The sequence below is a fragment of the Malus domestica genome, chromosome 05 (genome assembly GCF_042453785.1).
Source record: "Malus domestica chromosome 05, GDT2T_hap1".
Lineage (NCBI taxonomy): Eukaryota > Viridiplantae > Streptophyta > Magnoliopsida > Rosales > Rosaceae > Malus > Malus domestica.
The window spans coordinates 1,581,728-1,653,816 of record NC_091665.1 but is presented as its reverse complement, the minus strand read 5'-3'; the positions used below and the strand labels follow the sequence as shown (position 1 = coordinate 1,653,816).

The window sequence follows — 72,089 nt, the reverse complement described above, 5'->3', positions numbered from 1 at the left end:
GAATAGCATTATTACTTGATGTTAGGGAGACTCCTATATATGTCGACCTTCATCCCCAACGGACAGGCAGACCTACAAAAATGCTCAACACTTCCTCTTATCTGAGAAGGCACTCCCAACGAAGCCTTTCGAAATATTCAGCTTTCTTTCCCCCCGATAATACCTCTGCAAACAAGCTATACTAGAGCAAGAATATCTCATATCATCAGGGTTAAAAGCAAGAGTATCCCATATCATGCTTTTTCCCTGTCTTTTCCTTTGGCCTTGTTCTTACCTGCAAGACAAGGAGAAAGAGAGCAATCAGTCAGCACTTAGAATCAAGCTTCCAGCTAGGAACTGACTGCCTGGAACCCCTTACCTGAGGAACATATAGTGAAGGAAAAATTTTGTCCTAGCTAAGAACAAGTACGAACATTTGAATACACATGCAAGCTATCAACACTTTAAAGTAGGCATGCATCCAAAAACAATTCATAAAACCCATGACTTTCAAAGCCTAGTATATGGTGAACCAAAATAAACTCTTTAACAAAATTAAAGAGAAGTAAAGATTTAGTGATTCTTTACCCTTGAAGCTCATCCTTGTTTACACAAGGGATTCACCCAAGTGGAGGGCCTTCAAGTCACCTCCAAGCTCCTTGAATCCTCCTTGTGTTTTCCTCCCTTTAGTGCTCCTTTGATGATTAGAGGAAAAAGGATTTGTTCTCCAAAAACATCAAAAGCTTGATGTCTCTAAGTCTCTTCACCAAGGTTGTATATTGTGAAGATGATATGGATGACTTAGAGAGATTTTAGATGCTAGTAAAAATCCTCTAAGTGGCCGGCCTCTATGTAGAAAAAGAGAGAAAATGTTTCACCCAATTTCTATTAGAAAACCCTAATGAGAAAATTGCTATAAAGTTCCTTTTATAACATTGTCTTTGGTGAGTGGCAAACTTGTAATTAAGCAAGCTTGCCCATTCACCCTAATGGCCGGCCTCTCCTTGTTATTGGGCTAATTTGCCCATTTTGTTTTAGTTGTCATACAACTTAAACATAATGGGCCTTGTGGACCAAAACACTTTTGGGCCCCGAAACCCAAAACCAACTTATAAGCCCAATACGAACTTTTCGTATAATTAATTAATCTTGACCATTCTTCAATTAAACCATTTAATTGCTTATCCATTTCATATAATTTCTTCACTAACATCCTTATGTGGTGTGCGATCCATTAGGTTCCAATTAGCGAGGCAGTGGGCGATGTTACTCTTAACGATCGATTGTGAATTGAAACCACATTTCAATTCTCCCTTAAGATTAGTGTTTGCTAATCTTCAGGGCTTCCACAAACCATGAGTGACACCTAGCAGCATATCATGGTTACCCAAGCTGAGTAGAATTGGTTGGAGAACCTATCCAGTTACAACTACAATGCAATACGGTCCTTCTCTAATACAATACTCTTAATCACATTGTTTAAGTGATAGTTTGTTTCATGTCTACTATCCAATGTGATACTTTCCTATATGACTCCTTTGAATATGATTTGGAACAAACTTCCTAAGTCATATTCATATGCTTTGGCCAAAGACTTTAGAATCATATCTTAGAGTATTCTCCTTCCACCATGGAAGGTTAGAGATCCCTTGTTGTGCATTCATATGCCTACATGACTAGATAGCTTGACCCCAACAATGCCGTGGACAATCCGAAGGAATGCCATTGACATGATCAAAGATCAAGGACCTAACCATTAGACATCTATGATGCCTCAGGTCAAAGGACTACTTTGCATATTGCAACTTTAGAGTTCATACATGACATGTATGTTCGAACTCTCTTTTGATCGACGTTCAGTGTACTCGATTACTCTTTCGAGCACCTATGTGTTTGTCTCAGTGTCCAACACCAAATGACTTGAGACTAGTTCATACTCACGTTTGAGTCAACATAACACATACTAACCTTAGCGGATTGTCAATGCCCAACTGGCAATCCTATGGCTATGAACGTTTTAGGAATGAACATAAGAGAGAGGTCTCGATAATCTAACTCATTAGATCACTTCTCTCTTAGAACAAATACATTCCTTGGATTCCCTTATTGCTTAAACACATGATACAATAAATAGTGATTAACAATAAGCTTTGCCCTTCATTAAACATATAAAAGTTTAATACAATAAGTATTCCAAAAAGCTATTACATCAAATGAGTGGCTTTGTGGGCATACTTCCAACAATCTCCCACTTGCACTCAAAGCCATCTTCCCATGTATCTAATACCCATCTTATCCATATGACGATCAAGCTGGATTTGAGACATTGGCTTTGTCAGTGGATCTGCTACGTTATCGGCTGAGGCAACTTTGAGGATGTTGACTTTCCCCTCGGCAGCATATCTTCTAATGATATTAAAGCGCCTATCAAAATGCTTGTTCTTTTGATGTGCCCTGGGTTCCTTGGCTTGAGCTATCGCCCCACTATTATCACAGTACAAAGTTACTGGTGATGTAATGGTTGGAACCACTCCAAGTTTAGTAATGAACTTCTTCATCCAGAACGCTTCTTTGCCGGCTTCAGCTGTAGCGACATATTCAGCCTCTGTCGTGGAATCAGCAATTACACTTTGCTTCTTGCTTTTCCAACTAACAGCCCCACCATTCAGAGTGAATACATATCCGGAGTTGGAACTTCTATCATCGACGTCAGATTGGAAATCTGCGTCTGTATAGCCTTCCACTCGCAACTCTGATGCTCCTCCATATACGAGGAACATGTCCTTAGTTCTTCTTAAGTACTTAAGGACCGTCTTGACAGTTGCCCAGTGTTCTAATCCTGGGTTAGATTGATATCGACTAGTAATGCTCACAGCATATGCGATATCAGGCCTTGTGCATATCATGGCATACATGAGACTTCCTATGGCTGAAGCATAAGGAATTCTACTCATATGCCTTATCTCTTCAGGAGTCTTAGGTTCCATGGACTTAGAAAGGTGAATTCCATGTCTTACAGGAAGAAAGCCTTTCTTACATTGTTCCATCTCGAACCTACTTAGCACCTTATCAATGTACATAGATTGGGATAATCCAATTAATTTTCTGGATCTATCACGATAGAGCTTTATCCCAAGTACATAAGATGCATCTCCTAAATCTTTCATGTGGAAGGTTTTGGACAACCACACTTTTACAGAAGAAAGTATTGCAGTGTCATTCCCGAATAGTAATATGTCATCTACATATAACACTAGGAATACAACTGCATCCCCAACGACTTTTTGATAAACACAATTGTCGTCTTCGTTTTGAGTAAAACCAAACGTTTTGATTTCAGTGTCGAAACGAATGTTCCAGCTCCTGGAGGCTTGCTTGAGTCCATAAATGGACATTTGAAGCTTGCATACCTTAGTCTTTTCAGACTTGGACACGAAACCTTCGGGTTGAGTCATATAGAGCTCTTCCTCTAGGTAGCCGTTCAGAAAGGCCGTCTTCACGTCCATTTGCCAGATCTCATAATCATGGTACGCAACTATAGCAAGCAAAATCCGAATGGACTTAATCATGGCTACATGAGAGAAAGTTTCTTCATAGTCAATCCCTTCTCTTTGCCTGTAACCCTTGGCTACCAATCTAGCCTTATAAGTCTCCACGTTCCCATCAACGCCTATCTTCCTCTTGAAGACCCATTTGTTTCCAACTGGTACAATACCTTCTGGAGGGTCTACAAGAGTCCAGACCTGATTTTGATACATGGAATCCATCTCGGATTTCATGGCCTCTTGCCATCTCTTTGAATCAATGTCCGACATTGCTTCAGTGTAGTCTCTAGGGTCCTCATTTGTTTCATTGTCACCTAGAAGGTACAATTCATCAAAGTCATTGTCTAAGCCATACCTCTTAGGTGGCTTACTAACCCGTTCAGATCTACGTGGAGCCAGGGGTTCAGGAACAGGGTTGTCAATATGTCTAGTGCTTGTTTGTGGTTCATTATTAATCTCATTAATTTCCATCTGTTTGCTTATAGTCCCTTTGAGAACGAATTCGTCCTCTAGAAACTTAGCAGTTCTGGCGACAAAGACTTTCTGGTCGTCAGGATGGTAGAACTCATATCCCATAGTTTCTTTAGGATATCCCACAAAATAGCATCTTACTGATCTCGCTTCAAGCTTAGTAGCTTCAAGCTTCTTGACATATGCTTCATAACCCCAAATCTTAATGTGTTTAAGACTTGGCTTTCTTCCATGCCATATCTCATAGGGCGTTTGTGGAACTGACTTGAAAGGTACTCTATTAAGCAAGTAAGCTGCTGTATATAGATCGTATCCCCAGAATGTTACTGGTAGATCAGCAGAACTCATCATAGAACGAACCATGTTCATCAAGGTTCGATTTCTCCTTTCAGAAACTCCATTGAGTTGTGGAGTTCCCGGTGGAGTCCACTGTGATATTATTCCACACTCTTTGAGGTAATCTAGGAACTCGTTACTCAGATATTCACCCCCTCGATCCGATCTTAGGATCTTTATCTGTTTCCCAGTTTGCTTCTCAACTTCATTCTTGAATTCTTTGAACCTTTCAAAGGATTCTGACTTGTACTTCATAAGATACACATAGCCAAACCGAGAGTGATCGTCGGTGAATGTGATATAGTAGGAGAAGCCTCCTCTCGACGTAGTAGACATAGGTCCACATACGTCAGTGTGGATTAACCCTAGAATTTCAGTGGCACACTCTCCTTTTCCAGTAAATGGAGATTTGGTCATTTTCCCTTTCAAGCAACATTCACAAGTACCCATCCGGTCATTACCTAATGGGTGGATGTATCCGTCTTTCGACATCTTGTGAATCTTTTCAAGGTTCACATGTCCAAGTTTAAGATGCCACATCTTTTCTCGGTTAACTTCTTCTCTAGCCCTTTTGGGTTTTGAGGTATTCCTGCTCGCAATACAGTGCATCCCACTATTCGTCTCTAGGTGAAAAAGTCCCTCTATCATATTACCATGAGAGATAATACGACCGTTCAAGTATAAAGTGCAACTCATTTTGTCAAACAATACTGAGTGCCCATCTCGTAAAAGCTTAGAGATGGAAATCAAATTCTTTATACATGAAGGAAAATATAAACAATTTTTAAGTTCCAGGACTTCCCCAGAGGGTAGGTTAAGCATGTAGGTGCCTATTGCTTTTGCAGAGATTTTAGTGCCGTTCCCAACTCGCACAACCATCTCATTATTGCGCAGTGATTTGCTCCCCACTAGTCCCTGCATCGTATTACAGATATGTTGACTAGCGCCTGAATCAAATATCCAGGAACTGGAGCTCACTGTAAAAGCACTCTCTATGACAGAAATAGTCTCTTCAAAAGTTCGTGTCATAAGGCTCGCAATGCGCACCCTGTAATTCTTCTTCCAACGTTCATCCTTTCCACAATGAAAGCATGTTCCTTTGGATTTCTTTGCCTTCTTCTTATGCAACCTTTTCCTTATGTTTGCATTCTCACTCCCACTGTCTATTTTGAAACCTTTTTCAAATTTACAGCACATGTCAATCATCTCTTTCAAAGAATGATCGAATCTATTCACTTTATAGTTTACAATAAACTTAGTGAAATCATCCGAGAGAGATGCAAGGAAAAAATCTTGGGCCATTTTCCCATCGATGGAAGTTCCTAAACTTTTAAGATCTTTAAATATCTTTTCCATCTTTTGTCCATGTTTATGGACCGATGTCCCCATTGCCATTTTGGCATTCATTAGACTACAAACATTTGAGAATCGTACATTACTAGTCTCAATGTCATGCATCTTATGCAAACTTTCAACCATGGCACAAGAAGTGTCCATGTGCTTATGTAGCTTCATAAGCTCCTTACTAAGTGAAGTGAGGATTAAGCATTTGGCTTGTAAGTCATCCTCATAGTGTCTAACATAGTTTTGACACTCCTCCTTTGAAGCTAATTTCGTAGGAGGTACATGAGGAGGGGATTGCTTAAGCACATACAATATGTCTTTCACCTTTGAGACATTCTCAATGTGGCGATACCAAGCAAGGAAACGTTGGCCCTTAAGGCCCCTTTTGTCAAGTATAATGGTGGGTATAATTTTAGGCATGTCGTTCACTACATAACATAACAGAAATCGTATTAGATTGTTTGTTTAAAACTATTTGATTGGGTCTTTGAATCAAATAGTACCACCCACTATTTTTGGCAAATTCCACATCCCTCAATAGAATTCGAGAGTTATATTGAACTCTTAGCGGGTTATGGGAGACTCACCATTACCAAGCCCACCTCACGATGATACGATGTTGGCTAGCAAAAATAATGATGAGAGAATAACGCATTATTCATTTACAACTTTTGTAATTACCCATCCGTTTGGCCTCTAGAGAATGTTGCCTCACGATGATACGATGTCGGCTTCATTGCACTTAGTTAAGTTATTCCCACCATGCTTAGTTTGTATAGGGGTTCAAGAATAGCCTCACGATGATACGATGTCGGCTATCCTCGTTGCCTACATTCACCTCATCATATGTATATGAATTCCTCCTGGATGTAAGCACATGCTTTGTACTTCCCCATGATAGGGTGAAGCCGGTGCATGAGTCACAAACGCTTGGAACCCACCACGGTGGAAGGCCTACGAAGAGATGTTCAAAACATCTCTCGCTTATCAACTTAATATTTGATTTGAGGGAGTAGTTTTGGGCTACATCAAAACATTTTAATCATATTAAAAGAACTTGGGCCTATCACAACTATTGGTCCAAGTCAATATGATTTAGTAGCATATAATACTCCCACTGTTTCGTTGAAACAAGCGAGACTATATGGAACTACTAACGAATGCATTGCATCCTCATATGGACTATATAGTCATATTAGGTTTTAGGATGATTATGAACCGTTTGATTTGATCCAACACGAGCCTTGTGTTGGACCTTGGGTTTAAGGTAGATAGTTGTTGATTTTAGTTACGCGTTTAATCCAATTAAACCGTTATTTCCTATTGGGCGTTGGACCCAACTATTCCATTTTGCATACATATAAACAAAAAGGAATACATGAAATAATAATAAGGGCTTATGCCCTTTTACAACACAAATCAAATGATGGACTTATGTCCATTTACAACAAATAGAATTAATCAAATTACATTCAAATCTATACTACTAAAACCCAAACATTCAAAATGTATATCGGCCAATCACATAGCTCAATTATCGTGGCCTTTGGTTCATAATCACCCTTTTCTTAATCAACCACATTAACTAAGAAAACAACTTTAAACAATTGGTTTTTGGATCCATAGAATTGATTTAAATGGAACTAAATAGAATGAAAATCCAATTCTCATTAAAGAGACAAAACAATTTTGTTCTCATTTTATTTGGGCCAAAAGGAAACTATGACCACAACAATTGGGCCATAATGCAAATACAAAAACTTTTGGGGTTACTTTGTATAAACACAATAGTCCACAACTTCATGTAAATACAACTAGATCCCAAAATTTTAATAATGTAAAAACATCATTAAAGGATCAAAACAATTTGTCCTTTAGAGTTTTAGGGCCTAAATGTAAAAACGTAAACTTTTGGGCCAAAATGAAAAAAACATAAAAGTATCAAAACTTTATGTTAATTGCACAAAAGGCCCCAAAAGGACCCCCACTAGGGGTGGCCGGCCATTTAATGAAAAATTGAAAAAATTTCTAAAAAGTTTTTGCAAGTTGATTTTATTAGGTGAGGTTAAAGGTGAAGGTGATGGTTTGTAAGAAAGACTTAAAGTTTATGACAAAACAATAAAACATTTCATCACATCTCACCAATAACATCACCCATCAAATAATAAATCAATAATATACCAAAACTTTATGAAAAACATAAAATTTTTGAATCAAAACTTCAAAACTTTATGTTCTTGGCAAGAACACCAAGAACAATGAAGAACACCATGAAAACTCATAATAGTTCCATGGATGTTTTCATTCACCAAAACTCAATTTTTCACCTCTCAAAAGAGGGCTAATATCCTAGGGTACTTAGGGGTTCCAAAAGTCACCTTAAAACCATTTTAACAAGACAAACATGAACCCAAAAAATCACCCTAAGGATTTGGCCGAATTTCCCAAAACTCATGGCACCAAATTTTAGTTCCAATATTCATGCTTAAATGAAATACATCTACAACATTTGAGATGCTAAATTTTCTAGCAAAATTTATATATTCAAAAGCAAGAACAAAGCTTGTAACATTTACAACAATTAAATCACAAAATATGAACATCACAAAACCCAAAAGGATTCACCATAAACTAGGCCTAGGCTCTGATACCACTTGTAGGAAAAATTTTGTCCTAGCTAAGAACAAGTACGAACATTTGAATACACATGCAAGCTATCAACACTTTAAAGTAGGCATGCATCCAAAAACAATTCATAAAACCCATGACTTTCAAAGCCTAGTATATGGTGAACCAAAATAAACTCTTTAACAAAATTAAGAGAGAAGTAAAGATTTAGTGATTCTTTACCCTTGAAGCTCATCCTTGTTTACACAAGGGATTCACCCAAGTGGAGGGCCTTCAAGTCACCTCCAAGCTCCTTGAATCCTCCTTGTGTTTTCCTCCCTTTAGTGCTCCTTTGATGATTAGAGGAAAAAGGATTTGTTCTCCAAAAACATCAAAAGCTTGATGTCTCTAAGTCTCTTCACCAAGGTTGTATATTGTGAAGATGATATGGATGACTTAGAGAGATTTTAGATGCTAGTAAAAATCCTCTAAGTGGCCGGCCTCTATGTAGAAAAAGAGAGAAAATGTTTCACCCAATTTCTATTAGAAAACCCTAATGAGAAAATTGCTATAAAGTTCCTTTTATAACATTGTCTTTGGTGAGTGGCAAACTTGTAATTAAGCAAGCTTGCCCATTCACCCTAATGGCCGGCCTCTCCTTGTTATTGGGCTAATTTGCCCATTTTGTTTTAGTTGTCATACAACTTAAACATAATGGGCCTTGTGGACCAAAACACTTTTGGGCCCCGAAACCCAAAACCAACTTATAAGCCCAATACGAACTTTTCGTATAATTAATTAATCTTGACCATTCTTCAATTAAACCATTTAATTGCTTATCCATTTCATATAATTTCTTCACTAACATCCTTATGTGGTGTGCGATCCATTAGGTTCCAATTAGCGAGGCAGTGGGCGATGTTACTCTTAACGATCGATTGTGAATTGAAACCACATTTCAATTCTCCCTTAAGATTAGTGTTTGCTAATCTTCAGGGCTTCCACAAACCATGAGTGACACCTAGCAGCATATCATGGTTACCCAAGCTGAGTAGAATTGGTTGGAGAACCTATCCAGTTACAACTACAATGCAATACGGTCCTTCTCTAATACAATACTCTTAATCACATTGTTTAAGTGATAGTTTGTTTCATGTCTACTATCCAATGTGATACTTTCCTATATGACTCCTTTGAATATGATTTGGAACAAACTTCCTAAGTCATATTCATATGCTTTGGCCAAAGACTTTAGAATCATATCTTAGAGTATTCTCCTTCCACCATGGAAGGTTAGAGATCCCTTGTTGTGCATTCATATGCCTACATGACTAGATAGCTTGACCCCAACAATGCCGTGGACAATCCGAAGGAATGCCATTGACATGATCAAAGATCAAGGACCTAACCATTAGACATCTATGATGCCTCAGGTCAAAGGACTACTTTGCATATTGCAACTTTAGAGTTCATACATGACATGTATGTTCGAACTCTCTTTTGATCGACGTTCAGTGTACTCGATTACTCTTTCGAGCACCTATGTGTTTGTCTCAGTGTCCAACACCAAATGACTTGAGACTAGTTCATACTCACGTTTGAGTCAACATAACACATACTAACCTTAGCGGATTGTCAATGCCCAACTGGCAATCCTATGGCTATGAACGTTTTAGGAATGAACATAAGAGAGAGGTCTCGATAATCTAACTCATTAGATCACTTCTCTCTTAGAACAAATACATTCCTTGGATTCCCTTATTGCTTAAACACATGATACAATAAATAGTGATTAACAATAAGCTTTGCCCTTCATTAAACATATAAAAGTTTAATACAATAAGTATTCCAAAAAGCTATTACATCAAATGAGTGGCTTTGTGGGCATACTTCCAACATATAGGGCAAGTGAGAAGGATACAAAGAAGCATGTGGAGACAAGCGTAACAGCACACGTGCCGATACATCCACTACTCTGTCAAAAGCAAAAGTATCCCATATCAGCAGGGTCGAACGTACTCTAGATTTGATGGACTTGTTTTGACCCTCAAATTCTTCAGTCGGCCTTATACTCTGGAGGAAACCAGAAAACCCTCCAGCCCAGTTCAAGAATAAGCTTGTGGAAAGTTACTTCTTCAAAAGCAAAAGTATCCCATATCATCTCTTCTCATTTTTCTTCTCTTTATCCTTCATGCTGCCTGCAAGATAGGGAGAATGTGAACAATCAGCCGGAGCTCTGATTGCTTACCTTGTCAGTCACCTCTTTCAGCATATCCCCTAGCTCGGCGACTTGGGGGACTCCTACTACATGGTTTGTATCGCGCTTGACCAAGCCTGAAACCACAAGTAAGCTTCAAGTGAAATTGATACATTACCTTGTGCATCTCCACCAGTTAAAGATACCACCCCTGGATGGAGGAAGAGTACTTCCAGAGAAGATGCCACATCTACCTATGAGACAGATAAGGCAAGTCAAGACGATACCACACTCCGGTACTTAGAAGTTTCGTGATTACGAGATCATTCTCCCACAATATTTCCTAATGTCATTTGTACTAAATCATTCACTTGTACTCACTAAAGGAGAGCTTGAACCTATGTACTTGTGTAAACCCTTCACAATTAATGAGAACTCCTCTATTCCGTGGACGTAGCCAATCTGGGTGAACCACATACATCTTGTGTTTGCTTTCCTATCTCTATCCATTTATATACTTATCCACACTAATGACCGGAGCAATCTAGCGAAGATCACAAAAAGCGACCGTTTTCGTTACCTAGGATCTATCTTGCAAGAGAACGGAGAATTAGATGGAGATCTCAACCATAGAATACAAGCTGGATGGATAAAGTGTAAGAGTGCATCCGGCGTGTTGTGTGACCGTCGTAGGCCACTGAAGCTCAAGGGAAAATTTTATAGGACGGCAATAAGGCTAGCGATGTTGTATGGCACAGAATGTTGGGCGGTGAAGCATCAACACGTACACAAAATGGGTGTAGCGGAGATGAGGATGCTTCGTGGGATGTGTGGGCACACGAGAAAGGATAAGATTGGGAATGAGGATATCCGAGGTAAAGTAGGAGTAGTCGAAATTGAAGGAAATATGAGAGAAAATCGGTTCCGGTGGTTTGGACATGTGCAAAGAAGGCCTACTGACGCTCCGGTTTGAAAATGTGACTACGGGACAGAGGTTCAGGGCCGAAGGGGTAGAGGAAGACCTAGGAAAATTTTGGAAGAGACCCTAAGAAAAGACTTGAGTACTTGGATCTAACGGAGGACATGACACAAAATCGAGCGCAATGGCGTTCTAGGATTCATATAGCCGACCCCACTTAGTGGGAAAAGGCTTTGTTGTTGTTGTTGTTGTTGTTTGTTTATATGACAAAATTATCCCTGCTATTTTGTTTGTATTATTTTCAGCTAGTTGTGGATTTTTGTTTGAGGGCTACTAAGCCCACCTGGGGTATCTTATTTCCCACCCCACTTTGAAATGATAGTTTGATTGACAGCTTTATCCTTGTAGAAAATGACCTTCAAAGACCTAAAGACCACCCAATCATGTCTTGCCACATAATTAGTTATATTTCCAAAAACCTAAAATACATAAATGAGAGAAAGAAAAAAGAGGAAAAAACCTAAAAACCGATCAAATTATGGGTCTGAAAATGGAGGAGTTTCTAGCTTTAGCAAAGAAGACTTAATGTTGTGAAGGGTAAATACCCTGCTTGCAAGTACCGAGGAGAAGCAGGTATCATTCCAAAGCTTTCACTACTGAGTTTGCTACAATATTAATATTCCTTTGCCACCAGCAAGAGCTTCCTCTAATGGGTCTTTCCATTCATCAACTACCCAAGCGTAACGGCGGTCGAGCAAAAGACGTTTAGAAGGGGGAATTTCACAACGTTGTAAGCTTGTAACGGAGAGTGAGGAAGCAGTTGAGGACTCCATTATCTACCTCTACCACCCTCCTGTTTAATAATTTTTTTTTTAATTATCATAATTCTTTTAAAGCAAAGGAAAAATTGGAGAATAAATATATAGGGTTATTTTGGAATAATGGTGGGTGGGAAAATAGTTATATGTTTTTTTCACTTTTTATGGTGAGTGTAAATATAAGATGGGTGAAAAAATAAGATACTGGGGTGGGTATATCACCTCTCTTAATGAAACCTTGAGACACTAAACTCTCATTCTAACTTTCTAATATTAAAGATTAAGCACTCTCTGTAGCTCTCTTCACCCGATTTCGAGGCTACCGGCCTCTTTTCCCTTCATAATCCCACTTTTAACTATTGACAATATATATATATATATATATATATATATATATATAAACTCTTCAAATGCGAGAAAAAGGGACTCAACCGTCCCTCAATCACACGCCATAGGTTTGTTGACAATTATAATTTGAAAACATAAACTAAAAATTCTATAAGTCGAGCAAACTGAGTGTGCGTAAGATAAATAGTATATTCTTTCTTTATAGAAAACGCAAGCTCATTTTGTAAATAAATCCATCAACATTGAATTCAATTTTTAAACATTGTCGGGAGGAGGCTCCGGTTTCAAATTGGGTTTAGAGAAGATGACCTTAAAATCGGTGGTATTCTATTTGAACAACGTGGAGAAATGTGAGTGAAGTTGGTTCGAACAACGTGGAGAAAAAGTACATCACATGTGAGTGAAGTTGGGATCAATATCTGGTTTATTTCGATAGCAACTTGTATAAATGAATGCACTGTTAAGGTCACATGAATGAAGCTGTTGGTTTAATATCCTCTTTTTTCCGACAATAATTTAAAAATACGAATATACTGTTAAGGTAGTGTTTTATAGTAAGAATGTAAAAACATGTGAAAAAGATCTAACTCATATATTATATAATTAACTCTAAATATCAATATTATAGTTGTGCCATACAAAATTCCCTAGCCGCTTCCCATTTTCTCTCTTGTACGAAACACAGCCACCGCCCCAAAAAATAAAAAAATAAAAATCCCCTGCTCTCACCGCCAACTCCTTCCTCTAGTTGGGGTCGACAGGCGACCCCCTTGTTGTTCCTCTTTTTCCTTCTCCTCTCTAGCCCGCTACCTCCCCACCCACCCACAACTTACTTCTCTACCCCGCTCCCTTCCCTCCCCTATTTCTAGTCCCCTCTTCTCAATTTTCCTGTTTCTTTTCTCTTCCTTGTTCCCACTAACCTTCTTGATTTCTAGTTTCTTTGAGCTTGTCTCAGATCTAGACTTTTATGCGCCTTTCTTCACCCATTGCTTTTCTCCGTCATCAATCCTCCACGCCAATCTTTGCTATTCGGCCCATTGCATGTCTCTTCTAGGTGGCACATTTTAGTGTTGGGTGGTTGTTAAAGTGCTTTTAGTATTGTTTGGCAGGATTGTGGGACCAGTTTTTGTGCAGGTGGCTCGTTCATCCCTATTTTCTATTCATCCAACTTGTTCATGGGTTCTTCCTCTTAGTGGTGATGGCGGATCGGTGATGGGGGCGTTTCTAAATCTAAGGATTTTGTTATTGTGGTCTTGCTTTTCTAGCATTTATATTTTATTTTCTTATGAGCTATTCTTGTATTTGTACTGCCTTTATGTTTTCTATTTCATGTAATAATTTTTTTCAATTAATAAAAAGTTTCAAAGTTTGAACCAAAAAAAAACCCTGATTCCCTACCCAAATCCCATCCAGTCACCACCTCAAACAAGTCGGCGTATGCATTTATTATTCTACTTCCTCACAAAAAATAAAGTAAGAGAGTCTATTTATTTAGGGATGTGATATCCACACACCTTATTTTACTTATCACACACTTTTTTAATTTTCGACCGTCAGATTAGATGAATTAAAAGAGATCAACAGACAGAAATGATCAAGGGGTGTGTGAGAAGTCCGCACACCCCCTTATTTATTATGTAATGCGACATTGCAAATGACTGACTAATACAGTCCTCAACCTTCCCTCAAAGGAGTAAGATTATCTCCCTTCTTTTTTTCCCTCTCATTTCCTTCTCTTATATTTGAATAGTCACGGTTAAATTATGTTAACATCTTATATTAATTTTTATAGCAAGAAAAAGATAAAATAAGAGAATGTGAAATAAGGGGATGAAAAGATGAGGAAAGAGAATCTTAATCCCCCTCATCCTACTTGGTTTGTCTCAGACAGTCCCCAACAGCCCCGTCATTTTGCCAAAACCCTGATTACCACATAATCTTCACAAAAAAGATCCTCACAAAGAAGATCCTGAGGTGATCCTCATTCAAAGTCCTCATCCTCCCTTCAAAACACGGTCTCATCTTACTTGGTCTGTCTCACAGTCCTCAACAGCCCCGTCATTTTGCCAAAACCCCACAACTCTATCTGCATTCACTCATTCATTTCTACCCTGCCCTCTGCCCTGCCCACCCCAACTCCACTTCCTCCGACCCCGGTCTGTCAGGAAAAGGACATGTCAAAATTATCCGTGTGCTGGTGTCGTGTATTCTCTCCTTAGGCGGCAGTGTTCCCACCACTCCCCATCCCACTCTACCCCATTACGTGGCACGATCCTATTATTCATTTCAAAGCTTCCAAATACTATTTGAAATTTACAAACTTGACCTCTTCCTTTAATCCTTTGTGTTATCCCCGTTCTTCAACACCACATGGCACAGGTGGCCCAGCTTCAACGAAGGGTACCGTCTGAGTCCTCATCACTCTGCTCAAAATATCCAAATACAGAGGAGTTGGGTTCGGGAATTAGGGATTTTGGGGGAATTGGGAGAGTAAAAAGGGTGCCTGTGTTTGTGTGTGGTTTACCAATAAAAACGGTCTTTGTCTGTCTTTGAATTTTGTTGCGAATCCAACACACAGGTGCGCGGTCCTACACGCCAAAAAGGAAAAGAAATCTCATTTTTCTTTGCTCACGGTTAGGGTTTGCTGCCCTACTCTAGGCTCTGTTCATTGCCTACTATTTCTATTGAGCTTTTATCATTTTCTCCGATTCCGAATACCCGCCAATCAATTCCCGCCATGGAAGGAGGAGGAGAAGTTGGTGAGTTGCAGGACTGGGAGGTGCTCCACAGCTTCGACCCTGCCCTGGTTAACTCGGTCGACTCGGTTCAAACCCCCAGGAGCTTCGAGGGAATCGATGTTCACTCCGAGGGTATGATCAGGCCTGATTACTTCTCTCTCGATAATCATGACAAATTTGGGTATGGTAAGGGGGTGGTTGATGTCGCCGAAGAGGGTTCTGTTGAGTCCGACAACCCCAGTTGGATTGACCCGGATTCGGTGACTCGCTATGGCGGAAAAGAATCGGGTGGGTTTTGGTCCGATTCGGCAAGTGACCGGTCCGATGACCGTAAAAGTAATGATTTTGAGGGCAAAAACGAATTGGGTTTTGTGGAAAATGAGAAAAGCCATGTGGGTTTTGAGGGGTTTGGAGAAATGGAAGCTGTGGACGAGAATTTTGGGAAATTTGGGTTGGATGCTCAGGGCCGAGTGAGCTTTGAAGAAATTGGGGAAAACGGAAGCCTTGGTAAGGATTTGGGTAAGTTCTGGTCTGATTCAGGCGGCGACAGTCTGGTTTCGGCGAAATTTGAGAAGGTTGCGAAGGAAAGCGAGATAGGTTTTAGTGGTTTGGAAAGTGGAAATAACTTGGACAATGAACCAGAAGAAGGACAATCAGTTGAGAGTCAAAGTGCTGCAGTTAAAGAAGAGAAATCGGAGGTGAAATCCGGTGAAGAGGTAGTGAAGAGGACAATCCTGTGGTGGAAGGTCCCATTTGAGGTTTTAAAGTATTGTGTTTTCAGGGTAAGCCCTGTTTGGTCCTTGTCCGTCGCTGCAGCTGTAATGGGTTTGGTGTTCTTGGGGCGGAGATTGCGCAAGATGAAGCGGAAGAGCCATAGCCTGCAGCTCAAGGTTACTCTGGATGATAAGGTCAGTTATTGCACTTTATTATTGGCTAATCTAGTGATCATTTTTTTCACTTCATGTTATTGCAATATATTAAGTATGCCTGCATTGCGATCACTATGTGGTCTGTACGTTATGGCTGTCAATTAAAAGCTTAATCTATCATTTTGCGTAATAAATTTTTTTGCGTCTGTTCATGCACTAGTGTTTGTAATTTATTTGGAAAGTTAAAAAGTTGAAATCCGATGCTTTTTGCAACTCATGTGATCAGTTGAGTCGACAGACATTTGAGGTCGTTTCTCAGTATGTTGGCATTAGTTCACATCTTTGAAACCACTATATCAAACTCTTCATATTCGCAGGACCTCTTGTAATAAGTTATTAAAAACCAGGAACCTACCCAAGTGCAATTGGATTCATACTGATATGTCTTTGCTTTTGTTTGCCAATTTATTGGGACTTTGATCGTTTGGCGATTTGTGCCAAGCAAAATTTTAATGCTGCCATTTCACATCTTTCTTTTGTACTTTTCAATCTTGATTACTTTTCTTAAAGATATCATTTGGTAGTACTTTTCTCTGACTGTTTTGTTTGTTCTCGACATGTTCTGGTGCAAAGGATTTTAAAATCCTGTGTAATCACCTTCATCCATTATTTTTATTGTATTCTCCATGATAGATTATGATATTATGTTTGCTAACTGGTATCACTCTTTTTCTCTCTCGTTTCATTGGTTTGGAAACAAAGGATACTTGATTAAGATAAAAATTAAATATCAAAGTTTACATAGAGGTGAACAAGTAGTCAACGTTATACAAACAAACATTTAGATAGCAAACATTTTTGGAAGTTGTGAACACTAACACAAAGGTGGTTCCCCAATCTCTCCGTCCTGCAAAAATTAATTCTCTTATCCTTTCCCCATAACAAAACATAGATCCAAAGAAAAGAAACTAATACCCTGCAAGTTGACTATCCAAGGACCTATGCTGATGCCACAACCCACTGATTTTTATTCCACCATTTGGCTTCGGCCTCTATCCACTATTTGTTTTTTCTCGCAGCGCATCTTAATGCTCATGTATCTGCAATTTTTTTTCGTTTGCCGCAACATCTTCACTTATGAATTTTAGGAATTGGTGTGGTTCTATAAGTAAAGGGAAGAAGCCTGTAAAAATGTTTGAAATTTTATTTAAACCAAGTCTATATTTTGATGGCTGCATTGAACTGGAAAGAAATGTAGGCTCAGAGATCAGTGAATCTAATATTTTTTTTTAAAAAAAAAATTATACACAAGAGAGAAGTAATCTCTTTAGAAGAACATGTAAAAGCCTGCTTAATGTAGGCCAGTAAGAAAGTTCTGCGTGGACGCATAAAACTAGAAACAAAATAGACTCTTGATGAAGTCTGTTAACTTATTCTATAATTTCAAATTAGCAAAAAGGTAAAGGGGCTCTTTTGTGAAACTTTTACCAGGAGTTCCTGGAAGCCATAATCCATACTAAGTAAAAAAAATAAAAAATACGGCACGATCAGTGATCACTGATCACAAGACCAGTAGTCATACTAGTGAATGTTTAACAAGAAATGAAATCCTTATATTTTGCATGATTGCATTATCTTTAAAGTGTCTTTGCCAAGTGAGCTATAGGTGATTTTCCTGTTTTGGCAATTTTTACTTGGGATTAAAAGTTGCAGAAACCCTCAAGTGAAGCCAGTGATAATCAACCTCATCGTGCATCTTAGGAAATGGTTAAAAAGAACAAGTTTTGTTGGATTTACTTATTCTTCAGATCCTTGTCTTCGGCCGTGAGCTCTAGCTCAAGCGGTTTTAGGCTTGGGGTGGGAAAATGGTAGAACCTTATTCATGTTGCTGTAAGAAAAAAATGATTGTTTTGTGGTGGGATTTCATTTTGTTATATGAGTTACGCACTTGGTTTTACAAATGTGATCTTTTGCTCTTCTGTTTTGAGATATATGTTGAAGTGGCCAACCTAGGATATATAACTGAACGATTTTTGCAGAAGGTGTCTCAGTTCACGAGTCGTGCTGCACGTCTCAATGAAGCATTTTCAGTGGTGAGGCGGGTGCCTACAGTGCGACCTTCGCTGCCAGCAGCCGGAGTAAATCCATGGCCTGTAATGGGTTTGAGATAAAATGATTCTTGTTGTGAAGTATATAGAAAAAGAAAGTACTTTGCCGATGACCGTGCTAAAAGTACTACGTAGTTGTGCCTTGGTTTGTATCAAAAACGATTGTGGCTGTTATGTATTAACTCTGAAATTAAGAATTCCTACTAAATATACCAATCCCTCCCTCAAGTCTTAATGCAAGTTAATACGGCATTAATCACTTACTTAAGCCGGCTCTACAGATGAATCTTATGAACCTTGTTGTTACCGAAAATCGCTTCATTCATGGACAAACCGAAACTGAAACTTCAATTTTACTATTGACTTTTTACATTGTGGAACAGGCAAGGGGGTTTTCATCACTAAATGTTTGACAAGGGTAAATGTGCTGGGTTGAATACTGTGGTGGATATTGGAAAACGCATTCTCCTCCTCCTTCCGGGCGCTGCTTGTTATTACTGGCCTTGTCCTTCCCTTGGCCCTTGTTATCTGCCTTGTCCCTTCCTTGCCCTTTCTCCTCACCTTGTTCTTGCTTCACTATCTCAGCATGCTTCCCTAATTCCTTCTTTATGTACTCCACCAGCTTTGCTGCTTCAACTATTCCCCTCACTCTCACCCTTGAGCTCTCCATATTTGCTTCTACACTTCCAACACCTACAATATGCCAAATTTAACAAGCCGGTTAATTTCACCAATGATCCCTAAACTCGTCCGTCATCCTTGTATTTTATTCTCGTTCACTAAAATCTTGTTTTCTATAGGCGACAAGAGAAATGATACTTCTTGTTCAGAATTAAGAACAATAGAAAAATGAACCATTTAGGTTCAATGAATAAACGATTTCCGATTTTGATGATACAAAACATGAATCAGCAGTTGCGCATCCTTTCCAATAGGGATTTACCTTTTATTTTCTCCAAGTATTTCTTAACGTCAATTGCACAGCCTTCGCAATGCATTAACGTTTTGAGAACCACAACTTTCACCTGAGGCGGAGCCTACATTTCCAGTCCCAAAAACAAGACAACGGTAATATATATCGGTATAAAAAATGAATGATTCTCCCCGTAATTTAGACCAGATGGATTAGAATATCGTTTAAATAAAAAACATACCGCTTCTTTCTTTTCAGGCTCCTTTTTCTGTTTGTTTTCTGGTTTTGGTATCGGAGATATGAGTTCAGCGTTTCTACTAAACTTGTTTTGTACCCTCTCCAAAACCCTTAGAGGGTCGGCTTTCTTCCCCTTTACGGTCACTTTTTTTTTTATTTTTTTTATTTTTTTTTTTTTTAACAGCAAGGCAAAGAAGCCAAAGACCAAGAAAGTCTACAGAGAGGCAAACACAGAGCAGGAAAACAAGCAGTGTACGGGGATACAATAGAGACGTTGCCACCAAGTGGAGACGTCACCCCAAACACCACCAAAAGGAGTCAATGAGGACACGGGAGCCCATCATTGTTCAAGACAAAGACCAACGAAGATGGAGGCCTCTCGACCCAGACAAACTCCCTCATCTTCGGAAAACCAACCGACGCCAGCTCATGCGCCACACCATTTGCTGATCGAGGAACCCACGACCAGCGACAGAACTGGAAAGCCTCCCCAAGCTGCTTGACCCGAGCCAACACAAGGAAAGACTCCCAACTGCCCATCTCAAGAGAATCAGAAAGACAATTAACAACATCAAGAGAATCAGATTCAATAATCAGAGCATGGATACCCAAAGCTGCACCCAATTCACAGCCATGAAGCAAAGCAAGAGCCTCAGCTGCAGCAGCTGAGGGAGCAGAAATAGGGTACCTTGCAGCGGCAACAAACCTCCCCTCCGCAGCCCGAATAACCACCCTAGCAAAACCCATCTTAGAGACCTTAGACCAACTGGCATCAACATTTATCTTGATGAGAGGAGAGGAAGGAGCACACCACCGCGAAATCTGGTCCACCCCACCAGATCCCCCCCTTTACGGTCACTTTATGATTTGGGTAATCCACCACAACCTCTTCAACACCTAATCAATCAAAAGAAAATCTCCAAAAGTTATACATGCAAGTACACTATACTATCGAAATACAACAACAACAACAACAACAACAACCAAGTTTTATTTTACTAAGTGAGGTCGGCTATGTGAATCTTAGAACGTCACTGTGCTCTGTTTTGCTTCATGTCTTCCGTTAGCTCAATATATTATAATTGAGATGCACAGTAAAAAGAGCAGAGATATTTGTATAAGAATTTTTACCTTCAAAACCTCTCAAACACTTGGAAACCTTACTTTGGCATCCTTCACAATGCATTAATACTTTCAACACAATTTCTTTACCGGAATTGGTATTTCTCTCTGTCATGTTGAAGTTGGGTTGCTAGGAATCCCCTTTTTGACACAAACGATGATGGGAAAGGGAGGAATTGAACTCAAGACTTCTGAGTGCTTAGGAAGAATGCTCTTAAACAGTTCAGGTACAAGCCTCTTGCGGATTACCAAACATAGAAGATTTATGGTTGGAAACTTTGTTCTTGAAGTTAATATGTATTTCCGTTAAGAATAGGACATTGAGTGTCCATAAACTAATGACAAATAGTGGTTTAAGAAGTCTTTTAACTCTTTTTTAGGTGACATTATTTCATTTATGGATATTTACTCTTACCAAGTGGAAGATAATAGTTCCTATTTATGTGGTTAATAATCTTTCGCATGTCTTTTTATGTGGTTAATTGTTCGTGGCCCGTGTGACAGTGCAGAGTGGTAGATCATTCCGATCGAGGTTTAAAACATGAACTTTGGTCATCAAATTATTAGGCACAACTGCTGCAGCCTTTTGCAGATGCATCTGCACTTTCAAAAAAAAAGGAGCAGATAATTTAGTGGGTACTACTGGTTTGTACACATATCACAACATCATACATCTCCCAAGAAGCTAAAATTATGTGCTTATGTTCTCCTCCTTTATTAGCTACCAAATGTCGACAATAACGATTGTTGGTACCCGAGGTTTCACCTATCAAAAAAGATATCCAAGACTTCGGCTTTATGGATGTACTTGCATGCGTATGAGATCAACGATAACTACGAACAACCTTCTATAACTATTCAAGGTTTAGAATATATGGACATCCTTACAGTCGGTTATATGAGATGCCTTCAGCCACCACTTATAGGAGGTATTATGGCCAACTCATCCTTGTCTTTGACGACTGCAGAATCAGCTGTGTACGCCTCATTAAGAGCAAGCACCATGCATCCGCGGATCTCTGTCAAGCTTGGAAACATGGCGATGAGCTTATCTAAACAATCAAGGGCAGTACTACCAGAGGACACCTCCAGTGGCATATCACTCAAGCCAGTTAGGCCACGAGCCCTGGCAAAGAACAACACCTTTATCTTAACAGATGAACCCTCGATCCCCTGACTTGTAGAGTCCATGGTTACCGTCTTACTCTCTTCTTGTTTGAAATCCATTGCGGAACACCCTGCTTCATTAATTAGTTGTTGTGAAGCATGTTGGCTGCAACTTTAAGACACCAATAATAACTAATCAAAACTGATAAACGATATGGAAATCAGCGCAAAAACAAAAACTAATTTCTTTCATGCCTATCAAGAAAGGAAAAATCTACAACTCATGTTATGAAATTGACTGGCAAGGATAATGCAATTAAACAATTCCAATATCAGTCACACAATTATATAAATTTGACCTCACAAAGTCTAGCTTGACTACAATTCTCATAATTGTCTTCTCGTTAGCCAGACAACTAATCCACAGCCGTTTTTCGAGATCTGGAATAAACAAATCTTACCCCCAGGATTTGTGAGCCTATATCTTTGAAATATATCAGATTTACAATTCTAGATAACTAAATCCTTGCCATTGCCACAACAGCAAGAACAGGTCTTTCTAGTACTAGTTCCAGTGACATTAGCAAATCGTTAACAATACCATCATCACATTTCCTGAGAACTATGATCACCAATAATGTTTGAAAATGCAGAAGGAGACAGAGTAGCAATGATCAATGTCATTAAAGCTTTGTCATGTATTTTCGACACCTTATAAGCATCAGAATCACAGCAGCGTTCTCAACAATACCATCATCACATTCAACTTCAGAAAATTAATCAGTGACAGGGAATAGATCCATCAACAAACCCATTAAACCAATTGGCACTGACAGTTGCGAAAAAAATTGTTGCGCTATAGAGTAACACTTCCCCAAATACAAGGAATTCGATTTGGCTCACAAAAAAAATATATGCCCGATTGTAACTAGCAATGTTGAGGAAACTAGAATGGACAGCTTTGCGCATGTCATGTATATGTATCAATCAAAACAAAGTTGGAACTCCTCCTACAAATTAACTCGATGCCAGACAACTTCTATAACACAAAATTCCAAATTATTCCACGCAGGTGTGGAGGATTAACTAATTAGAAACATCACTTTTACTTGATATTGCATGCAACAAAATTTGGATGCAAACTTAAACCTCAAAATGGGTTTCTCTCAACTCCGGTTTTAAACTACACCGCCTCCGAACACTGTAAGATTCCAAGAGACAATGATGACTCAAGGCACGTGTTGAAGATTATATACATACAGGTAAATCTAGATATCATTGGATTATCCCATTCCCATCCCTCAATCACTAAATTTTGATGTAAACTATAAGCTATTACAAACATTCAGAGGCATGAATATCAAGTCAATTCCTTATTAATTAATCACGATAATTAAAAAATAACCACAATAATAATTCAGACAATCACACTATAATATTAGTCCTACAAGCCACAAGTATGAACTACCAATGTGAGAAAGGGAAAGCTTTGGTTTTGGCAGATGAAAGAAGTACAAAAGGAATTGAACTTTAACTGGTATTTTGGTTTCAAACAACACGAATAGAAAAACCCACCAACAAACAAACTTAAAAATAAATTGAAAGGAGATGGCAGCAAACAAGCATTGTGCTTTTTAATAATATATATATATAAAAAAAAAAGGGTTCTATGGGGATGCCCAGAAGATGAATCTGTGAGAAAAGAAAGTAAAAGTAAAACCCCATCTCATATTTGCTTAAAAATGATGGGAAGACGTAGAAGCTTTACCTTCACCAATCGTTTCAGAAGTTTCAGAGATTGCAGAGAATAAGAAGAACAGGCTAAACAGGAAGAGAGTTTTGACCAAACAAACAAAGAAGAAGATGACAGTGCCTGTTGTCGACACTTCCGTGTTGGGTTTGGGTTTTTGGGCTTTTAGTTTTTATTGGTTTTTTTTGTTTTGTTTTGGGTTTTATATTTTTTGGGGACTTATTTTTTGATTTGCTGTCTGCAAGTTGTGTAAAGAAATGACATTCTCTATTTCTCGTTTATTTATTTTATAACACTCGATTCATATATTATTCTTACAAAAATTCAATTCAATTTAACTATTATAATAAAATTTTAATGATTCAGAACACAGTGTTCATGAATTTATTTGAACTCATTTATGTCTCAAATATTTACAATTTGACTAATATGTTGCAAGAATCTTTGAGATATAACTTGAAAAATAGACAGTTGGAATTGTTGAAGTTCGATGTGGTATAAGTCCCACAACTAATCTCCATGTTTTGAAAAAAATGAGGATCTCTTCCCTTAAAAAGGTGATTTTTCAGTGTGCACGAAACAATGGGAGGTATGTTATATGCTGTTATACAAGTAGATAAAAAAAAAATTTCAAGAACCGTTTAACTTGTATAATGATATATAACGTATGTGTCCATATTACAACAAGCCCCTTAAAAGCTCCGGATATTGGTGAGTGAGTTTGTAAATGGGCTATGTAACCCAATTCCCCTTTTTTAATTGACCCCAATAAGCATTAGCTAATGGCAGATTATTTAGGGAAAAAGAAAGGTTTCTTCACACCCCGTCATCAACTACTTGACATATATAAAGCAGACAGGCCCAATTCGCCTCTGTGCAAGATATCCCGCAAGATCCAGAGGACCGTAGTCTATATTTTTTGTGCAAATTTAAAATGTGTGTCTATTCAAAAGCTTAAATCCGAGTTCAAATATCATTTACGTCCACCTGAGCAGCATTCATGGATACATTGTCATTCGTTGAGAGTATCATTTGACAAGGAGCAAATAAATGATGCCATAAAATTTCTTATTTTGCACAATGCCACCAGAAATTAGATCCTAATTGTTAGCAACATTGATTCAGACTTGGAGAACGAAATAGTTTATTGTTTGTTCAAGATAAAGGGAGCATATGGGACAAAAGGTGAAGACAATGTACTGGACAGGCCACAGTATGTTTACACATTCCAACCTGCAGAACAAATTTCCTAATGATAGGACCAAGAAACAGGGAAAACAAGAGGACAGAAAGAAAAAAAGAAGAAGCAATTTAAGCTGCATGCAGGAAAAAAGATTACAAATTTCTCTGAATTTGTTTGAAAGTTTCTTTCAAAACAAAAGATAATTATGATGAGGAAGCATTTTGATGACGTTTCTTCCACAGCAGAAACGCCACATCATGTAAAACGAAAATTAAAAAAATATCAAGGTGACCACTAGTCAGAAGAACTTACCATTTCTTAATCTCTATGGAACTGCTTTCATTTTCTCCAATCCCATTAACACGTGGTGAGCCCAAGCTAGAGCCATTTTCATGGTCACCTGGATGAAGCATGTGGGAAAATCCCTGCCCAATTGACTTCCATAATCGTGTAGGAAGATTAGACTGCAAACTGCCAGCACTCCTACCAAGTTATGGTTCAGTTGGCCTTGCCACCGCAGGGTCTAGTTCAGAGAATCTTACAGCACCTAAAAGTTGTTCTGGAAGCTCTGATTCAGTTTGGCTCTCGATGAGAAATGCAAGGTCAACGGTCAGGTTGTGATATAACCAGATGCAAGATGAACTATTGCACTTGCAACCATGGAAGACCCAATATCCATGTCTACTTCTAAGAAACTATCTGATGCACAATAATTACAAGAAAGGGCATGCCCAATTATGCATATGGCCTGCTCCCCAACTGCTTTCCTCACAATCCAAGGGCCCTTGACAATGTTGGCAATCAATTTAAGCCTCGAATTCCTAATCCCATCATCACCTTTCAAGAACTGGTCCATCAAAGACCCCTCCGGAATAGGCTCTCTGGTAGTAAAATACGCCACAGCACTATAATTATCCTTACTCGGAACTTAAAGATTGAAAGCCCAAACGAAAGGCTTATCACCTTTTGGAAACTCTTCCCCAATAGCCTTCTTGACACGACTACTTGGATGTTTTAAGACCTCCCCAATCTTTGTCGAACTTCTAATCCAATCGAAACCAAGAGACTTTAGAAGATATTCACTAGTAGGAACTTTAACCCTGGTTGACAAGTAGTCTGGACCTCTAACCAAGAACTTGTATCCAAGTGGAGAAGCCCAACCATTTCGGCAATTGTCCGGATCAAGAAGTGGAACAGCTCCTTCTGATCTCACTCTCTCTATCCATTCAAGCTCCTTCTTTTCACCAGTGTTGTCCATACGAGATTTTCCTTCAAAGTAAGTCTATCACATAATAAGAGAAAACAAGATAAATACGAAAAGAGTATAGCTGTTTTCCTGAATTACGTTCAATTTGTGTTGTAGATACACAACCAATAAATATGGCCATATTATCCTGGCAATTGCAAATTCTACAAATACTTTATAGTTTATACTATAGACAATAACCAAGATAAATGCCCCAAGAATCAGAGTGAAGGTATTTTGTACTCCTGTAACTATGCTGAAACAACAGTTTCTTTCTGATAATCACACAACTATTCTTCATACCCTTCGAAATTTGAGAACGGCGATAGCCAGATGCTATTGCCACATATAACATTTTCACCACCACCGATCAACATATATTTCTCCAAAGAAGTTATATTTCCCTGCACCCTCTTCCCTGGTATGCTAATGTACCTACCCTCCTTACCTCCTCACCCTGTTCTTATTTACAACAGAAAGAAAAATCCAGAGCAATCGTCTAATAGCTCAACAATTTTTTTTTCTTGTAAATGAGCAAGGGGACCATAGAAACTTCTTTTCGAACGACTCCACTCAAAGTTGTTTGGGAGCATATGCTCCTATCAACTTTACACAGGACATACAAAAGAAGTACTTTGATCCTATTAGACGGGGGAGGGTGAAGAAGCTAGGACAGAAGGGTAGAGTTCAAGAGAGTAGAATGCGTTTAGGAACGTGGAATATAGGAACCTTAACGGGAAAATCTATGGAAGTAGTGGAAGTTATGGTGAGGAGAAGGATAAATATTATGTGCCTACAAGAAACTAAGTGGGTTGGTCTTAAGGCAAAGGATCTAGAAAACTCAGGGTTTAAACTTTGATATTCGGGCACAAATAGAACGAGAAACGGTGTTGACATCATCGTGGACAAGGCCTTGACACAAGATGTTGTAGATGTCAAGAGGGTAGGAGATAGAATCATGGCAATCAAGATTGTAATAGGACAAGAACTCATCAATGTGATTAGTGCGTACACACCCCAAGTAGGGTTGGATACGAGTTCAAAGGAGAAATTTTGGGAATACCTTGGAGACTTGGTGCAAGGAATTGCTCAAATGGAGAAGTTATTTATAGGAGGAGATTTAAATGGACACGTGGGCAAGGAGACAGGCAACTATGGAGGTTTTCATGGTGGCCATGGTTTTGGGGAGAGAAACGAGGATGTGGAAGCTATCTTGGATTTTGCAATGGCATATGATCTCTTCTTAGCCAACACCTTCTTTAAAAAGAGAGAAGAACATGTGATCACCTACAAGAGTGGGTCGTCAAAAACACAAATAGATTTTCTTCTAATGAGGAAAGGGGATCGTATAACTTGTAAGGATTGCAAAGTTATACCGGGAGAGAGCTTGGCTAATCAACATCGCTTGTTGGTGATGGATGTACATATCAAAAGAGTGAGAAAAAAAGAACAAGACTTGGAAGTGCCCAAGGACTAGATGGTGGAATCTAAAAGGAGAAAAACAAGCCATTTTCAAAGAGAAAGTAATCACCCAGTGTGTGTGGGATAGAAAGGGGGAAGCTAGCCAAATGTGGGATTCCATGGCTAGTTGTATCCGAAAAGTAGCAAAAGAGGTATTAGGAGAGTCCAAGGGCTTTGCTCCACACCAAAAGGAATATTGGTGGTGGAATTAGGAGGTACAAACAAAGGTGAAGGCTAAGAAGGAATGTTGTAAAGCCTTATACAAGGATAGGACCAATGAAAATGGTGAAAGGTATAGAAGAGCGAAGTAAGAGGCAAAGAAAGCTGTGAGAGAAGCTAAGTTAGCAGCTTATGACGATATGTATAAGCGACTAGATACCAAAGAATGAGAGTTTGATATCTATAAACTAGCTAGAGCAAGGGAAAAGAAGACAAGGGACAAGAAGACAAGGGACCTAAACCAAGTGAGGTGCATCAAGGATGAGGATGGAAAGGTTCTTGCTACAGAGAACGCGGTCACAGACAGATGGAGAAGTTATTTTCATAATCATTTCAATGAAGGACATGAAAAAAGTACTTCTTTAGGGGAGTTGAGTAACTCAGAAGAGTGTAGAAACTACTCATTTTATCGTCGAATCAGGAAGGAAGAAGTGGTTGTAGCTTTGAAGAAGATAAAGCATAAAAAAGCAGTGGGCCCAGACTATATACCGATCGAAGTGTGGAAAGTCTTGGGAGAGACAGGTATAGCATGGCTCACTGACCTTTTCAATAGGATTTTGAAAACGAAGAAGATGCCAAATGAGTGGCGAAAAAGCACTTTGGTGCCTATCTACAAGAATAAGGGCGACGTACAAAATTGCATGAACTATAGAGATATTAAGCTAATGAGTCATACAATGAAGCTCTGGGAGAGAGTCATTGAGCATAGATTGAGGCAAGAGACACAGGTTTCGGACAACCAATTCGGGTTCATGCCAGGGCGCTCAACCATGGAGGCAATCTATCTCTTACAAAGATTGATGGAAAGATATAAAGATGGGAAAAAGGATTTACACATGGTCTTTATAGATTTGGAAAAAGCGTATGATAGGGTCCTAAGAGACATTTTTTGGAGGATTTTAGAGAAGAAAGGAGTACGAGTAGCATATATCCAAGCTATAAAGGATATGTATGAAGGAGCAAAGACTGCCGTAAAAACTCATGAAGGACAAACGGAAAGCTTCCCCATAACTATAGGATTACATCAAGGCTCATCCTTAAGTCCTTACCTTTTTGCGTTGGTAATGGATGAGTTAACAGGACATATTCAAGAGGATATTCCTTGGTGTATGCTTTTCGCAGACGATATAGTGTTGATAGATGAAACTCAGGAATGGGTAAATGCGAAGCTTAACCTTTGGAGAGAAGTGTTGGAATCTAAAGGTCTTCGCCTAAGCCGATCAAAGACAGAATATATGGAGTGCAAGTTCAGTGCTAATGGAGGCCAAAATGAGTTAAGGGTGAGGATCGGAGATCAGGAAATACCAAAGAGCGACCGTTTTCGCTACCTAGGATCTATCTTGCAAAAGAACGGAGAATTAGATGGAGATCTCAACCATAGAATACAAGCTGGATGGATGAAGTGTAAGAGTGCATCCGGCGTGTTGTGTGATCGCCGTATGCCACTGAAGCTCAAGGGAAAATTTTATAGGACGACAATAAGGCCGACGATGCTGTATGGCATAGAATGTTGGGCGGTGAAACATCAACATGTACACAAAATGGGTGTAGCGGAGATGAGGAAGCTTCGTTGGATGTGTGGGCACACGAGAAAGGATAAGATTAGGAATGAGGATATCCGAGGTAAAGTAGGAGTAGCCGAAATTGAAGGAAAGCTGAGAGAAAATCGGTTACGGTGGTTTGGACATGTGCAAATAATGCCTATTGACGCTCTGGTTAGAAAATGCGACTACGGGACAGAGGTTCAGGGCCGAAGGGGTAGAGGAAGACCTAGGAAAACTTTGGAAGAGACTCTAAGAAAAGACTTAGAGTACTTGGATCTAACGGAGGACATGACACATGACCGAGCACTATGGCGTTCTAAGATTCATATAGCCGACCCCACTCAGTGACTTTGATTTTTCAAGTCTCCAATCGAGAAGTTTTCCTCACTCGGGAAATTAAGGGAACACTACCTCAACTTACATGCTTCACTCACAAAGCTTCAACATACAAGCTTCAACAAAAGAAAAATTCAAAGAACTTAGCGAAGAAGGCTTTGGTGTATTTAACACAATACGTTGAAATGAAACAAAGCTTATTTATTGATATCTCCGATAAGTTACAAATATGTACATATACATGAGTCAAAATAAACAAACAAGAGGGAGCCTTCACAAAGGTTGCTTAGGAGAAGTCTCAGCAGTCGGTAAAGCCCCAGAAAGAGAAGGCACCAGAGGGGGATCATTCGGAGCCTCAGTACTGGACAGAACCCTAGAAGGAGGAGGCATCAGAGGTTGATCATTTGGAGCTTCATTACGCAGTACAGCCCCAGAAGACGAAGGCAATAAATGCCTTTGGAACAAACCCACAAACCTCTGATGATCAAGTAAAATCTGACCATCAGATTCCTTCATCTGGTCAAGCTTCCTCTTCATGTTTGTAGCATAGTCATGTGCGAGCCGGTGCAACTGTTTATTCTCATGCTTGAGCCCTCTAATCTCATGTTTGAGACTCATCACTTCAGCCGCCAATGATTCAACTTGGCGGGTTCGAGCAAATAGGCGTTGGGCCATATTAGACACAGAACCTGCACACTGAACACTGAGAGCCAGAGAATCCTTAACAGCCAACTCATCAGACCGTTTGGAAAGTAGTCTGTTATCTTTGGGAGTGAGAAGGTTCCTAGCCACCACCGCAGCGGTCATATCATTCTTCATCACGGAATCTCCAACGGTAAGAAGACTAGTAGGGGATAAGAAGGATGGGTGCCATATGTTGTCTGGAGAAGGCATGGTAGCCTCTTCAACAAGGTTCAAGTCAAAACGACGGTCAGAGGGGCCAGACATTTTTAAAGGTGTTGAAGAGAGAAGAGGTCGGACAAATCAAGATCTTAGAAATGCAAGAAGGGAGCTTCTACTGGTAGAGATTCAAGTGTGCTTTGGAACTTAATGCCAGCTTCTATAAAAATTTGCACTTGACGGAGCTTCAGAAATCGAAGAGGCGCCTGCTCAGAAATCGAAAAGGCGTTTGCTTTCTCAAAAGTTGGGCTGCTTAGAAACCACGAGGGCCGATCTCAGAAATCGAAGAGGCGTTTGCTTTCTTAAAAGCTGGGCTGCTCAACGACCACGAAGGTCGATCTCAGAAATCGAAGAGGCGCTTGCTTTCTCAAAAGCTGGGCTGCTAAGAGACCACGAGGGCCGATCTCAGAAATCAAAGAAGCACCTGATTTTTCAGCTTTGTCAGCACCTGTCACATACACACTCAGCTTTGCGGAAATTACGGGCATTCTGTCGAATATTTCTGGTGAAGTAGAAAGCATGTGAATCTTAATGTTCAATCATCCACTTTCCACACGCAACATCAGCTCATGGGTACCACAGATAACTTTGCCAAAGATCTCTGACAAAGTTTAGACACGTAAAGCTTGCAGCTCCCATTACATCGATATGACCAAGGGTAAAAGAATAGCAAAGAAACAGCACTAACAAAGTTTAGCCACATAAATTTTGAAGGTCTAGCTACCATATTATTACCCACAAGGGTAAAGGAACAGGACCACTGCTGGATAATTGAAAAGTCCCTGTGTGTCAACCTCTGTGCTCCGTGGCAAGGTAGACTGGCAAACATGCCCAACCTTTACTCGCATTTGAGAAAACACTCCCAACAAGATTGCTTGCTCCAAGATCGAAGAGGCACCGTCCTCCGAATCTTGAGAGCCAGACTCCCAGCAGGATTGCTTTCTCAAAAATCGAAGATGCATCGTTCTCTGAATCTCGAGAGCCAGATCCCCGACAAAATTGCTTGTTCGAAAACCGAAGAGGCACCGCTTTCTCAACTTCGAGAGCCAGATCTCCTTGGATAAAGTTTGTCTGTAATCTTCACACGCAACATCAGCTTTCCAGATACCACAGACCACTTTTCCAAAGTGATCTGACAGAGTTAAAACACGTGAAGCTGGCAGCTCCCACTACCGTGCTATGACCAAACAGGGTAAAGGAATAGCATTACTACTTGTTGTTAGGGAGACTCCTATATATGTCGACCTCCATCCTCAACGGACAGGCGGACCTGCAAAAATGCTCAACCCTTCCTCATATCTGAGAGGGCACTCCCAACGAAGCCTCTTGAAATACTCAGCTTTCTTCCCCCCCCCCCCGATAATACCTCTGCAAACAAGCTACACCAGAGCAAGAATATCTCATATCATCAGGGTTAAAAGCAAGAGTATCCCATATCATGCTTTTTCCCTGTCTTTTCCTTTGGCCTTGTTCTTACCTGCAGGACAAGGAGAAAGAGAGCAATCAGTCAGCACTTGGAATCAAGCTTCCAGTCAAGAACTGACTACCTGGAACCCCTTACCTGATTACTTACCTGACATTGCTCTCGAGTACTAATCTTCAACATCTTATGCTTCCAAAGAAGATACCACATCTGCCTGAGGAACAGATAGGGCAAGTGAGAATGATACAAGGAAGCATGTGGAGACAAGCATAACAGAACACGTGCCGATACATCCACTACTTTGTCAACAGCAAAAGTATCCCATATCAGCAGGGTCGAACGTACTCTAGATTTGATGAACTTGTTTTGACCCTCAAATTCTTCAGTCGGCCTTATACTCTGGAGGAAACCAGAAAACCCTCTAACCCAGTTCAAGAATAAGTATGTGGAAAGTTACTTCTTCAAAAGCAAAAGTATCTCATATCATCTCTTCTCCTTTTTCTTCTCTTTATCCTTCATGCTGCCTGCAAGATAGGGAGAATGAGAACAATCAGCCGGAACTCGAAATCAAACTTCTAATCTGGGACTGATTGCTTAGAGCTCTGATTGCTTACCTTGTCTGTCACCTCTTTCAGCAGATCCCCTAGCTCGGCGACTTGGGGGACTCCTACTACATGGTTTGTATCGTGCTTGACCAAGCCTGAAACTACAAGTAAGCTTCAAGTGAAATTAATACATTACATTGTGCATCTCCACCAGTTAAAGATACCATCCCTGGATGGAGGAATAGTACTTCCAGATAATATGCCACATCTACCTATGAGATAGATAAGGCAGGTGAAAACGATACCACACTTCGGTACTTAGAAGTTTCGTGATTACGAGATCATTCTCCCATAATATTTCCTAATGTCATTTGCACTAAATCATTCACTTGTACTCACTAAAGGAGAGCTTGAATCTATGTACTTGTGTAAACCCTTCATAATTAATGAGAACTCCTCTACTCCGTGGACGTAGCCAATCTGGGTAAACCACGTACATCTTGTGTTTGCTTTCCTATCTCTATCCATTTACATACTTATCCACACTAATGACTGGAGCAATCTAGCGAAGATCACAAACTTAATACTTTTTGTTGTACCAAAGTCCTCACTGATTTTGTGCATCAACAATCCTTAAGTCCTTACCTTTTTGCGTTGGTAATGGATGAGTTAACAGGACATATTCAAGATGATATTCCTTGGTATATGCTTTTCGCAAACGATATAGTGTTGATAGATGAAACTCAGGAAAGGGTAAATGCGAAGCTTAACCTTTGGAGAGAAGTGTTGGAATCTAAAGGTCTTCGCCTAAGCCGATCAAAGATAGAATATTGTTGGAAATGTGCCCTAAAACCAATCATATGATGATACTTTACGGACATTTCAAATGTTAAACTAATCTAGTTTAACATATAAAGGGCAAAGATTATTGTTTGAGCCGTCTCATATAAATGTTATATGCTTAAACGATAAAGTCCAAGGAATATGTGATTGGGAGAATGCAATCTAATGAAGTTAGATTAATGAGACAATTCTTTCGTAGACACATCCTAAATGTTCCTGATCATAGGATTACCAATTGGGCATTGACAGTCCGTTAAGATCAGTACGTACTGTGTCTTCTCTCAGGGAGAGTGACTAGTCTCGAGTCATTGGTGTGTGTGACATCAAGACAAGTACGTAGGTGCTCAATAAGAGAATGAGTTCACTGAACGTGATCAACAAAAGAGTTCTTATATTCCATGTCACATGAGAACTCATGGTTGGGATAATGCAAAGTAGTCCTTTTACCTGAGGCATCACAGTTGTCTTGTGGTTAAGTCCTTAATCTTTGATTATGTCTAATTCACCCCCTCGGGGTGTCACGACATCGTTGGGGTTAAGCCACTTAGCTATGGAGACAAGTGAATGCGCAACAAGGGATCTCTAACCTTCAAACAGTTGAGGGAGAATACTCTATGATATGATTTGGAATCTCTGGCCAGAGTATGAATGAGATTGGGGAATGCGTTCCAAATCACATTCAAGGAAATCATATAAGCAAACGATTCACATTGGATAGTAGACATGAGTAAATAAACTATCATACCAAACAATGTGGTCAAGAGTATTAGATTAGAGAAGGACCGTATTGCATTTGTAATCCCGAACTGAATAGGTTCTCCACCTCTTCTGATTAGCTTGGGTAACCATGATATGCTGCTAGGTGTCACTCATGGTTTGTGGAAGCCCTAAACGTGTGTAATCACTAAAGGGAGAATTGAAAATAGTTTCAATTCACAATCGATGTAAAATGGTTTTAATCGCCCACTACCTCGCTAAAAGGAACCTAATGGATCGCACACCGTAAAAGGTAGAGATTGAAGATTAAACGGAAATGAGTAAGAATGATTAAATGGTTTAATCATTTAATTATGGCAAGGATTAATTAATATGTTAATTAATCAAACGAATAAGTTCGTTAAAGACTTCGGGATAGTTTTGAACCTTAAGGCCCAATGGGCTTCGAACGTCAAGCCCATTAACTTAAATTGTATGACAATTTAATGAATAAAGATTCATTAAAGCCCAAAAGCCCAAACATCCCTAAATGGCCGGCCATATTAGATGAATTAGGGTTTTGGTTGTTTAGGTTACTTAAAGAAGTGACTATATAAATGACTTTATAGCCAAAATTCATTAAGGAAAAATTAAGGGTTTATTTTGAGGGAAAATTGGTGAGAATTGTCTCTCCATTTTCTCTCTAAAGAGGCCAACACCTTGGAGGGTACATCTAGCAATCCTACTACTCCAAGGTCACTCATTTCTTCTACAATCAAACCTTGGTGAAGAGACTTAGAGGTTCCCTATTTTGGGAACTTGGAGAAACCTATTTTTCCATCCAAATCCATGGATCTAAGAAGCAAGGAATGAAGGCCCTATCTCTTTGGGTGATTAGCCTTTGCTTATGCAAAGAGGAATCTACAAAGGTAATAATTTCAACTCACTTTGTTTTGAGTTGATTATTGGTTCACCAATCTACTAGGCTTTGAATTTCATGGTAATGTTTTGTTTTTTAGTGCATGCAAGCATGATTCCGCCTTTTAATTGTTAATTGCATGCTATATGATGTTGCTCAAATGAACATGTTTTTCAAAATAAATCCTTCAAGTGGTATCAGAGCCTAGGTCTAGTAGTTGGTGAATCCTTTTGGGTTTTGTAGTTCATAAGTTTATGATTTAAAAGTTGTAATTGTTACAAGCTTTATTCTTGCTTCTTTGAATGTAAATTTTGTTTGAAAATTTGCCATCTCAAATGTTGTAGATGTAGTTCATATGAGGATGAATATTGGAGCTAAAATTTGGTGCCATGATTTTAGGGATTTTCGGCCAAATCCAAAGGGTGATTTTTTGGGTTCATGTTTGTCTTGTTAAAATGGTTTTAAGGTGACTTTTGGAACCCCTAAGTACCCTAGGATGTTAGCCTCATTTTGAATGATAAAAATTTGAGTTTTATTGCATGAAAACATTCATGGAGCTCTTATGGGTTTTCATGGATGTTCTTCATATGTTCTTGATGTTCTTGCCAAGAACACAAAGGTTTGTGTTTTGATTCAAAGTTTTGATTTATTTCATAAAGTTTATGATATATGTTTTTCAAATGATTTATCATGTATTTAAAGTGTTAAATATTTGTATAAATGATGATGGAAACATCAATCATCAAAACATATATTAATTTTATGAAAGTATTTAAAGTGTTAAATATTTGTATAAATGATGATGGAAACATCAATCATCAAAACATATATTATTTTTATGAAAGGTGAAAGCACTACTTGATTGTTTTTTACAAAAATAATAAATCAAAACACCCACCACTCATTTTTATCCCTAAAAACCGGCCACCCTAATAAAATAGGGTATTTTTGGGGCTTTTATGCAATTACATAAAGTTTTGATACTTTTGTGTATTTGTACTTTGACCCGAAAGTTTACGTTTTGACGTTAAGGCCTAAAAACGCTAAAGGACAAATTGTTTTGCTCCTTTAATGAAGTTTTGAATTTATTTAAATTTTGGGTTCTAGTTGTATTTACATGAAGTAGTGACTTTTGTGTTTTTACAAAGTGACCCCAAAAGTTTATGTTTTCGCAATATGGCCCAAAAAGTTGTGGTTATTGCATGATGGCCCAAATAGGATGAGAACAAAATTGTTTTGTCTTTTTAAATGAGAATTGGATTTTCATTTTGTTTAGCTCCACTTAAATCAATTTTATGGATACAAAAACCAAATGAAAATGTTGCATTCAATTAATTAGTTAAAGCGTTAATTAATTAAAGGATGATTATGAACCTAAGCCTAATATAATTGAGCTATGTGAAAGGCGTTTCAAATTTGTTTGAACCATGGGAATGTGTAGATTAGATTTTGGTTGTAATTTGATTTGATCAAATGTTGTAAAAGGGCATAAGTCCTTCTTTACTTTAAGGTAATTTGTTTTATGCAAATGTTGTAATGAGCATAAGCTCATCCTTTACTTTGAAGTATTTCTTTCTTGCTTTATATGATATGCATGAAAATGAAGTAATTGGGTCCAACGCCCCTAAGACAACACGCCTTAATGTGATTAAACGCGTAACTAAAATCAATCTCCATCCCTAGACCGAGATTCAACACAAGGCTCGTGTTGAATCTAAACAAAGGTTCATAGTCATCCTAAGGCCCTAAGGCAACTATATAGTCTATCAAATGAATGCAAACCTTATGTTAGTAGTAACATATACTCTTGCTTTAAAAACCGTTTTAAAAGCATAGTGGGAGTATTATGTACAACTAAAACAATCATATGGACCAATAGTTGTAATAGGACCAAAATTGTTTTAATAGAGATTAAAATGTATATTGATATGTGATGAGACCTAAAACCCTCAACCAAACCAATATTAAGTTGATAAGCGGAGAGTGCTTAGAACACTCTTTCGTGGCCTTCCACCGTGGTAGGCTCCGATCGTTTGTGACTCGTACACCGGCTTCACCCTATAATGGGGGAGTACAAAGTGTGTGCTTACATTCAGGAGGAGTTCTATATACATACATGATGAAGTGAGGTAGGCAACGAGTTTAGCCAACATGATATAATTCTGAGGCTATGCTTGAACACCTACACGAACTAGGCATGGTGGGAATGACTTAACTAAGTACAATGACGCCAACATGATATAATTCTGAGGCATCATTTTCTAGAGGCCAAACTAGATGGGTACTTGCAAGAGGTTGTTGCAAATGAGTAAGCGTACTCTCTCATTATTATTAACGCTAGCCAACATGATATAATTCTGAGGTGGGCTTGGTAGTAGTGAGTCTCCCATAACCTACTAAGAGTTTCATCCAAAACTCTCGAATTCCAATGAGGGATATGGAATTTGCCAAAAATAGTGGGTGGTGCTATTTTGATTTAAAGACCCGAATCAAATGGCTTAAAATCAATCAATCTATATTCGTTATGTATTTGTTTACCAATATATTTGCAAACGCTATCCAACACTTGACAAAACCGAATGTTTTAGTTTCCGGACTTGGTACTACAAAACCATAGATTGTCTTTAATGGCTTGTAAATGTACCTAAGTAGTCTCATCCTCACAATCTTCCTATTGATAATGTATCATTAGAAGAATATGTTAGAAAAGGTCTATCATAGAGAGGACAACACTTTTAATGTCATAATTCTTCAATTATAAATTGTTGTATGAAGAAATAAGAGTTGCTTTGAACAACCCTTAGTCAATACAAACACTTAGTGCTTATTTCTTTGTTACTTGAACAAAGAACTTGAGAAGTAAGCACAAGGGCATGGACACTTTATGTGCCATGATTCTTCACTTACAAATTGTTGTATGAAGAAATGAGAGTTGCCTTGTACAACTCTTGAAAGTTTGTAATTATGTTTAGAACATAATGGTTGGTTGACAAAAATAGTCCATTAACATGGACTTATGATGATTTTGAATCATTAAGTGTTGAAGTGTTAAACCACTTAACGAGACGGAAACTAGGCAAGGACTTCACCTTTGTTTCCCCTATCCTAATGGTTCACTAAGTTTATGGTAAACTATGTAGTGAACAATAACCACATACTCTCCAAATTGTTTGATGTGTATAACACAATTGAAAAAGGTTTCAAGAGAGATAGTGGGAGTTTAGGGACCATGACTAATGTAGTCAAAGGTGAAAGTCAAATAAAGAAGATAAATAACTCCAAGGGAACAAACTTTCTTTATGAAAGGATGGACATTGGAAGGGGTATTTGCAAGAAATGTCTTGCAAGTGTCAAGAACACACCTTTCGAAGGTGTTGTAAAATGTTCTTGAAAAGTTCAAAACAGTTGGTTCTTCTACTTGAATGTATGATTCCGTATTAGTAACTATATTTTACAAATCGTTGTAAAAGTGTGACTAATAAGAAGTAGAAGATATATGAGAGAAGAAAAGGTGCTTCACATACGGAACGTGAATAAGATATAGATCTCTGCGAAAGCAGATAGTACTTACTTCCTCATATGAACTACCAAAGAAATTGGATTATAGTAATCTAATTGATTGTCTCTATAGTAGAGATGATATGGTAGTGTTAACTGTTTAGAATATAATGATGCTTAAAACCCAAAAGGTTGCAAGGTAGTGACTAATCCCAACTAAATTGTGATACCTCTAAAACATAAGTTACGAGTTGGTGAAACAAGGATGCTTTGGATCGTTAGATCCGGATCCAATACCTTCTTGTTAAAATTGTATAGAGGCGAAATGTTCGAATCTTTATTCTTTTGGAAAGAAGAAAGAATCACAAAAGTTGTTGAGGTTAATTCACTTAGATGTTAGTGGCACTTGTCCACAACATAATACTACTCATGTTATATGACATTCACCGAAGATCACTCTCGGTTGGACTATAGTTTATTTTGAATAAACACAAGTCCGAATACTTTGCAAAAAGTTTCAAAGAATTCAAGAAATGTAAATAGATGAGTAAGATATCTAAAGTATTTACCTCTTTAGATTTGATCCAAGGAAAGGTAACACTTTAGATGAGTTTCCTTGAATGATATCAAGGAAAATAGCATCATAAGATGATGTATTTCTCCATTAGGAGAAGAACGAACTAAAATAAGATTTAGTTCGTTAGATGTTATCTATTACCCATATATAGGATATATACTTCTAAAACAATATGATTGTCAATTAGAAGATCTTCCAAAATTTTCATAACTCCATAAGATGTAGTTGGAAAGAAAGACAAATCTTAAGCATGTTAAGATTTGAGGTTGTGTGCTAATAAGCAATATTTGTTTGATAACAATCTTGTGGGATATCCTTAAATTAACTTTTGGATATCGCTTCTATAATCCAACTAACAAATGTTGTTTTGTTGGGAAGTTCATTGTAATCCTACAATGTGATTTGCCTAAGAGCAAATGAACGAGAGATAGAACTCAAAGAATGGGTTCTTTAAGAGACAAGGAAGTAATCAACAAATATAACAACCTAGTTCCTATACCTCAAGCTCCAAGGTAGTCAATAAGGATTTATAAACCGTCTCAGTTGAATGGTTTTGAACTTTATGACTATGTCATAGAGTTGCACCTCTTAATTCGAAAGAAGTAAGAATGAAAATCCTTATACACTGAGTGCATATACGATATATACTCAAGGAAATGATAAAGTACCATTTGACTCGAAATAATGAAACCTTCATAGCTAATTGGTAGCTTAAGGTGACTACAATCAAAGAAAATGGTTGACTTTGAAGAAACCATCTTTGAGATAGTCTTAGTTTCAATTAATTCGAAGATTGCTAGCTACAACTAAATGGTGATTCAATGTTTGGACATCATTAAGATAGTCTTGATAATATATGTCTAAAACTATGAATCACAAGACATGTAAGTTGTAGAGATCCATCCATCATGGATCTTAGCAAGCTAGTGGGAGCTATTTGCATCTTATGAGAAAAAGATCAAATCGTTTGATTGCTTATAAAGATGTAAATGAATCTTTTGTTTACTAGGTTTACAAAAGATTAGTGGGAGTTAATCATGTTCCTAAAATTTAAAATATATATGATATATTAATTTTGGAAATGAAATGAATTCTTCTTCATTAAAGTTATGACTTTAAGCATTCTATAAACGATAGAATGTATATGGGAGATATAGTCTATATACATGGGAATGAAATCTATATTGATAGATTTTAGGATATAATTGGATTGTATCAATCCCTAATAATAGACAAGAGATGCTGGGAAGTTTCTCATATGATGATAAACTTCAATCAAATGGACAATTCTAGTAAGACTAAGAAGTTGTTGACTCCCAAAGAAATAATGCGTAAATAGAATCCTTTATGCGTAAGCAGAAAGGTGATTTATGTATTTCATATTGTATGAAAAACATTGATATGAGTTGTACCTAGAACGGTACAAGACGATATCAATACAAGCCCAGGATCAGAACCATGGCAACTGTCAAGTGAGTCCTTAAGTATTTAAGAAATACTAAAGGATAAATTCCTCAAAGATCGAGGAAGAATTAGAGTAACGTAATGAAAGCGTAAATGTATTAGATTATGAATCTAATCCATCATTGGATGTTTCTTCATTACGAATGAAGAAATAAACAGATATCTCTTTATTATGACTAAAGAGATATTTGGATGGAAACATTAAAGTAATGACTTTAGTGTGTTCCATTATGAATGCAAGATATATTGCCATATAGAAGTTTACAACAATGTTGTTTGGATAGGAAAGTTCGTTTATGAACTCTCTATACGGTTCCAACCAGAAAGTGTATGACACTAATGGGGCGATAGCTCAAGCCTGGGAATCAAGGGCTCATCAAGATCCGAACACAAATGAGAGACTGAACCACATGATTGAGAATCATGTATAATGGTGACGTCGTTATTCTCAAGGTTGCTTCTATGGATAACATATAGATATCCATTGTCTAGGCCTACTTTTCAGCCATTTATGAAATGACTACAGAAGAGGTATCATCACTGATGACCAATGCTGATTGGCTCTAGTGCAAGTGGGAGATTGTTGGAAATGTGCCCTAAAACCAATCATATGATGATACTTTACGGACATTTCAAATGTTAAACTAATCTAGTTTAACATATAAAGGGCAAAGATTATTGTTTGAGCCGTCTCATATAAATGTTATATGCTTAAACGATAAAGTCCAAGGAATATGTGATTGGGAGAATGCAATCTAATGAAGTTAGATTAATGAGACAATTCTTTCGTAGACACATCCTAAATGTTCCTGATCATAGGATTACCAATTGGGCATTGACAGTCCGTTAAGATCAGTACGTACTGTGTCTTCTCTCAGGGAGAGTGACTAGTCTCGAGTCATTGGTGTGTGTGACATCAAGACAAGTACGTAGGTGCTCAATAAGAGAATGAGTTCACTGAACGTGATCAACAAAAGAGTTCTTATATTCCATGTCACATGAGAACTCATGGTTGGGATAATGCAAAGTAGTCCTTTTACCTGAGGCATCACAGTTGTCTTGTGGTTAAGTCCTTAATCTTTGATTATGTCTAATTCACCCCCTCGGGGTGTCACGGCATCGTTGGGGTTAAGCCACTTAGCTATGGAGACAAGTGAATGCGCAACAAGGGATCTCTAACCTTCAAACAGTTGAGGGAGAATACTCTATGATATGATTTGGAATCTCTGGCCAGAGTATGAATGAGATTGGGGAATGCGTTCCAAATCACATTCAAGGAAATCATATAAGCAAACGATTCACATTGGATAGTAGACATGAGTAAATAAACTATCATACCAAACAATGTGGTCAAGAGTATTAGATTAGAGAAGGACCGTATTGCATTTGTAATCCCGAACTGAATAGGTTCTCCACCTCTTCTGATTAGCTTGGGTAACCATGATATGCTGCTAGGTGTCACTCATGGTTTGTGGAAGCCCTAAACGTGTGTAATCACTAAAGGGAGAATTAAAAATAGTTTCAATTCACAATCGATGTAAAATGGTTTTAATCGCCCACTACCTCGCTAAAAGGAACCTAATGGATCGCACACCGTAAAAGGTAGAGATTGGAGATTAAACGGAAATGAGTAAGAATGATTAAATGGTTTAATCATTTAATTATGGCAAGGATTAATTAATATGTTAATTAATCAAACGAATAAGTTCGTTAAAGACTTCAGGATAGTTTTGAACCTTAAGGCCCAATGGGCTTCGAACGTCAAGCCCATTAACTTAAATTGTATGACAATTTAATGAATAAAGATTCATTAAAGCCCAAAAGCCCAAACATCCCTAAATGGCCGGCCATATTAGATGAATTAGGGTTTTGGTTGTTTAGGTTACTTAAAGAAGTGACTATATAAATGACTTTATAGCCAAAATTCATTAAGGAAAAATTAAGGGTTTATTTTGGGGGAAAATTGGTGAGAATTGTCTCTCCATTTTCTCTCTAAAGAGGCCAACACCTTGGAGGGTACATCTAGCAATCCTACTACTCCAAGGTCACTCATTTCTTCTACAATCAAACCTTGGTGAAGAGACTTAGAGGTTCCCTATTTTGGGAACTTGGAGAAACCTATTTTTCCATCCAAATCCATGGATCTAAGAAGCAAGGAATGAAGGCCCTATCTCTTTGGGTGATTAGCCTTTGCTTATGCAAAGAGGAATCTACAAAGGTAATAATTTCAACTCACTTTGTTTTGAGTTGATTATTGGTTCACCAATCTACTAGGCTTTGAATTTCATGGTAATGTTTTGTTTTTTAGTGCATGCAAGCATGATTCCGCCTTTTAATTGTTAATTGCATGCTATATGATGTTGCTCAAATGAACATGTTTTTCAAAATAAATCCTTCAAGTGGTATCAGAGCCTAGGTCTAGTAGTTGGTGAATCCTTTTGGGTTTTGTAGTTCATAAGTTTATGATTTAAAAGTTGTAATTGTTACAAGCTTTATTCTTGCTTCTTTGAATGTAAATTTTGTTTGAAAATTTGCCATCTCAAATGTTGTAGATGTAGTTCATATGAGGATGAATATTGGAGCTAAAATTTGGTGCCATGATTTTAGGGATTTTCGGCCAAATCCAAAGGGTGATTTTTTGGGTTCATGTTTGTCTTGTTAAAATGGTTTTAAGGTGACTTTTGGAACCCCTAAGTACCCTAGGATGTTAGCCTCATTTTGAATGATAAAAATTTGAGTTTTATTGCATGAAAACATTCATGGAGCTCTTATGGGTTTTCATGGATGTTCTTCATATGTTCTTGATGTTCTTGCCAAGAACACAAAGGTTTGTGTTTTGATTCAAAGTTTTGATTTATTTCATAAAGTTTATGATATATGTTTTTCAAATGATTTATCATGTATTTAAAGTGTTAAATATTTGTATAAATGATGATGGAAACATCAATCATCAAAACATATATTAATTTTATGAAAGTATTTAAAGTGTTAAATATTTGTATAAATGATGATGGAAACATCAATCATCAAAACATATATTATTTTTATGAAAGGTGAAAGCACTACTTGATTGTTTTTTACAAAAATAATAAATCAAAACACCCACCACTCATTTTTATCCCTAAAAACCGGCCACCCTAATAAAATAGGGTATTTTTGGGGCTTTTATGCAATTACATAAAGTTTTGATACTTTTGTGTATTTGTACTTTGACCCGAAAGTTTACGTTTTGACGTTAAGGCCTAAAAACGCTAAAGGACAAATTGTTTTGCTCCTTTAATGAAGTTTTGAATTTATTTAAATTTTGGGTTCTAGTTGTATTTACATGAAGTAGTGACTTTTGTGTTTTTACAAAGTGACCCCAAAAGTTTATGTTTTCGCAATATGGCCCAAAAAGTTGTGGTTATTGCATGATGGCCCAAATAGGATGAGAACAAAATTGTTTTGTCTTTTTAAATGAGAATTGGATTTTCATTTTGTTTAGCTCCACTTAAATCAATTTTATGGATACAAAAACCAAATGAAAATGTTGCATTCAATTAATTAGTTAAAGCGTTAATTAATTAAAGGATGATTATGAACCTAAGCCTAATATAATTGAGCTATGTGAAAGGCGTTTCAAATTTGTTTGAACCATGGGAATGTGTAGATTAGATTTTGGTTGTAATTTGATTTGATCAAATGTTGTAAAAGGGCATAAGTCCTTCTTTACTTTAAGGTAATTTGTTTTATGCAAATGTTGTAATGAGCATAAGCTCATCCTTTACTTTGAAGTATTTCTTTCTTGCTTTATATGATATGCATGAAAATGAAGTAATTGGGTCCAACGCCCCTAAGACAACACGCCTTAATGTGATTAAACGCGTAACTAAAATCAATCTCCATCCCTAGACCGAGATTCAACACAAGGCTCGTGTTGAATCTAAACAAAGGTTCATAGTCATCCTAAGGCCCTAAGGCAACTATATAGTCTATCAAATGAATGCAAACCTTATGTTAGTAGTAACATATACTCTTGCTTTAAAAACCGTTTTAAAAGCATAGTGGGAGTATTATGTACAACTAAAACAATCATATGGACCAATAGTTGTAATAGGACCAAAATTGTTTTAATAGAGATTAAAATGTATATTGATATGTGATGAGACCTAAAACCCTCAACCAAACCAATATTAAGTTGATAAGCGGAGAGTGCTTAGAACACTCTTTCGTGGCCTTCCACCGTGGTAGGCTCCGATCGTTTGTGACTCGTACACCGGCTTCACCCTATAATGGGGGAGTACAAAGTGTGTGCTTACATTCAGGAGGAGTTCTATATACATACATGATGAAGTGAGGTAGGCAACGAGTTTAGCCAACATGATATAATTCTGAGGCTATGCTTGAACACCTACACGAACTAGGCATGGTGGGAATGACTTAACTAAGTACAATGACGCCAACATGATATAATTCTGAGGCATCATTTTCTAGAGGCCAAACTAGATGGGTACTTGCAAGAGGTTGTTGCAAATGAGTAAGCGTACTCTCTCATTATTATTAACGCTAGCCAACATGATATAATTCTGAGGTGGGCTTGGTAGTAGTGAGTCTCCCATAACCTACTAAGAGTTTCATCCAAAACTCTCGAATTCCAATGAGGGATATGGAATTTGCCAAAAATAGTGGGTGGTGCTATTTTGATTTAAAGACCCGAATCAAATGGCTTAAAATCAATCAATCTATATTCGTTATGTATTTGTTTACCAATATATTTGCAAACGCTATCCAACACTTGACAAAACCGAATGTTTTAGTTTCCGGACTTGGTACTACAAAACCATAGATTGTCTTTAATGGCTTGTAAATGTACCTAAGTAGTCTCATCCTCACAATCTTCCTATTGATAATGTATCATTAGAAGAATATGTTAGAAAAGGTCTATCATAGAGAGGACAACACTTTTAATGTCATAATTCTTCAATTATAAATTGTTGTATGAAGAAATAAGAGTTGCTTTGAACAACCCTTAGTCAATACAAACACTTAGTGCTTATTTCTTTGTTACTTGAACAAAGAACTTGAGAAGTAAGCACAAGGGCATGGACACTTTATGTGCCATGATTCTTCACTTACAAATTGTTGTATGAAGAAATGAGAGTTGCCTTGTACAACTCTTGAAAGTTTGTAATTATGTTTAGAACATAATGGTTGGTTGACAAAAATAGTCCATTAACATGGACTTATGATGATTTTGAATCATTAAGTGTTGAAGTGTTAAACCACTTAACGAGACGGAAACTAGGCAAGGACTTCACCTTTGTTTCCCCTATCCTAATGGTTCACTAAGTTTATGGTAAACTATGTAGTGAACAATAACCACATACTCTCCAAATTGTTTGATGTGTATAACACAATTGAAAAAGGTTTCAAGAGAGATAGTGGGAGTTTAGGGACCATGACTAATGTAGTCAAAGGTGAAAGTCAAATAAAGAAGATAAATAACTCCAAGGGAACAAACTTTCTTTATGAAAGGATGGACATTGGAAGGGGTATTTGCAAGAAATGTCTTGCAAGTGTCAAGAACACACCTTTCGAAGGTGTTGTAAAATGTTCTTGAAAAGTTCAAAACAGTTGGTTCTTCTACTTGAATGTATGATTCCGTATTAGTAACTATATTTTACAAATCGTTGTAAAAGTGTGACTAATAAGAAGTAGAAGATATATGAGAGAAGAAAAGGTGCTTCACATACGGAACGTGAATAAGATATAGATCTCTGCGAAAGCAGATAGTACTTACTTCCTCATATGAACTACCAAAGAAATTGGATTATAGTAATCTAATTGATTGTCTCTATAGTAGAGATGATATGGTAGTGTTAACTGTTTAGAATATAATGATGCTTAAAACCCAAAAGGTTGCAAGGTAGTGACTAATCCCAACTAAATTGTGATACCTCTAAAACATAAGTTACGAGTTGGTGAAACAAGGATGCTTTGGATCGTTAGATCCGGATCCAATACCTTCTTGTTAAAATTGTATAGAGGCGAAATGTTCGAATCTTTATTCTTTTGGAAAGAAGAAAGAATCACAAAAGTTGTTGAGGTTAATTCACTTAGATGTTAGTGGCACTTGTCCACAACATAATACTACTCATGTTATATGACATTCACCGAAGATCACTCTCGGTTGGACTATAGTTTATTTTGAATAAACACAAGTCCGAATACTTTGCAAAAAGTTTCAAAGAATTCAAGAAATGTAAATAGATGAGTAAGATATCTAAAGTATTTACCTCTTTAGATTTGATCCAAGGAAAGGTAACACTTTAGATGAGTTTCCTTGAATGATATCAAGGAAAATAGCATCATAAGATGATGTATTTCTCCATTAGGAGAAGAACGAACTAAAATAAGATTTAGTTCGTTAGATGTTATCTATTACCCATATATAGGATATATACTTCTAAAACAATATGATTGTCAATTAGAAGATCTTCCAAAATTTTCATAACTCCATAAGATGTAGTTGGAAAGAAAGACAAATCTTAAGCATGTTAAGATTTGAGGTTGTGTGCTAATAAGCAATATTTGTTTGATAACAATCTTGTGGGATATCCTTAAATTAACTTTTGGATATCGCTTCTATAATCCAACTAACAAATGTTGTTTTGTTGGGAAGTTCATTGTAATCCTACAATGTGATTTGCCTAAGAGCAAATGAACGAGAGATAGAACTCAAAGAATGGGTTCTTTAAGAGACAAGGAAGTAATCAACAAATATAACAACCTAGTTCCTATACCTCAAGCTCCAAGGTAGTCAATAAGGATTTATAAACCGTCTCAGTTGAATGGTTTTGAACTTTATGACTATGTCATAGAGTTGCACCTCTTAATTCGAAAGAAGTAAGAATGAAAATCCTTATACACTGAGTGCATATACGATATATACTCAAGGAAATGATAAAGTACCATTTGACTCGAAATAATGAAACCTTCATAGCTAATTGGTAGCTTAAGGTGACTACAATCAAAGAAAATGGTTGACTTTGAAGAAACCATCTTTGAGATAGTCTTAGTTTCAATTAATTCGAAGATTGCTAGCTACAACTAAATGGTGATTCAATGTTTGGACATCATTAAGATAGTCTTGATAATATATGTCTAAAACTATGAATCACAAGACATGTAAGTTGTAGAGATCCATCCATCATGGATCTTAGCAAGCTAGTGGGAGCTATTTGCATCTTATGAGAAAAAGATCAAATCGTTTGATTGCTTATAAAGATGTAAATGAATCTTTTGTTTACTAGGTTTACAAAAGATTAGTGGGAGTTAATCATGTTCCTAAAATTTAAAATATATATGATATATTAATTTTGGAAATGAAATGAATTCTTCTTCGTTAAAGTTATGACTTTAAGCATTCTATAAACGATAGAATGTATATGGGAGATATAGTCTATATACATGGGAATGAAATCTATATTGATAGATTTTAGGATATAATTGGATTGTATCAATCCCTAATAATAGACAAGAGATGCTGGGAAGTTTCTCATATGATGATAAACTTCAATCAAATGGACAATTCTAGTAAGACTAAGAAGTTGTTGACTCCCAAAGAAATAATGCGTAAATAGAATCCTTTATGCGTAAGCAGAAAGGTGATTTATGTATTTCATATTGTATGAAAAACATTGATATGAGTTGTACCTAGAACGGTACAAGACGATATCAATACAAGCCCAGGATCAGAACCATGGCAACTGTCAAGTGAGTCCTTAAGTATTTAAGAAATACTAAAGGATAAATTCCTCAAAGATCGAGGAAGAATTAGAGTAACGTAATGAAAGCGTAAATGTATTAGATTATGAATCTAATCCATCATTGGATGTTTCTTCATTACGAATGAAGAAATAAACAGATATCTCTTTATTATGACTAAAGAGATATTTGGATGGAAACATTAAAGTAATGACTTTAGTGTGTTCCATTATGAATGCAAGATATATTGCCATATAGAAGTTTACAACAATGTTGTTTGGATAGGAAAGTTCGTTTATGAACTCTCTATACGGTTCCAACCAGAAAGTGTATGACACTAATGGGGCGATAGCTCAAGCCTGGGAATCAAGGGCTCATCAAGATCCGAACACAAATGAGAGACTGAACCACATGATTGAGAATCATGTATAATGGTGACGTCGTTATTCTCAAGGTTGCTTCTATGGATAACATATAGATATCCATTGTCTAGGCCTACTTTTCAGCCATTTATGAAATGACTACAGAAGAGGTATCATCACTGATGACCAATGCTGATTGGCTCTAGTGCAAGTGGGAGATTGTTGGAAATGTGCCCTAAAACCAATCATATGATGATACTTTACGGACATTTCAAATGTTAAACTAATCTAGTTTAACATATAAAGGGCAAAGATTATTGTTTGAGCCGTCTCATATAAATGTTATATGCTTAAACGATAAAGTCCAAGGAATATGTGATTGGGAGAATGCAATCTAATGAAGTTAGATTAATGAGACAATTCTTTCGTAGACACATCCTAAATGTTCCTGATCATAGGATTACCAATTGGGCATTGACAGTCCGTTAAGATCAGTACGTACTGTGTCTTCTCTCAGGGAGAGTGACTAGTCTCGAGTCATTGGTGTGTGTGACATCAAGACAAGTACGTAGGTGCTCAATAAGAGAATGAGTTCACTGAACGTGATCAACAAAAGAGTTCTTATATTCCATGTCACATGAGAACTCATGGTTGGGATAATGCAAAGTAGTCCTTTTACCTGAGGCATCACAGTTGTCTTGTGGTTAAGTCCTTAATCTTTGATTATGTCTAATTCACCCCCTCGGGGTGTCACGGCATCGTTGGGGTTAAGCCACTTAGCTATGGAGACAAGTGAATGCGCAACAAGGGATCTCTAACCTTCAAACAGTTGAGGGAGAATACTCTATGATATGATTTGGAATCTCTGGCCAGAGTATGAATGAGATTGGGGAATGCGTTCCAAATCACATTCAAGGAAATCATATAAGCAAACGATTCACATTGGATAGTAGACATGAGTAAATAAACTATCATACCAAACAATGTGGTCAAGAGTATTAGATTAGAGAAGGACCGTATTGCATTTGTAATCCCGAACTGAATAGGTTCTCCACCTCTTCTGATTAGCTTGGGTAACCATGATATGCTGCTAGGTGTCACTCATGGTTTGTGGAAGCCCTAAACGTGTGTAATCACTAAAGGGAGAATTAAAAATAGTTTCAATTCACAATCGATGTAAAATGGTTTTAATCGCCCACTACCTCGCTAAAAGGAACCTAATGGATCGCACACCGTAAAAGGTAGAGATTGGAGATTAAACGGAAATGAGTAAGAATGATTAAATGGTTTAATCATTTAATTATGGCAAGGATTAATTAATATGTTAATTAATCAAACGAATAAGTTCGTTAAAGACTTCAGGATAGTTTTGAACCTTAAGGCCCAATGGGCTTCGAACGTCAAGCCCATTAACTTAAATTGTATGACAATTTAATGAATAAAGATTCATTAAAGCCCAAAAGCCCAAACATCCCTAAATGGCCGGCCATATTAGATGAATTAGGGTTTTGGTTGTTTAGGTTACTTAAAGAAGTGACTATATAAATGACTTTATAGCCAAAATTCATTAAGGAAAAATTAAGGGTTTATTTTGGGGGAAAATTGGTGAGAATTGTCTCTCCATTTTCTCTCTAAAGAGGCCAACACCTTGGAGGGTACATCTAGCAATCCTACTACTCCAAGGTCACTCATTTCTTCTACAATCAAACCTTGGTGAAGAGACTTAGAGGTTCCCTATTTTGGGAACTTGGAGAAACCTATTTTTCCATCCAAATCCATGGATCTAAGAAGCAAGGAATGAAGGCCCTATCTCTTTGGGTGATTAGCCTTTGCTTATGCAAAGAGGAATCTACAAAGGTAATAATTTCAACTCACTTTGTTTTGAGTTGATTATTGGTTCACCAATCTACTAGGCTTTGAATTTCATGGTAATGTTTTGTTTTTTAGTGCATGCAAGCATGATTCCGCCTTTTAATTGTTAATTGCATGCTATATGATGTTGCTCAAATGAACATGTTTTTCAAAATAAATCCTTCAAATATATGGAGTGCAAGTTCAGTGCAAACGGAGGCCAAAATTAGTTAGGGGTGAGGATCGGAGATCATGAAATATCAAAGAGCGACCATTTTCGCTACCTAGGATCTATATTGCAAAAGAACGGAGAATTAGATGGAGATCTCAACCATAGAATACAAGCTGGATGGATGAAGTGGAAGAGTACATCCGGCATGTTGTGTGACCGTCGTAGGCCACTGAAGCTCAAGGGAAAATTTTATAGGACGGCAATAAGGCCGGCGATGCTGTATGGCACAGAATGTTGGGCAGTGAAGCATCAACACGTACACAAAATGGGTGTAGCGGAGATGAGGATGCTTCGTTGGATGAGTGGGCACATGAGAAAGGATAAGATTAGGAATGAGGATATCCGAGGTAAAGTAGGAGTAACCAAAATTGAAGGAAAGATGAGAGAAAATTGGTTACGGTGGTTTGGACATGTGCAAAGAAGGCCTACTGACGCTCCGGTTCGAAGATGTGACTACGGGATAGAGGTTCAGGGCCGAAGGGGTAGAGGAAGATCTAGGAAAACTTTGGAAGAGCCCCTAAGAAAAGACTTAGAGTACTTGGATCTAACGGAGGACATGACACAAAACCGAGCGCAATGGCGTTCTAGGATTCATATAACCGACCCCACTTAATGGGAAAAGGCTTTGTTGTTGTTGTTGTTGTTGTTGTTGTTGTGTCTTTCCTCCCTGATTATTTAATTGTTAAACAAAGTAATTAAAAAATCCCACACAAATGAATCCAATTTCCAGCTGAACTTAAAAGATTTTGAGCCAAACAAAACCAAACCAAGGCAAAAATGTGAATCAATCAGCCAAAATTGCGAACACATTATACAACCAAATTGAAGCAAAAAGATAAGCAATTTACACCTTTCCCAATCCAATTAAACTTTTGTAATCAAATAATAAATAAGCATGACCAGATGCTCAGAGATACGGAAGAAAAGCTTTAACCTTGAGTTTCTGGGGAGAAATTTGGGCAATGCGGGGCTTGCAAACCCTAATTATACAGATTAGCAAATGGGAATCGGAAATTAGGGTTTTGCAGTCTGAATAATCTGGGGAGGGAGAGCCTGGTCCTTGAACTTGTGTTACTTTTTGTCTATTGGGTTTGTTTAGGCAACGAAGGGGAGGAGGTGCAATTGCTAAATCCGTCTGCAGGCAGCTTTGCTATGTTTGATAGTCTACGTTTTTTTTCATATATTTTGTTTTCGGTAAATTATGCTTTTCTATTTTCCATATATATTTTGATTTAGGTAAATTATGCTTTCTATTTTCCATGGTTTGAAAATTTTTATTTTTGAAGAAATCTTAATCATTTGATTAAAATTAAGGAAAATGGCACAAATAATATCACCAGATTGTTTTGTTTTCTTCTCCTGAGGAAATGCCATTAAAAAGAAGTAAGTACCAAAACGCATTTGCATTATGTGTTGTGTGTATTAACTCTATTTCATGTGTATATTCATAATTTTAAGATGCCTAGACAAATGAGATAAAATAATTTCGTTAACTATAAATTTTCTTCGAGGAAATTGAAGGTAAATGTCCAGGAGCTTTAGTCAAAATAATTTTTACCCAAGTCTTGTAAATATCTTGAAGTGATGAAAATACTCTTAAAAAAACTCAAAACATTACATATGATGCATTTTGACTAATCTTTAACGATTGACGTAGGTGATATATTCATACTAAAGTATGAGTATGAGTTGATATCATATAACCGACCCAGTTTAATAATTGAATGACACTTAGAACCAAAGCCATTCAATCCAAATATATTCATACTAAAGCATGAGTATACTGTCAGCATAACATCTCGTGCCAATAATACAAATGTCATATGGACAAATTTAAATATCTCTCTATTTTGTGCCTATAATACAAATATCATATTGACCATAAACTAATCATTACAGTGTTTTCGTATCGTAAAAGTAATATAATTCAAACAACCATAGTCTTTTCTTCCTTTTTCTTTTTTCTTTTATGTCAATGTTTCTAACACAACCAAGTCATACAACTCAAAAGTACAAGTCAAAACGATATACTAGGAACCAAACTGGAGACGCACCAAACACAAAGTAGTGAGAATCAGCACAAGCTAAAGAAGAAGAAGCAAATGTGTGAAAGGAGAAGCAAGCTTTGTGTTTTTGGCAGATTGTATGCGGAAACTGGCAGAGTGTATTCATGGTATGATCGTGAAAAGTGGTCTGAATGAAAATGTCACAATTGCAACCGGACTGCTGGATTTGTATGCAAAGTTGGGGAGACTAACTTACTCGCTTAAGATTTTCGGGGAGGTAAATAATCCGGACAAAGTAGCTTGGACTGCGATGCTTGCAGCCTATGCTGTGCATGGTTATGGGAGAGAAGCAATGGAGCTCTTTGAAAGCATGCTTAAAGAAGGTGGGGAGCCTGATCACGTCACCTTCACACATTTGCTAAGTGATTGTAGCCACTCGGGGCTTGTCGAGGTGGGGAAGAATGACTTCAACATTATGCCTCAAGTTTATGGAATTGAGCCTAGGTTGGATCACTATTCATGCATGGTTGGTCTTCTGGGACGCTCTGGGCTTCTAAATGATGCTTACGAGCTGATTAGACGTATGCCAATGGAGCCCAACTCTGGAGTATGAGGGGCTTCCTTTTCGGTGCTTGTAGGGCTTATGGTAATGCTAAACTTGGGAAGGAAGTTGCGGAGAGATTATTTTCTTTGGACCCGTCGGATTCCAGAAACTATATCCATGCTATCCAATATGTACTTTGCAGCTAGTTCGTGGAGGGATGCTTCAAAGCCGAGGGCTTTGATGAAGGACAAATGTCTCATTAGAAACCCTGGATGCAGTTTTATCGAACACGGAAGTAAAATTCATCGCTTTGTCGTGGGTGATCAATCTCACCCTGACTCGGATAAGTGATAGGTGCATTATTTATCATATTTTCATATTAATTATCCCTAAGTTTTGTTAAGAAATTGATTATAAAAGAGCCTTATTACTTTCCTTTTCTCAGTTTCAGCCAATCTGCGCACTTAGAACGTTTTTTGTGATAATTCGACTTTCCGGAGGAGTTTCGATATAAGGCCAATTGGAGAAGGAAGCTAAGAAGCTAAAGATCGTTTTGTCCGAATTTCATAATTTTCCATGGAGCCATTCATTCCATTTTTACAAATCAATCCTGCAGAAGTTGTTTCCCCATCAGAATTGCGCAGCTGTGGGAGAATGAATATTTGAAGACTCTCCCGATTTTCAGTAATGTCGCACGATATATGCTTGGAAAGATAAAAGATAAATCTACGTTTCTCATATTTAAAAAAAAAATTCCAGTAGATAAATCGACCCCAAAACTGGTGTGCAAGACAGATGATGAGTTTCCCAAGCCAAGAAGGATTCTTTCCTAATTTGTGTCATTAATTGTATAGGAGTCTGTTTTATTTAGGAGAGTTTCTCCTAGACCTTTTAGGGTTTTTCTAGTATAAAAAGGTCCCTAAGATCTCTCTACATACCTGCCGCATAACCCATATCATCCACACCACTACACCATTCACCATCTCCGCAATTTGTGAGAAGAGCTTAGGGATGTGCTTTGTCATGGACTATGGGTTCTATCTTTCTTTTATTTTTATTTCTATATGTAACTAAGTTATTTTCTAAGGTTTTATGATGAAGTCATGACATGAATATTTGTGAAGTACTTTGTTAATTATTATCCAATTATATGCTATGTTATATTCTTAATCTTTGTGGACATTTTATTCTAGATTCGAGTTTCTAATGACTGATCACCTTTAGGAATGTTGCATCTAGATATTTAGATAAATCTATGAGGATGACAAAACAATTAGGTTTATTGGAAGTAAGGTTAAGAAGAGTAGACAAACTAGTGAGGATGACCAATATCAAGCTAGTCCTACTTGGTTGACATGATTCTTCTACGCTTATTGATTTTTTATGTGTTTAATTGTATGCACAACCAATAGGATATAATTATCATATAGAGATATAAGAGTTGATGCCTGACCACGGATTAATTGTAGTTGGCTCTAGGAAAAGTAAATAGGATTGTTGTTGGTGGATTCATAACCTTAGACTTCCATTGTTTCTCAATTTCTTCTCTGTGTTGTGTGTTTATTAATTGTCTTTTCTTTTTCTTGTTAATTTTAGTTTTTGTTGATGCACAAAACCGAAGGGATCTTGGAACAACGTAAATCCGACCGTGAATCTGCAAGAAGGTAAAGAACACAAGATGCATCGTGGTTCACCCCAATGTTTGGGCTACGTCCACACTGATGTTGATTGTATTTCTCTGTATGAATGTATGGATTACAAGTGTGAGGGGGAGTCCCCCAGAGAAAAAAAGGGTTTTTTGAGAGGGTTGCTCTGAATATGAGAGCCTCTGTTTGGGGATGTGAGGTTTGAGGATTGTGAGGATGAGGAGTCCCTTTTATAGACTAAGGGATCCTCACTTATTACATATTTGCCCCTTCATTTATTACATTATTACATTTGAGTCCCCCGAGTATTTATACGAGGTCTAAATACGGATGCCCTAAGTATGGTACAAACAGTTTTAATCAATTACTCAATTATTCAATTCAATCTATCATTTGTTTGTTTAATTAAGTCTAGCATGATTAATCGGTTAAATTGGTGTTAAAGCAATCCTTGTGGGATCGATCTTGTATTTGCATATATTACTACAGTTGATTCGTGCGCTTGCGAGTTTAATTTGGTTTAAATTAATCTATTATTTAGGTTAGTTTAAATACACATCAATAAGATATACACCAAACTGGAAGAAGTGATTGGAAAGAACTAATCCTGCTCCACAACCCTGTTGGTTGGACGAGCCATCAACATATAGACTCCATGCTGAGGCTGTTGGTTATATTTTCTGAGCTTCCGAGGGTAATGAAACCACTTCTTTAGGAGTAGAAACAATGTCAACAGGATATGTGAAGTCGGCGATGAAGTCTGCTACTGCTTGACCCTTCTCAGCTGGCTTTGGTTGGTAGGAGATGTCAAACTCACCCAATGCTATCGCCCATTTGATCATTCACTCAGAAGTGTCAGGACTTTGGAGTATCTGTAGAAGAGGATGATTGGTAAGCACGATGATGGAGTGTGCTTGGAAGTAAGGGCGAAGTTTTCGAGCAGACATGACCAATACTAGAGCCAATTTCTCAATGTTGGAGTATCGTGTCTCTGCATCTTGTAAGGCCTTGCTAGCGTAGTAGACAAGCCATTCGATATTACCATCATTTCGAATGAGAATGGAACTTACTGCTGAAGCCGATACTGACAGATAGATAATGAGAGTGTCACCAACCTCAGGTTTGGAGAGCAAAGGGGTTTTACCCATGTAGTCTTTAAAGAAATGAGCACATTTGTTTGTGGCCTTAGAGATGAACTTAGTTAAGGCTGCCACCTTGCCAGTAAGGCTCTGGATGTCTTTTGAAGTTACTGGTTCCTTCATGTCGATGATTGCTTTAATCTTCTCAGGATTAGCCTCAATGCCTCGTTGGCTTATCATGAAGCCTAAGAATTTGCCAGAGCCTACGCCGAAGGCACATTTTTTGGGGTTCAACCTCATTCGATACCCCTTCAGAATGGTGAAAGTTTCATATAGGTTGGTGATGTGTTGGTCAGCATGTTTACTCTTGACTAGCATGTCATCAACGTAAACTTCTATGCTCTTCCCAATCTGTTCGGTGAACATTGAATCGACCAATCTCTGATAAGTCGCTCCTGCATTCTTTAGGCCGAAGGGCATGACTTCAGAGCAATATAGTCCCCTGTCAGTAGTAAAGGTTGTGTGTTCTTGGTCCGGAAGGTTCATGAGGATTTGGTTGTATCCTGAGTAAGCATCCATGAAGCTCAAGAGTTCACATCCTGCCGTAGAGTCTATAAGTCTATCTATGAGAGAAAGATGAAAGCTATCCTTCGGGCATCCTTTGCTTAGGTCGGTGTAATCAACACACATTCTCCACAAGACCTTTTGGAGCAGGAGACTTTCCTTGGTCGGATTCTTCTTAACAATGACAACATTTGCTACCCATGTTGGATAATTGACTTCGCGAACGAAGCCTATGCCTTTGAGTTTTTCAACTTCTGCCTTCATTGCCTCGTACCGTTCAGCGTCATAAAATCTTCACTTCTGTCTCATTAGCTTGGTCTTGGGGTCAATACTTAAGCGATGACAGATTATATTGGGAGAGATGCCTGGCATGTCCTCGTATGACCAGGCGAAGACCTTAGTGTTCTCTTGCAAAAAAGAGATCAATGCTAACTGAATGGGTGGTGACAAGGTGGTACTAATCTTCACCATGCGATCCGGATAATCTTTTGAGATAGAGACCTTCTCCAACTCTTCAGCGGGTTGTGCTTGCTGGGTGAAAGAGTCATCTCGAGGATCATCAGGTTGACTGTTGCCACCGTGAAGATCCAAGTTGGCTTCCTTTAGGCTGGTCTTTATGACTTGGTCATGTATAGAAAGGGTTTCCTTGGGCACATGCAGGTGTTGTTGCTTGACCGAAGTGTTGTAACATGATCGTGCACTAAGTTGATCTCCTTTGATGTAACAATTGCCATAGGGGGTTGGAAATTTCATCAACAACATATGTGTGGACACTATGGCCTTGAGATCATTGATGCATGTGCGTCTGAAGATGACATTGTATGACGTTAGGCAATTAACCACCAGGAAGTTAGTGGTAATGGTAGCTGTGTAAAGGCCTGTACCAATGGTGAAAGGTAAGTGTATGCTCCCCAAAGGTTGCACGATATCACCAGAGAAGCTTATCAGAGGGGAAATTGAGCCATCGAGCAAGTGTTCAGCTATATTAAGTGCCCTGAAAGCTTCAGCAAACATGATATTAACCGAAGCCCCCGTGTCTACCAGGATTTGTCGTACTTCAAAGTTGGCTATGTAAGCTTCCACGATCAATGGGTTGTTGTGAGGGTAGATGATACCTCTTTCTTCCTCAGGGTAGAAACATATTGGATCCTAGTTAGGCTTTTGATACTTACCTCCCCTGATGTCTTCCACGTGAAACACTTGGTAGCCAGACCTTAAAGCTCGTTCACTATTTTTCATGGCCCTGTTGGAAGATTTAGATATAGGTGTGCCACCACTTATGGAATATATCACATTCACTTGGCGTTGGTTACGGTTACCCCTTGGAGGGTGAAGGAGGAATTGATCAATTTTTCCTTCACGTGCCAAAGCTTCAACATGATCACGAAGGGTGATACACTTCTCGCTGTCATGGTCGTTATGCTCGTGGTAACAGCAAAACGTGCCTGTGTTCTTCGTGGGCTTGTAATCCAGGTGCCTCGGCTTTGACTTCGGTATCAAGTGTGCTATATTGGGGTAAATGGCCACGCATGTGGCATTCAAATGAGTGTATGCCTCATACCTCGGGGTAGGGGCTGTCCTGACACATGCTTGACCCACTGTGTTGACTGCCTAAGGTTGGGGATTATCATGGTGATACCCTTGGTTATCGCGGTAGTGTCCCTTACTCCTTTTACTAAAATGAGATTGGTGAGGATGGAAATCTTTCCTTTTGCCCTGAGATTGATATGTCTGTTGACTTGGCAAAGTATTAAGTAAGGTAAGGGGAGGCACCGCTGCCGTTTGAAGGGTCGAAGTCTTCTTATTTGGTTGGATCTGGTTTCCACTCCCTACTTGCTGATAAGGGGTGGCTGTGGGGGGTTTCCCTTGATATGTCCTTGCCTCAGTGGAGGCATGGTTGTAAGCCTGTGTCATCACCTCAGAGTAAGTCTTCCAAGTGTTGGCATTGATCATGTACTTGAAGAAACAGTCACGTAGGCCTGCCATGAAGGCTTTGAGGGCAATCTTATCGTTTGCCTCGACACAACGGGAATACTCATGGCTGAAGCGACCAGCATACATACGTAATGACTCGTCTGGCTTCTGGCGAATAGTGTATAAGTCGTCCGCAGAGTGCAAGCGATCGGTCTAGAAAATGTGTTGAGAAACAAACAGTTTTCTCAATTCCTCAAATGAGTCTACCGTCTCAGATAGAAGACGGCAATACCAGTTTAGAGCTCTACTAGAGAGGGTAGAGGGGAAGATAAGACATTGCTCTTCGTCGGTGTGTATCTGGTATGCCATGGTAGACTAAAAAAAGTTAAGGTGTTCAATCGGGTCCTCATTTCCAATATAAAGTTGCAAGCCAAGCTTCTGTTTTGTCTTTGCTTGGAGGGGGGTGTCGATGATCCTCCTTGTAAGAGGGCCAGGCCTAGGTTGGTTCTAATCAGGTATCTCAGCTTGTCGTTCGGCCTTCAACTTGTTTACTTCCTTAAGAAGTTTTAGGACAAGAGGGTCCTGAGTAGAGTCATGTACCACTGGAGCTTTCTTTCGTAAATCTCAATCTTCTCTTATAAGTATGAAGGTTTGATCAAGAGCATGTGATTTTTCCCTGGACTCGCCGTACTGACTTCCAAGGTTGATCAAGAGCATGTGATTTTTCCCTGGACTCGCCGTACTGACTTCCAAGGTATGTCTGTTGGAACATCTCTGAGTCCCCTATACCTTCGTGTTTCTCTAGGACTTGTTGCCCCTTCCCTAAATTGGTAGCCGGTCTAGGACATGAGAGGGGACCGAGTCTTTCAGAGACCCTTAGGTCATTTATCTTCGAGCTTACATGGATGGGATTGTCTCGACGTTGCTTTAGGAAATCTCAACAGTCGCAAAAGATGGCTTTCGATCCTTCCACTCCTTCTGTAAGGAGGTGTCTTCTTCCACTTCTCCTACTTCGGGTCGAAGCAGCTGGGTTGAGAGAAGTCTCATGTTGATCAATGTTTTGATGATTAGCTCGCTCCTCATCAGGGATACCCATATCAAAGGAAGGCGACCCTCCGTGTTAGGGGCACCCAGATGATGGTTGATGTCCACAGGGGTAACGAGCTCGCGTGTTTGAGTACGCCTAGTTTCGTGGAGCGTCTCAAAGAGCTTCTCATACTGCTCCTGGAGGACCTCATTCTTCATTGCTATCTTGTTGTTCTGAGCTTCTAGCTCATCGACTTTAGCTTGAATAACAACCTTCTTTCCTTTCTTCTTTCGTTGCTTCGCACCAAGTGCAAGAGGGGTGTCATTCTGCGTGCTGTGGCTTCCTTCGCTCCCCATCTTGGAGAGGGATGCCTGGTCAAAAGAGAGTGTACGAATGGTGGAAACCAGCTTAACAAAGCTGAAAAGAGTGGGAATAAGTGTCGTTCACACAAACGGCGCCAAATGTTGATGCACAAAATCAGCGAGGACTTTGGTACAACAGAAAGTGTTAAGTTTGTGACCTTCGCTAGATTGCTCCGGTCACTAGTGTGGATAAGTAAGTAAATGGATAGGGACAGGGAAGCAAACACAAGATGTACGTGGTTTACCCAAATTGGCTACGTCCACGGAGTAGAGAAGTTCTCATTAATTATGAAGGGTTTACACAAGTACATAGGTTCAAGCTCTCCTTTTGTGAGTACTAGTGAATGATTTAGTACAAATGACATTAGGAAATATTGTGAGAGAATTATCTCTATTTATAGAATAGAGTTTCTAGTTTCATTCTAACATTGACACGTGTCGTGTTGTGATTGGTTTCTGATGTTGACACATGTCGCACTATGATTGGCTTCTGATGTCAACATGTATCGCGCTGTGATTGGCCTCCTAGTTGGAGGGAAACTCTTCTGGATCCTTGACGGTATAACGTTGACCGGTGCTCAGTAGTTTCGGGATTGGTCAAGTATGGTACAAACAAAGTATATAAGTATATACTGAAAACCAAAAGCCCACTCACTGGTATGTCGAAGGGTCGTAACCCCCGAGTCGCCTTTAATTGCGCTCGTCCTCGAGATAAGTCTCCATTATATGCGAAACAACTATAAAAACATTAATTTAAAGCACATAACCAATACTAGCTAATAACTTCTCATACATTGCTCAAATGAGATGTTTAAATATACCAACGTGATCTACACAACCTCATGAACATCCCCATATTTTTAGAAAAAATTTGCGACGTCCCACGCGTCGCCACGCGCCAGACGCACGGCCCACGCGCGGGCATGTGCTAGGCACACTGACGGCGACAGTTAACGCCGTCAGGAATATTCCGTCCAAAATCAAGCATATTCCGTTAATTATTAACGGCGTCATCTAACGCCGTTAGCATATTCCGTCAAAACTGACGGAATATGCCTTCATCTTCTCCGACGAGTCGCCGGATGCCGATGACTTCGCCGGTTTCTGGGTTTTATTTCAAAACCTTATATCTCTCTCGATTTAACACCAAACTTCATGAAACTTGAACCATTTTGAAGATCTCACCAAGAAGAACAAAACCATACCTGAGTCGAGCCCTGAAACCATTGGAAACCCACCGGAAAAAGCCTTGATATTCCGGCAATTCTTAAAACTCGTCGTTCTCAATAATCCAACGTCCAAATTCTTCCAACGAACCACTCCGAGCCTCGTGAGGACCTCCTTAAGCTACCTATAAGCTTGAAATCCCCAAAAACACACAATTTTACGATTGCATGAATAGTGACATAAATCGAGTTAGGGTTTTCACGAGTTTTTGAATAAGTTCTTACCTAAAAATGGTACCATTCAACTCGTATGAACCTCAAGAACACAATGGTGCCCTCTGAACCCTTGATTTGCGTGTGAAAGGTTGGTTTTGAAGTTCGTCCGTACGTTTTGTATGGATTTTCTGAAAAATCCTAGAGGAAGGAGAGAGAACGCACGGGAGAGAGAAAGAGGAAGAGTTTGTGTATGTGTGTGAGTGGTCTACGTGGGTCACCAACCAAAACCACAAAAACTAAGTTCTAATTTGGTCCAAAAATTAAGGAAAAATATAAGTTTGGACCACCACTAGCAAGCATAATACACACCACAACACTCACGTCCAAGGGTAAAATAGTCAACTCACATCATCGATAATTTATTTCGGGACAGGCTATGACAGATTTCATTTGATTATTTCATTAAGTAATGCCTATTAGCTTTCATGCGAATTAAGAGTCAAAATCAAATTTGTTTATCGGATTAGGGTTTATACCCAATTAAGTTACTAACATCAGAGGGAGATCTTGAAGTCTGCAATTTTTCTTATTTAAATGTTTTAATTAATAAGAAAATTGAAATTAAATGATGTGGCTTGTTCAACTTATTTGCCACCTAAGATAGTAAAGAAATATGATATAAAATTATGGTGAGAATATCATTACCTTACTTTTAAACATTTAACAAAACAACACCTAACACCCAATTATGTTTTTGATCCACTTTTTGGGTCATGCTTAAAACAAGGGGCACCATAAAACAATGACCATCATTCACCAAGGATGCTGTATTAGGAAAACAGATATGATAATGGAACTGGTGAATCCAATGGGCAAGATAGAGCATTTGCCCTTTCAGATGCCAAAGGAAATCATATGAAAAGGAAAAAAATGATGATTTTCCCAAAGAGTAAATTTTTCCCTTTCATTTCCATTCCCTTTTAGTTTTGTTTAACAGTAAACATCCTTAACTCTACAATAACATACAGCATAACAAAATTACACTTTCTATAATTTTCTTGAAGCAACTTGTACGAAACGAGTCGATTGTATATAATTTTCTTGAAGCAACTTGTATGGAACGAGTTGGTTATATGCAAGGAAGAAAATATCGGTAATATCGGAAATATCGGTAGTCCGAAAACACGGAAATATCGATGGAAATATCGGGATAATATCGATATCGATAAAAATTACATGGAAACCACGGAAATTGTAAGAAAAACTTAAATTTTTAATGAAACTTTGTAGGATGTTTATTTAGTCAATTATCTATTAGTTTATCACAAAAAATTGGAAGGAAATGCATTGCATGATGAATTTAACTGATTTAAGTTGATTATATAGCGAGCTGGCAAACATTGTGAGTGTAGAAAATATGTAGTAATTAATGAAAGAAGTTTAAACACACCATAATCATTTATATATAATTAATTAGTACAATATTTGGAGGTTTTATTTAGGATATTAAAAAAAAAAGGGAAGTGAATAAAATGATGAAGAATAATGTGCCGAATTTGACACTTTAAATTTCTTACACATAAGAATAAGACTAAACTTTAATTTGGATGCCGATTATGTTTTTTCAAGTTTATATAAAGTAAAAGAATTGAATTTTGGAAGCCAGGAGTGTGTCAATTGAATTTTGGCCGGCGTGTAAGGTATCAATCTCTTCCTCTCGTCGAGTAGTACAACTTTCCTTTTTGTTTCACTCAATTTCGTTGAGTATTGAAAAAGTTATACTCATTTGAATCTTACCCAGTTTCCGCCGACCTCAGTGGCTTTCGAGGCAATTTCCGGCCAAACCACAACGAGTCAGACGTCGTGTGAGGTACCATTCTCTTCGTCTCTTCGAGGGCTACAACTTTCCTTTTTGTTTCACTCAATTTCGTTTCGTATTGAAAAAGTTATACTCATTTGAATCTTACCCAATTTCCGGCGACCTCAGTGGCTTTCGAGGCAATTTCCGGCCAAACCACGGCGAGTTGGCCGACGTGCAAGGCACCAATCTCTTCGTCTCATCGAGTAGTACAACTTTCCTTTTTGTTTCACTCAATTTCGTTGAGTATTAAAAAAGTTATACTCATTTGAATCTTACCCGGTTTCCGGCGATCTCAGTGACTTTCGAGGCATTTTACGGCCAAACCACGACGATTCAGACGTCGTGTGAGGTACCATTCTCTTCGTCTCTTCGAGGGCTACAACTTTCGTTTTTTTCTTGCTTGATTTCGTTGAGTTTTAACAAAGTTATGGCCGTTTAAAGTGGGTGTAAATTTTCGGCCGAAATTCTGATTTTCTCCTATTGGGAGAGTCCCACATCACCCATGCTTGCTCACTTCCCTCGCAATTTGTCCTATAAAACCCACATTCCCCTGCTCAGTTAGTCATATCTTGTTCGCCCTTTGGGCTATGATCAAGTGAAGTATGTGTTGAGTTTTCTTAACATATTTAAGTATTTTTTAGTATTATGTGGGGATATTATCGATAATTTTGAAAATATCGTGATATTATTGATATTATTGATAATATCCCGATATTTTGACGAAAATCATTTGAATAGTTAAAAAAATATCCGATCTTCAAAAAAACGATAATATCGGCGATATTTCGCCGATATTATCGATTTTTTCTTCCATGGTTATATGTAACGTTGGAGTCTAATAATATCAATATATTACGTGAAGAAAAAACCTTACATACGATACGACATATTATTATTAACACACCACTGTAAATCCATTTCATAATTCATTTTCCTTTTTATTGTCCTCACGAAAACTAAGCCATCAGTCACGTGGCATTATTTCCCACCGAAACCTTATTGCTAGGGTTTTGCCACATTACTTGCAGAGATCTAGTGGAGCACCACAGAGACAATCATTCCCCAGAAACGCCGAAGCACCAAACTTGGTGGCCGGAAGCGGTCCGCAAAGATGATTGTGGCTGACGTTCAGTCTCTCCAGCCCTGAAACTCCACTCGGCACCTTCCCGAAAACCAAATTCCTCGACAAGTCCAAATACTTCAACGTCTTCACAATCCTCAACTTCTCCAAATCAAACTTCAACTTATTCCCAGAAGCCCAAAACCCCACCAAGAAATCGGTCCTGTTCAGCAGCCCGACTGGACTCCCCGAAATCTCGTTCTCTGATAAATCGATGTAATCGTAGAAATACGTCTCCGCCGGCTTCCAGTCGTCCAATTTCAACTTGATCCCACACTTTGCGAGCTTCAGAGAGTAGATGATCGGCGACGACGTCACCCATTTTGGAATTTGCTTCAGATGGAAGCTGTTGTACGACAAATCCAGGGACTCGATGCCTCTCACGTTCAGTTCCGGAAACGGGTCGGTGAGGTAATTACGAGAAAGATCGAGGTTGAAGATCTTGGTCAGATTCGCGAACTTCTGAGGCACGACGCCGGATAATTTGTTGCTAGAGAGGTTGAGGGTGTCGAGGGCCTTGAAATTGCCGAGAAAATCAGGGATTTGGCCGGTCAGGGCGTTGTGGCCGAGCTCCAGGTAGGCCAGTTTTGGCGCCAAATCGGAAATTGAAGCTGGGATTTTCCCGGTAAAGTAGTTGCCGGAGAGTCTGAGGACTCGGAGCTCCGGAAACGATGTGAAGAAATCGGGGATGGGACCCGACAACCCGTTTTGCTCGAGGTTGAAGAGGGTGAGGTTCTTGAGGTTTTGAATGCCGGATGGGATCGAACCGGTTAAGATGTTGCCGCCAAGGTTGAGCTGGGTGAGCCGGGTCAGCTTGGAGATTGAACTCGGAATTGGACCGGTGAACCGGTTGTAGTAAAAGCTGAGTGCTTCGAGTTGGGTTAAGTTGCCGATAGTGTTGGGTATTCGACCCGAGAGCTTGTTGTGTTCAATGTAGACGTATTTGAGGTCGGGTAGTCCGAATAGGAGATCCGGGAAGGGACCCGAGAGGTTAAGGTTTTGGAGATAGATGCCGTTCAAGAATTTGAGTTTGGAGAGAGAGGGCGAGATTTGACCGGATAAGTAAGTACTGGGCTTGTCGGGTTGACCCGAGAGGGAGAGGCTGGTGACCCGGTTGTTGAGGCAGTTTGTACCCGCCCATGTGCAGCAGTCTGTACCCTTTATCCATGAGCTTAGCTTGTTAGATGGGTCGGCTGTGATGGCCGATTTGAAGGCAAGCAGACCCGCTTCGTCGTCGACGTGGCAGGCTGCGGAAACGGGGTTCAGGCAACTGAAGGTGAGGATAGCAAGGAAGAGGAGGGGGAGGTTTTTCATGCTCAATATTATTGTTTCTGAGACAGCCAAATATGGCAAAAATGGAAAGTTGCATAATGAAGTAAAGCCAAAGAGATTTTTATAGGACATAAGACATGAGACAAGTTTGACTTTGGTTCTGCTGATTTTCACCAAACTTTGCACTTTTCTGAGTTATGTGATTTATACACGTGCTCCAGAGTGTAAAGTAAGAGAGCTTATATTATGTGAGGGAACTCTTATTATCCTTTCAAAAATTTCATTCTATACTTATTACAAGTGTATTTTTTTTAATTATAAAAAATTTGGAGTGCTAAATGAAATTTTTGAAATACGAATAACAATTTCTTTATGTGAAAGTGAAACTAATTCCTACAACTTACATCACGTTACGTTGTTGTATTAATAGATCGTCATGTCCCAAGATGTCTATCCAAATCCTAAGTTAGATACATTGAAAAATGGAAAAGTGAATTTAAAATCAAATAAATTTTTTTTTTTACTCAAATTCTCTTCCCATTAAAGTAGTATGACTTCTTCTCCTAAATTAGGAAAATGATTGATATGTAATCGGTTTATTGCTACGTGACATTTTTTGTTCAATAATACATTGTTATGTGTAAATTTTTCTTCACATAATGATGTGTTAGTGAACAAAAAAATCACATGACTGTAAATTTGTTCTATGTAAGTTTTTCTTTCACACCGAGCATGGACATAATCTTATGGTCTTATCTGCAATTATAAAAGGTTAAGAGCGGCGATTAAGATGGAGTTAATCAAATGGTCAAGCTTGTCAAAAAGAAGAAAAAAATGGTCAAGCTTATCGGCTTACATTTATGTCGGTTGGATCTAGATCCATAATATGTGGCTACTTGCTTCTAACTAAACAACTCTTTTAGAATACCCAACTTGTGGCTGACAAAAATTTACATACCAAGAAGGCTAGGATTCAAAACCTCTAGCTGGTGGTTCAGTAGTTGAATGTATATTTCAAATTTTGTATTTTATACGTTATGTTTTGAATTTGGTCGGTGCCAGTGCATTACATGACGATGCACTAGTTTATCACATTGTTAATGCTAGTACATCACAATGGGGAGGGAGAGAGAGAGAGAGAGAGAGTTGAGGCTTCTAGTTCAGACTCTCTTCATCTTCCTACAACAAATCAACAATCCTCCAATCATGTACACGACGATAAACAATAAACAACACATTATTCAGCCAAACGATGGGCAATATCATTTCCTTGAGCTAACCTTGAAGCCACATTTACACTATATTCACAAAAACAACTCATCAATTCAAGAGAGGGTTAGATATTCAAAGAGATAAAAGATGTAAATGAAACAATTTCAAAACCTCAAGGGTGTAACGTGAGAAAATTAGAACTTCATGCCTCATTTTGAAAATAATGCCAAACCTGAAGGGTGAACAATGTAATCAACCCTATATTTGTTTACGAAATCACGAGTTGGTGACCTAGTGGTAAATGACAGATTGCGATGCTTCATTCAAATTAAAAACTGGAGACCTTGGGTTCGAAACCCGCTGCTGGTGTGGAAGCCAAACTTGTGGGCATGGGAGGCTGAAATGCTTATGTGAGTCTTCCCTACCCCTAGAAGAGGTAGATAACCTTGATTTGCCACCAGTTGTCCCCCTTTTTAAAAAGAGAAAAAAAAAATTTATTTACGGGTGCTGCTCTTCACACATACATTTTTTTTCGACCGTCCGATTGAATGAATTTTTTTTTTCTTCTTAAAAAGAAGAATAATGAATGGCAAATCACGGTTATCTATTTAGTCCGATTGAATGAATTTAAGACAATAGAAAAAAAAAATTAACAAAGAGTGGAAAGATAAAAAAAATCTGCGAAACATCGTGTATATGGGCCTACTTAAAATTTCGTGTACCCCTACTTCAAAAGTGTCCAAGGGCTCATATATCATTGATCCAAATTTTACACTTAACTAGCTATATAAAGCCCAACCCACCCACCGACTATCCAAATATAAGCTGGCCGCCACGTGTGACTCAAGCATCTCACCTAAATAATCAGAAACGAATTAAAATTTAATTAATTAAACCCAACAGAGGCCAACTGAAAACAGCAACAAACTGCCCGTGCCCGGAGAGAGAACTTTGTCCCGAAACATTTGAAAAATCATTTTTTAAAATTAAAAAAATTAAAGAAAAGAAAATAAAAGAACTACGCAGAGAGAGAGAGGGAGGTGGAAACTGGAAAGCAGATGATCTGAGGAAAGCTTCCAAATTCCCTCCACCTTCTCCTCCGTCGTCGTCAACCCAAAACCCTAGACTTCCTTCCCAATTCTCGCAGATTACATACACCCATACCAACACTGCTTTTATATTGATTTGTTTTCCATCATACACATTGCAATTCCTCCATTCGTCCCAAGATGTCTCTCAATATGAAAACCCTAACACAAGCCCTCGCCAAGACCGCTGCGGTCATCGAAAAAACCGTACAGACCACGGTCCAGGAGGTCGCCGGACCCAAGCCTCTTCAGGACCACGAGCTCTTCGACCAGATCGGGTCCGCCGGACCGGGCCTGGTCTGGAAGCTCTATTCGGCCAAGGCGGCTCGTGAGTCTACGCGCGCGCACCAGTACCCCACCGTCTGCGTCTGGGTTTTGGATAAGAAGGCTCTGTCGGAGGCGCGCATGCGCGCCGGATTGCCCAAGGCGGCGGAAGATGGGTTTTTGGAGATCATTCGAGCTGATGCGGCGAGGCTGGTGAGGCTGAGGCACCCCGGGGTGGTGCACGTGGTGCAGGCTCTGGATGAGAACAAGAATGCCATGGCAATGGTGACGGAGCCGTTGTTTGCGTCTGTGGCAAATGCGCTTGGGAATGTGGAGAATGTGGCTAAGGTGCCCAAGGAGCTTAAAGGAATGGTAGGTAGGCTCTGGTGGGCTTCAACTGTTTCCTTTTATGCTGGTTTCAAGTTTCGATAGTGTAATTTCGGTAATTTAGTGAATGCATGTTTGGATTGGATTCGTATGGACCTTGTGAATATTGGAATGTAGTTTAAAACAGTTAAATGCTCGGTCGTATTCAGTTTCTTTTATGTGGATCACCAGTAAAGTAACCGACTTGAATTCGAATTTAGCTGTGTGATTTTGAGAATGATACATTTTATTAGTGTTAATAAGCGGATGCTCTGTAGAACAACCAAGTTGTTCGTATTCCGAATATGATGTGCTCCTTCTTGCGTCTAGATGTATGCCCACTTAAATTGATCTAGTTTGTAAATTTTTAATGGGCTGGATATTTTCTCTCTCCAAGGGGAGAATGTTCTGGAAAATATTATTCTACAGAAAGTGCATTTCCTTTAGTCAATCTCCTATCTGTCATGTGCTATATTCTGAATCATCCTGTGATATCATAGCTTGCTCAAAAGGATTTTTGCTTTGCAGGAAATGGGTATATTGGAGGTGAAGCATGGTTTGCTCCAGATAGCAGAATCCTTAGACTTTCTTCATAACAATGCGCGTCTCATTCATCGGGCCATATCACCTGAGGTTACAACTTCTTCTTTGTTTGTTTTCACAATATTTCAAATATTTAGAAGTGAAATTTGTCAAAATTTAAACTCTTTGTAGATATTTTATCTCTTGTTAATCTTGAGGCTAGAATGTCTAGCAGAATACTTTTCCTTGTTGTCCTCTGTAACGTGAAGGTATAATTGTTGGGTTTTGCGTCTCAACATTAGGATGATGCAGAAATTAGGTTTGTATTACCTATTTCATTTGGTAAACTTTTTGGGTTTGGATTTGACTTCTTGGTTGGATTCCTTATTTGGTGGAGAGTTTTTGTTAAATCTATTTGATTAGGGTTTGGATTTACTTCCTATTAGGATTCTATGTAAACCTAAGTCCTGTGCTCTATAAATAGGACAATAGGGTTAGTTTATTTTGTGTGGCTCATTTGTGTGACATTTTGGTGAGAGTCAATTTGTGAGTTTGTGAGTTAGAGAACAATTTAGGAGAATCTTCTCTGTTAGTTTTGTGTTCTCTACTGGTTTAGGTTTGTAATTTGTGGGATTTGGATTGTGAGAGTTTAAACACTATTTTGTAATCTCTGGTTGTATAGTGAAATTCCTTGCCATGTTTTGCCCGTGGACATAGGCTTTACGCCGAACAACGTTAAATCTCATGTATCCATATTTTTAGATTGTTTGTTTCTTCGCATTCGCCTACGAAGTTGATGTATGGTACTTTGTTAGAATTCGCTTCCCTTTGCACATAAAAGTACAACAATAATTACTAAGGAAAAACTTCGTTTCATTTTATTGCTTGATCTTTATGTATCAGTCCCTCACTGAGTCTAATAAGTGTGTTTCTTGCCAATTAGTTATCATACTTGTCCTCCAAATTAGAGGTTCAATGCATATTGAATATGTCAATTGAATGTGAAACCATATTGCTGCAGAATGTCTTTATTACATCAAGTGGAGCTTGGAAGCTTGGTGGATTTGGTTTTGCAATCTCAACAGATCAAGCCTCAGGAAATATGGCTAATGTTCAGGCATTCCATTATGCTGTGAGTAAAGCTTCTGTTATAAGCTTGTTACACAAAAAATTCTACTTCACCTGCATAGTTTGACAATTATGAAAATGTGTGCTTTCTGTCCTGCAGAATATTATTAGCACACATTTGTTTTTTTTTTTATTTTGATCTCTTAACATTCATGAATTTATGAATGTCTTCATTTTCTTCCTTGCTTTATCCAATTGTTTTCCATCTATGCGGTTGCATTTGCAACAACTTTGAATGATCTATACTTGCACACCGGATTTCTTTTCAAATAGTCAAGAGTTTGGCAGTTTCTTTATGAGCAGTATGATACTTCCTGGTTACAATGTTGACCGTAATTTTTTAGGTTTATTTATTTAAATCTTATCTAGATCCAATGAGAGTTCCCCATGAGCAATGTGTACCAATCATTAATTGATTTGATATGGGTTGCACAGGAATATGATGTTGAGGACTCTGTGCTGCCCCTTCAGCCATCACTGAACTACACTGCTCCTGAACTTGCTAGGAGCAAAGCATCCTCAGCTGGATGTTCTTCTGATATTTTCAGTTTTGGTTGTCTTGCCTACCACTTGATTGCTCACAAGCCTTTGCTTGACTGCCACAACAATGTCAAGATGGTAATTTTCCTTTAAATTCTTCACTTTTTTCATACAAATGCAAGTGTTTAATTGATAGCTTGTTCATGTACAGAAAACACAAAAAGAGCTTGTATGATTTGCTTTTTCTCGCCTATTTACTACAGTGACGAAGAATCAAATTATTGCTATATTTATTCCTCTTTCTACATCTCCTTTAACAAGGATCATCTCCAACTTTTAGCTGCTACGTCCCCCACATGCACACTAAAATAGGTCATGGAATGAAGTAGGATATGTGTACTGGTCTTTAATACTTTTCTCCATTTTCATTGAGTGATCCTCATGGATGATGTATGGTTGTGTATTGGTGATATTGTTAATACTGAAGTTTTTCTTTTGCAGTATATGAATACCTTAAGCTACTTATCCAGTGAAGCTTTTTCCCCTATTCCTCCAGAGTTAGTTCCTGACTTGCAAAGGATGCTTTCTACGAATGAGGCTTTCAGGCCAACATCAATGGATTTTACAGGTAACTCATTAAACCTAACTGTATTGGTGCTTTGCCACCAAATGTAGGAAAACATTTCTCTGCTTCCGATGTAGAATAAGAGACATAGAGGATGATATGTGTAAAGAGACAGAGAAGGTTAAGGAGAGGTAAATCATGTTAAAATCAAGTATGGTTACTAGGAACCTATTAATAATGTAGTATAGGCAATTTCAAGATTAATAAATACTTAGAAATAATTAAACCTAGTCACTGAATTTCCTGGTTCTATTGATTAAAAGTAAATAATAATCAAATCTCTAAGCCCACCATCATTGTTAAAAATAGAACGCATGAGTTAGGGATGTTCCTGTCCTGATACATGAAAATCACTCTCAATTCTCCGTGGAAGCCAACAGTAGTGTAGTATTATGGCTAGAATTTGTTTTGTCATACAGGTATTTTTGGTTTAATCTTTGCATTATAAAATGCATACACATTTGGCCAGGTTATTATTGTTATGTTACATGTTTAAGTGTACTCTGATTGCTCTTTGTCTCATACTCGGGTTTGTTTATAATATTTATTTGCAGGTTCTCCATTTTTCCGGGATGACACTAGGTTGCGTGCTCTTCGCTTTCTCGACCACATGCTTGTATGCATTTGCATTTCAGCGTAATCAGTGCATACTTCTGGGATAATGTTACCCTAGATTAATATCTTAAAAGAAGAAAAAAGGCTTGACAAAAAAGATTTACGTGGTCATAAATCATTTTTTTTTATTTGCAGGAAAGAGATAACATGCAGAAGTCCGAATTCCTGAAAGCATTATCTGATATGTGGAAAGATTTCGATTCTCGTGTATTGCGATATAAGGTTTCTTTTTTGTTTGATCAAGTGATGTGTCATTTATTTTGACAGTATTTATGTTTTGAGTATATGTTTGAATTTTGGAAACAAAGAATAATGAAAAGACCACCTGATTATTGAAATGAAAACGACATCATGATTTTTGTTTTTGGTTTGAGAAAAAAAGAACCAAGCGCAATGGCGTTCTAGGATTCATATAGCCGACCCCACTTAGTGGGAAAAGGCTTTGTTGTTGTTGTTGTGGTTTGAGAAAAAAGAACCCCTCAGGTATCTGGTTATGCCTATTGGTGATTTGTGTTTCACTATATTGCATTTCATAGTTTTGTTCAGCAAACTGCTAAAG

At 38.3% G+C, this 72,089-nt stretch overlaps 5 protein-coding genes, 2 long non-coding RNA genes and 1 pseudogene across 9 annotated transcripts in view; 3 read left to right on the top strand and 5 right to left on the bottom strand.

Moving 5' to 3' along the window:
• Positions 1-14,584: 14,584 nt before the first annotated feature.
• LOC103425130 (uncharacterized) lies at positions 14,585-18,507 on the top strand. Its single transcript, XM_008363201.4, has 2 exons — positions 14,585-16,210; positions 18,211-18,507. The coding sequence occupies exons 1-2, from the start codon at positions 15,302-15,304 to the stop codon at positions 18,340-18,342; spliced, it is 1,041 nt and encodes a 346-aa protein (XP_008361423.3). The 5' UTR covers positions 14,585-15,301; the 3' UTR covers positions 18,343-18,507.
• Positions 18,508-18,539: 32 nt separating this feature from the next.
• On the bottom strand, positions 18,540-19,568 carry LOC103425121 (heavy metal-associated isoprenylated plant protein 8). The gene is made up of 3 exons (XM_029101800.2): positions 19,434-19,568; positions 19,223-19,316; positions 18,540-18,972 (listed from the first exon to the last, which is right to left on the bottom strand). Exons 2-3 carry the CDS (start codon positions 19,275-19,277, stop codon positions 18,647-18,649), a joined length of 381 nt encoding a protein of 126 aa, XP_028957633.2. The 5' UTR covers positions 19,278-19,316; positions 19,434-19,568; the 3' UTR covers positions 18,540-18,646.
• Positions 19,569-20,273: 705 nt separating this feature from the next.
• Positions 20,274-20,699, bottom strand: LOC139196316 (uncharacterized). Its single transcript, XR_011581133.1, has 2 exons — positions 20,561-20,699; positions 20,274-20,326 (listed from the first exon to the last, which is right to left on the bottom strand). It is a non-coding gene; the product is annotated as an uncharacterized lncRNA (long non-coding RNA).
• A 385-nt stretch (positions 20,700-21,084) lies between these two features.
• LOC103407849 (uncharacterized) lies at positions 21,085-23,574 on the bottom strand. 2 transcript variants are annotated; one of them, XR_011581132.1, is made up of 3 exons: positions 23,427-23,574; positions 21,440-21,824; positions 21,085-21,317 (listed from the first exon to the last, which is right to left on the bottom strand). It is a non-coding gene; the product is annotated as an uncharacterized lncRNA (long non-coding RNA). The 2 variants fall into 2 exon arrangements; XR_011581131.1 differs by having other exon boundaries at positions 21,243-21,824; positions 23,427-23,570.
• Positions 23,575-24,702: 1,128 nt separating this feature from the next.
• Positions 24,703-51,919, bottom strand: LOC103407852 (protein ENHANCED DISEASE RESISTANCE 2-like; annotated as a pseudogene).
• A 679-nt stretch (positions 51,920-52,598) lies between these two features.
• On the top strand, positions 52,599-53,072 carry LOC139195710 (pentatricopeptide repeat-containing protein At5g40410, mitochondrial-like). The gene has a single exon (XM_070821021.1). The coding sequence runs from the start codon at positions 52,599-52,601 to the stop codon at positions 53,070-53,072; it is 474 nt and encodes a 157-aa protein (XP_070677122.1).
• A 10,594-nt stretch (positions 53,073-63,666) lies between these two features.
• On the bottom strand, positions 63,667-65,604 carry LOC103425102 (DNA damage-repair/toleration protein DRT100-like). Its single transcript, XM_008363177.4, has one exon. It carries the CDS (start codon positions 65,360-65,362, stop codon positions 63,857-63,859), a length of 1,506 nt encoding a protein of 501 aa, XP_008361399.4. The 5' UTR covers positions 65,363-65,604; the 3' UTR covers positions 63,667-63,856.
• Positions 65,605-67,309: 1,705 nt separating this feature from the next.
• Positions 67,310-72,089, top strand: part of LOC103407851 (SCY1-like protein 2 A) — a 10,410-nt gene continuing 5,630 nt past the window's right edge. Inside the window, exons 1-7 of one of the 2 annotated variants that reach the window (XM_029101798.2) lie at positions 67,310-68,166; positions 68,689-68,793; positions 69,704-69,814; positions 70,246-70,428; positions 70,792-70,918; positions 71,470-71,531; positions 71,666-71,752. In XM_029101798.2, coding sequence (XP_028957631.2) covers positions 67,672-68,166; positions 68,689-68,793; positions 69,704-69,814; positions 70,246-70,428; positions 70,792-70,918; positions 71,470-71,531; positions 71,666-71,752 — 1,170 coding nt within the window. In that variant the 5' untranslated portion in view covers positions 67,310-67,671. Of the gene's footprint in view, positions 68,171-68,688; positions 68,794-69,703; positions 69,815-70,245; positions 70,429-70,791; positions 70,919-71,469; positions 71,532-71,665; positions 71,753-72,089 lie in introns of both variants that reach the window. The other variant, XM_029101799.2, reaches the window with a different exon arrangement.

Coding starts and splice junctions, on each gene's coding strand:
- LOC103425130 (XM_008363201.4), top strand. CDS start 15,302: ATGGAAGGAGGAGGAGAAGTTGGTGAGTTGCAGGACTGGGAGGTGCTC. Junction 16,211..18,210: donor AGGTTACTCTGGATGATAAG/GTCAGTTATTGC, acceptor CGATTTTTGCAG/AAGGTGTCTCAGTTCACGAG.
- LOC103425121 (XM_029101800.2), bottom strand. CDS start 19,277: ATGCATTGCGAAGGCTGTGCAATTGACGTTAAGAAATACTTGGAGAAA. Junction 18,973..19,222: donor ATACTTGGAGAAAATAAAAG/GTAAATCCCTAT, acceptor GGCATATTGTAG/GTGTTGGAAGTGTAGAAGCA.
- LOC139195710 (XM_070821021.1), top strand. CDS start 52,599: ATGCGGAAACTGGCAGAGTGTATTCATGGTATGATCGTGAAAAGTGGT.
- LOC103425102 (XM_008363177.4), bottom strand. CDS start 65,362: ATGTCCTATAAAAATCTCTTTGGCTTTACTTCATTATGCAACTTTCCA.